This window comes from Littorina saxatilis, linkage group LG3, assembly GCF_037325665.1.
Source record: "Littorina saxatilis isolate snail1 linkage group LG3, US_GU_Lsax_2.0, whole genome shotgun sequence".
In the NCBI taxonomy this organism is placed as follows: domain Eukaryota; kingdom Metazoa; phylum Mollusca; class Gastropoda; order Littorinimorpha; family Littorinidae; genus Littorina; species Littorina saxatilis.
The window spans coordinates 61,500,730-61,569,363 of NC_090247.1; the positions used below are offsets into that span (position 1 = coordinate 61,500,730).

At 42.0% G+C, this 68,634-nt stretch overlaps 1 protein-coding gene and 1 long non-coding RNA gene across 2 annotated transcripts; both read left to right on the plus strand.

Annotated features, from left to right (window-relative positions):
- Positions 1 to 7,873: 7,873 nt before the first annotated feature.
- LOC138962855 (guanine nucleotide exchange protein SMCR8-like) lies at positions 7,874 to 59,705 on the plus strand (the record flags this gene model as incomplete). The annotated part of the gene is given in 23 exon segments (XM_070334820.1): positions 7,874 to 8,131; positions 8,858 to 8,946; positions 9,464 to 9,530; positions 10,817 to 10,899; positions 12,396 to 12,441; positions 13,695 to 13,779; positions 14,263 to 14,441; positions 31,376 to 31,529; positions 32,864 to 32,928; positions 34,016 to 34,132; positions 34,387 to 34,444; positions 34,739 to 34,805; positions 36,939 to 37,026; positions 38,351 to 38,466; positions 42,644 to 43,325; positions 43,743 to 43,920; positions 44,792 to 44,879; positions 47,194 to 47,258; positions 47,843 to 48,005; positions 49,990 to 50,119; positions 54,272 to 54,328; positions 58,416 to 58,492; positions 59,628 to 59,705. Coding segments are annotated over 23 exon segments (2,981 nt in total), but the record flags the coding sequence as incomplete, so codon positions are not given.
- LOC138962858 (uncharacterized) lies at positions 17,696 to 30,496 on the plus strand. The gene is made up of 6 exons (XR_011454619.1): positions 17,696 to 18,228; positions 18,568 to 18,740; positions 21,959 to 22,073; positions 23,376 to 23,484; positions 24,421 to 24,532; positions 28,380 to 30,496. It is a non-coding gene; the product is annotated as an uncharacterized lncRNA (long non-coding RNA).
- Positions 59,706 to 68,634: the final 8,929 nt, after the last annotated feature.

Here is a 68,634-nt window from a genome sequence, read left to right on the forward strand (position 1 = left end):
AGTTCGTTTCTCATTTGATCAATTTATGATAACTCCATTAATAAATGATAACTTGGATGCCATAGATTTATGGAAGTTATCGATTGAGACTATTTTGCGTTGTAATATTTTATGCCCATATATTGATCATTGTGATGCAATTTTGGTTTTGCTTTGTTTATTTCATTTTGGACGTACTAGACTGGCCGCATAACTATGCGGTATGTACATTTTGAGGATGAAAGTCGCTTGTTCATTTCAATGCTTGTTATTCTCTCAGGTGCCAGGAGAATGGTCCCGAATAACTCTCACTTTCTCTTATACACAAGTTGCATGCATATAGAGCGTTTACTTTCCTTCGTTTATCAGATGTGCGGTGTGTATATATATTATATATATATATATATATTTTTTTTTTACTAGGCTTCTTTAATTGTGCACACAACAACTTGAAGAAAAAAATGGGCAACACACAATTATTATGGTTTTTATGCATTATTTGGAAAAATATAATAACAATGTCATTCATCATTTGTACGTGTTGTGTGTGTGTGCGCGCATCTCTCTCTCTCTCTCTCTCTGTCTCTCTCTGTCTCTGTCTCTCTCTGTCTCTGTCTCTCTCTCTCTCTCTCTCTCTCTCTCTCTCTATCTCTCCAAACACATGCCTGTGGAAATGATCTTCCTGCCAAATGATGTTTTTGTTAACTCTGAGTGTAATGTTTCTAAGGCTGTCAAGATTGAAAAAGTTTGTTTGGTGTGATGAAAAGTCGATTTCGTTTTTATCCTCATTCTCTTCTAAAGAAATTAAGGCCCGCCTCCGAGATGCCACTGAATTAATAGAAGTTGATGTCAATAATATTTATCTCTGAGTAAATTTAACGAAACAATGACGATGGCAGGAGAGTGTATGAAAAAAAGAGTGTATATTGGAAAAGACAGACAACAAAGGTGGTTCGATTCAGAATGTTACCATAGTAGAAAAGATCTCAGACAAAATCTTCGTTTATTTCATAGCGGCCGTGTAGACAAGGATTGTTACACTGAAAAAAGAAGTAGCTATAATGAACTTATTAGACAAACGAAAAAATCTCATCGTCAGTCTCTTATGGAGTCTTTAGATGAACGGAGTAGTGATCCTAAATTGTTTTGGAAAACAATCAAATCTTTGGCATCTAAGGTGGCAGGTGTGATTTCCATTAATACAGAACAGTGCATGGTATCAACATTTTTATAATGTGTTTAACTCTTTTACAAAAGAAAATAATGATCATACTGATTTTGTTGAGGATGGTGTTAATCGGGTATCTGATGGTGATGATGAGGAGGAGATGTATGACATGGATGCGCTTGAACGTGTCATCACTGAAAACGAAGTAAAAGAAGCTATTAGAGTATTAAAGAATGGTAAAGCTGCAGGACCCGATTATTTAATTTGGGAGTTCTTCAAGAATTCCGCCACAGCTGTTGTGCCGTACAAAATATTTCAATAAATTGTTTACCTCAGGACTTTACCCCGATGTATGGACGGAAGCCATAATTATCCCCTTCACAAGAAAGGTGATAAGAATAATCCTGATAATTACAGAGGTATTTCATTATTATGTATATATAGTATGCAGAAAATTGTATAGCTACATTTTGAACAACAGATTGACGAATTGGATCGAAAAACATGAAATATTAAATGAGAGTCAAGCTGGTTTTCGCAGAGGCTATAGTACCGTTGATCATATTTTTACACTACAAGCTTTGGTACAGTCGGAAGCAGTTATTGACACACAAGAAGTTGTATGTTGCTTTTATTGACTTTTGTAAAGCTTTTGATTCAGTTGTAAGAACTACGTTGTGGAAAACTTTGAAGAACAAGAAGAGCAAACGCTCGATCGAGTCACTTTCGCAGTTCTGAATATTATATGAGGCATCAGATGGACAGGAAGAAATTGCTATTCACAACACAATACAGATGTAAATAATTTGATGTAAAGAATAATCCTATAAAGTTTGAATCAAATCCGATGAATAGTTTCAGAGATATGATATTTCAATTTTTTTCCTTCAAGACATACCTGTGACCTTGAAAAAGGTCAAAGGTCACCAAAGCAGACGTCAAAGTGTAGAGGTCACTGGGAGTCACGTTCACATAAAATTTGAGCCCGGTCACTTTTATAGTTTCCGAGAAAAGCCCAACGTTAAGTTGTGTGTTGCCGAACAGAAAAGGCTAGTTATCTCCCTTGTTTTTCTGATAACGTTCGTAAAAGGCTACAGATGTAAATACTTTGATGTAAAGAATAAACCTACAAAGTTTCAATCACATCCGATGAACTTTGTCAAAGATATAAAATGTCTAATTTTTCCTTTGACGCTGACCTGTGACCTTGAAAAAGGTCAAAGGTCAACGAAACCATCGTTAAAGTGTAGAGGTCATTGGAGGTCACGACTAAACAAAATATGAGCCGGATCGCTTTGATAGTTTCCGAGAAAAGTCCAACGTTAAGGTGGTGTCTACGGACGGCCGGCCGGCCGCCGGCCGGACAGACTAACACTGACCGATTACATAGAGTCACTTTTTCTCAAGTGACTCAAAAATGGAGTTAAAGGTAAGATGTACCAGGCGCTCAGCTGTATGTATGACGTGGTAAAAGCGAAAGTGCGATCAGGAAGTGATTTTTCGGACTCCTTTATGTGCCCAAGGAGTCTAAAACAGGGAGAAATTTGTAGTCCAGTTTTGTTTTCTCTACTAATTAATGAGCTAGCTAATGATATTGTCCAGAAGGGAAAACATGGTACAGTCAAACACGCTTAAGCCGAACTCGCCCGGGGAATAAAAAATCGTTTCGCTTATCCGAGTTTTTGCATATCCGAGTTCGGATAAGCCAAACATTTCCCGAAAAATTATCGTGCCGTTCGGCTTAAGCGAGTTTTTTCAGGATAAGTTGTAAAATCCCTCGGGAGGTCGTGGGTTCGAACCCCGGCCGGGTCATACCTAAGACTTTAAAATTGGCAATCTAGTGGCTGCTCCGCCTGGCGTCTGGCATTATGGGGTTAGTGCGAGGACTGGTTGGTCCGGTGTCAGAATAATGTGACTGGGTGAGACATGAAGCCTGTGCTGCGACTTCTGTCTTGTGTGGGGCGCACGTTAAATGTCAAAGCAGCACCGCCCTGATATAACCCTTTGTGGTGGACTGGGCGTTGAGCAAACAAAAATCTTTCTGTCTCTTTCTGTGCGCGCGCGTGTGTGTGTGTGTGTGTGTGTGTGTGTGTGTACGTGTGTTTTTTTAAATGAATAACTTTGTCAAAACAGTGACAAGTTAAAAGTGCTTTCTTCAGTTGGGCTTTTTTAATACCTCAAACCCAACTGTAAAAATAAAGGGTAAAAACAGTGACACATCTCAGAAACAAGCAACTACGCTTTTGTTAAAAGGATTCCAAGTAAATCATAATAAATGTAATGTTTAATGAAACCCTCTCCATTAAAGAAAGAACAGAAACAAAATTAGACAATTTGTCTCTGTGGTCATAAATCAAGATCAAATTTCCGAAAACATAGATTATAGGCAAATGTTTTGTTTTGCTGCATGTTTATTGTGGTTTGGTCTTCACCACTGACTCGTTCAAAATGAGCACATACATTCCTCAGGTAGATTTGCTCTTCACAAAGATCTCTTCCTTCGATTGGAAAAATAGGTTTGTATGAGAGCCACTCGTTTTTGAACACTGCAACAGTTGTTTGGAACATGCTGGCAGCTGCAAGGATTTCAACATCACGGTCGGACCCCCAAGAGTTAGATCTGAGGGCACACCGCGTCATCAGTTTCCCGGCATATTCAAAAACAGGTGACGTGTTCGTTTCCGTAGGATAATTATAGCGTTGACGAAATATTTTTATCTTCCTGACGTGTTTTTCAAGCAAAAAAAAAGTCTCTCCGACAGTGTTTAGAGTTTGGCTTATCTGTCAAAATCACGTTTGAGATATATATCCGTGTTTGAGTTAGCTATATTTTCACAGAGTTTGGCTTATCCGAATTAAAAATAGTGTTTCGTTTAGGCGAGTGCGGCTGTATTCAACTTATTCCAGACTTTTTGGAAATACTCATTCTGATGTTTGCAGATGATATTATTCTTATTTCAGATTCTGTATGTGGGCTCCAGAATCAGTTAAACATTCTGTGGGATTCGTCTAGACGTCTTGGACTTGAAGTTAATTTAGACAAATCTCAGTAATATTGTTGTTTTTCGGAACGGTGGTCACTTGGCCTTGCGAGAAAGATGGGTGTATGGTGGACATCCTATGAGCGTTTTGAACATGTATAAGTCACAGTGTCAGCTTTAGTGAGCAGAAGACAATCATCAAGGCATTGATGAGGCCAAGGACAAACAGAGATGACTACCACACAATGTCCAGAGAGCAGCAAGTCAACCTCATCAGGCTGCGTACTGGCCACAACAGGCTCAATGCTCACATGAACCGAAAGTTCAAGCTGGCGCCATCACCAACCTGTGCCTGCGGTCAAGAGGACCAAACAGCGGAACACATCTTACAGCGATGTCCCTTACGAACGCCAAGAAGAAGAAGAAGAAGAAGAACATGTATAAGTATTTAGGAGTATGGTTGTCTACACGCCTGTCCTTCTCTCAAACTCTTAATGATTTTGCTACAAAAGGGAAAAGGGGAGTCATTGGTATTTTATAATGTTTATGGCAACTGGGTGACAGATCTCCAGCTATTTTTTTCAAGCTTTTGGACGCCCAGATTCAACCGATGCTAAAAAATTTTTTTTTTTTAAAAACAAAAACAAACAGGCAGCCAAATATTTGGTGCCATATATATGTCAATAAAAAACAAAAGTTAAGGCGAAATTACTACATTTAGTCAAGCTGTCGAACTCACGGAATGAAACTTAACGCACTGTATTTTTTCACCAAGACAATACAGCTTCGTCAATCCCCGCGTGAAGGAAATCGCTCACCTTCCACGTGCAAAACGTAGTGATATTGACACGCCAGATTAGCGCGGTAGCGTATTGTGCTAAGCAGGAAAGAGCGCTTTTCTGTATTCTTGTTAACTTTCTGAGCTTGTTTTGAATACAACCTATCATATCTATATGTTTTTGGAATCAGGAAATGATAAAGAATAAGATGACATCATTTTTGGATCGATTTCTTACATTTTAATCGTAAGACTAATTAAATTTTTTTTTGTTATTTGTGATCACATTTTAACTGTCAGCATAGACGTAGAGGTTACATGCCGAGTCTCAGTGATTATCAAAAATAATGGTCGAAGTTAGCGGATCATGAAAAATGCGAGCTTCAGCGAGCTTTTTCATGACCGCGAACTGAGACCATTATTTTTGATAATTACTGAGACGAGGTATGTAACCTCTTTATCCCTCCTTTCTTCAGTTATTCAAAGAAAAGAGGAGTTTTTGTGCGAAAGTTTGATCGAATCATATTCACCCAACCAGTCTACCTGCGAAGGCGATCGATTAATGCGCGGTTGAATAGTTCCGTGCAAATCATTCAATTTTGTTAACACTTCTTGTCAGTTTCCATGTTTTGAACTAAAATCAAGTACACAGTTATGTTGTCATTCTGCTGTGGCGGTAAAGGCAGATAGTGTGTGTTCTGTTCATGTTTTGGTATCGCTCAGGAAATTTTCTTTCCTCGAATGTGACTAGCAGACGAAGTTTTACACCCGTGTTCCAACGCTAAAAACTGTATGAAGTTTAGTTTTCTGGGGCAAAATAGTGTATGAAACCGCTGCATGTTCTTCAAGTTGATTAAATGTTTGTAATTGATTGCGTGTGATCTGTTTATAAAATGAAATATTGTTGAAAACTGACCGTCGGATTGCAGTCTTGTAGACGCCGGGATGCAGCCGAAATCTGACTCGTGTCGCTAGACAAAGTATGAGAGTTACTTTTCCTTGGAATCTTGCTTGCGATAAACGATTGTGCACGGCAGATCTGAATTCAGAAAACAACCAAACTCATGGATTTTATATTGAGATTCATGTGTTCAAGCCTGTAGTTGCTGGTTTAAATGCGGTATGGTTGTATTGTTTGCTCCAGAAATGTATATTTTGTACATTAGAGTGTTCTGAACTTTTGAGTCGCAAAAAGTAGATCCACAATATGTACAGTCTCTACCCATGAGCTATCGAGGATTCAGGCCCGTTAGTTGGGTAAGTGATTCAGTTTGGTTGTTGGGTAAGTTACCGAAAAATAACTACCCCTACAAGTTTACAGAGAGAAAGAAGCAGAGGGGGGGGGGGGGGGGGGGAAACTATTGGATATAGGTCCCTGCTGTCAGCAATGTCACGTCAAACACTTCTTATGCTTTCAAGGGCAGGTTCTGCAAAATTGGAGGCTTATAGGCTACATTGCAGTGGATTTTGAGCTATGAATTTAACACGCTAAAGTTCAAGATTACCAAGTTTACGGACTAAATAAACTTCTAAATTCGCTATGCTAACTTGGTTTCTCTGTCCCCAGAACTAGTGTCTATCTGTGACATGACGTGGTTATATGCTAGGTTCTAAATTCAATACCGCTATATACCACCAACTTACAGTTTGAACAGACTTTGAATTTGGGACGATATTCACGAATATCAACCTCTTCCTGGTTGGGTCACAAATTTAGAAGCAAGTTGCCGAGGCAGTTTAATTGAATCAGATACTCAGGAAAGAGAAGGGTTAGTGGATGATGCAAAGGGGCTGTCGTTTAGCACTTTGATCGCACATTTTGCAGCAGACGATTCCAAGCAGACAACAATTATCACGTGAATAATATAAGGGAGAGCACTCTTACAGCTTTGTACCGTTTAGGAATTCACTCGACAAAGTCGGTCTTTTTTCACCCAAACTGAAGCAAACTTCAAACTACCCGCCTTTGTTTATTCAGATCAAACCATGAACGCATGATGGTGACCCATTACTTCGACTGAGTGAAAAATAGAGCTTTGGATTCACTTCACCTCAACTTGAACATTTCGAGAATACAGCAATGTAAGGACAATTTTGATGGTCAAGGGGTGGTGAGAAGAAGCTTGTTTTGATCGATTACATTTTGCGATCCACATACCAGATAGGGACGGTTTGTGGAAAAGCATGAGGTTTTTGAAGAAAGTGAGGTGTATGAAAACCCCGCAAGTCAAAATGACGTAGACTTCTGTCTCCTTCTGGGATATATTGCGTTGATTTTCTTGGGACACTGACAAATGGGACTGATACTGTGATAGTAATTCTAATAGTGATTGTAAGTACGACTATGACATCCGGTGCTGTTGTCAAAAAGTTCGGGCTCAGTAATTGTCATTTTTAATGCACGGTTATACTTCCTGTTTTAATCTCTATTTGCCGTATCTGAATGAGAAGTACACCTGATGAATGATAATAATAGGCTCTGTTGCTGATCCATATAATATCTTTCTGGGCGGACAGGAGTGCAGCGGATATTTTCTGTTGTTCAGTAGAGCTAGTCCTGTAGACACACTGCTCTATACTGTGGTCAGTGCCGAGTTTTGTGTACAGGTGATGTTTCAGGCGGTTGAATATGCCCTGTCTTGAGCAGAGACCTTGAATTCTCCCAGCGGGTCAGCAGGTAGTAGGGTCTGTCCTGTGTTGTGTGGATGTTGGGTGCTACCATTTAAAGAGCTTAGACAATATTTACAATATCTGACAGCAACAGTCGATGCGCTGCTTATTTGCTCGCCAATGGTTAAGTACGCATGAGTAGTGACGTCAAACGACGTAGCCTTAATTACCCAGGTCTTGGGTCAAGAGTATACTCCTAGTTATTAAAACTGCAGCTAGCCCCTTCATTTCATAGTTTCTGAAACCATGATATATTCTACAGGCGTCGTTTCCTCATGTGTGTGTTTGCAGGTCCCGTCCGTGATCATGTTTGGTGAATATGCTCAAATTGCAACATACCTGCCGTCAACGAGGGACCCATCAGGGGCAGGCGACTACTCTGTCAGCGGTCTCCCCCCTCACCTCCTGCCACCCCCTCCCATAGCGCAGACTCAGTGGGCAGGGGGAGGTCCCGGCAGAAGAGGGCGGGGCCATGAATTTTTGGACAGCATAAACTCAATGGACGACTTTGTCATGGTGGCAGAGTTCTCTGAGATAGAGGGCCCCAAGCCAGTGGTATGTGCTTTTGTTGTTCTTTTCTTGGCCCTACATACAGTGGGACCGGCCCCCTTTCATAAGATATATACATTTACTGACAAGAGAGCATGGTGCTTCATTTTATTTTGAAAATCTCTTTTCAATGTATACCCTTTATCACATTAATTATTCATTATTCGATTTACTGTTGCAACATTTTATGTGAAACACAGGGTTGTATTATAGACTGCTTTTGGGAAAAGGGAGTATTTTCAACGCAGTAAATGTGGCGGTAAACATACAGGACAAAACGTGTGCAAAGCTATACAAGATTCAGTAAACATTCATGCATCATAAGGCCTAAAAAAAAATAGGTGTGGTTACGATAACCCGACCTACCCTATTTTTAGGGGCCGACCCTATAACTTTTTACTACATTTGTCAAAAAAACAAAAAAGTGAAAAGAAAACGAGTGCAGAAAACGCAATGAAAGCGAAAGCGCTCGAGTCGTCATGCAGACGACAGACGATGCAAGGGAAATAACTCCTTCTACTAAAAAGGCCCAACAGACGCTTGCCATGACAAAAATGGCGGCATCTTCTTCGGTTGTGAGTGCTACACGCTTGGTTGCTCTGCTATAAAGAAAAAAAGTAACAAAAAAAAAAGTGATTGCCTACCTTCCTACCCTATTTTTTTGGCTATGTTACCTTAACCACACCTATTTTTTTTTTTGCCTAACCATTTTCCATGTGTTATTTTGTGCAGCTGACGATTCCTAAAGATGCAGGAAGCAATATAGACCAGAATGCACTCTCAGTGAAGCTCATGGCTGTAGACCATCAAACAAGCTCAGAGTAAGCACATTTCTGGGAATGTCCTGACACTTACACTAAATACAGTTACAGGGATATCGTTTGACAACGCCAAAACTCTTAACCCATTTCAAACGCTGAAAACTTTATCATCATTTTGGTAGAATTTCCAATTTTCTTCAGTTTCATGGTTTCGGAAATGTGACGCGCACGACTGCCAAACACGTTAGAAAAATGTCTACTTTTGCGGCCATTTTGATGCATTTTTGAACGAAGATAAATCCTAGCTAGTTCTCTGTGCTTGAGACATGGTCCTCATAATCATGGTAAACATTTTGTAGAAAAATATGTAAAGGTCCAGATTTACAAATTCATATTATGGTCAAGTCCAGACGGAATTTTCATTTCAAGTCTGACTCACTGTTGTTTGGTGCCATAGTGCTTTCTACTATTTTGGTGTGTTTGTTCACGATTGTTCATTTTTTTTTTTATTATTATGCACATCTGTGTATAATGTATGAGAATGTATTTCTCATTAATTTCTTGTGCTGTTTTCCAGGGGGTTCAGCATATCGGAGGATACTCAGGTCGTCCTGTCTGATGATGAATCGGGAGTTTCGGCATTTGTGAGCACAATTTTTTTATTAATAAATATTTTTTGATTTTATTAAATTATTTTTTGGTGTACTGGGCATTGAAGTGCAGGTTTTCTTAAAAGAAAACTTTTATAAGATGCTTATGGATCCAGGCAACACTAAGGACTGCTGTAAGAAAACTTTGAAAGCACACTTCTTTTTGTGGAAACAGTTCGGCTCACCATCTCAGATCTTGCCATGGGATAAGACCCTCCCTCCACTTAGTCACATATAAAAAACAAGAGGCGAAGCCTTCAAGGCTCACGTAAGAAATCGACAAACAGTAACACAAACAAACTCAATCACTCCGTCACACATACACACACACACACACACAGTAAGCATAGGTGACACTGTGCAAGAAAGCGAGACACTAGATCTAGATCTGTCTGTCTGCATGTAGCTTACTTACAGGGACACGACTGCCAACTAGTCTCGGCCCGCTCAAAATAACAATGACCGAGACTTTCAGTAATTCCTTCGCGTGACGTCTAACCCTCTTACGTCATAATGTGACGTCTTCAAATGACGAAATGTTAAAGTTTCTACCACAGACATACACACGCACGCACACACACACGCACGCACAGACAGACAAAGTTACGATCGCATAGGCTACACTTACGTGAGCCAATGAACAGCCTTGGTGCTCTCTGTGTACAGTCAAAACTAATTTTTAAGAAATTAATTCATAAAAAAATTCCTACTTACCATAGTGAGCCGTCAGGGTGTTTATTTTTGGTATGTGTCCAAGTTGAGGGATGGTCTTAGCCGGTGTAAAAGCCTGGCAAGATCTGAGCTGAGGGCCAAACTGTTTACAAGGGAAGGAGTTTGCCATGAATACTGTAGAATTTGTCTGAAAAAACTAAATCTTAGCGACAACCCTGTAATAATATAATAGTTGAAACAGTTGTCTAAAATGCCAGATGCCTTGAGAACAATAAGTGGATATTCACTACCTTAGGCCTGCTGTTACTTGATACATTTGTACAAGTCTGTCTCTTTGACAAGGCATGTTTAACACTTTGACCAAGTTTTTTTTAGCCGAGACATTAAGCTGTGCTGCAGCAGGTCACTCAGAATTGCAGTAACTGTGTAGTAACAGTGTATGAACACGCTGGAATGCAGGCGTTAGATGGACGTTACAGGAAGCGACTGAAGCTAACAGTCTGAGCGGATTATATCTGTACCTGGTCAGTTAGAGCCATATGAGTGGGTACGGATATATCCGTACCCGGGAGACAATGAGTTAAATGATCTGCATGTTTTCTGTTTAGGTTCACCACTTCGTGCTGTATGACAACCAAGCTAGAGGTTTTGTGCGTCCTTACTGCATGGTCTTCATCTCCTCTGACATTAGGTATCAAACATATTCTTTTCCTTAAGTTGGGCTGGTGTTTTTTTTCTGTAATTTTCACAGCTCCAGCGATTGTTCTTGAGATCTTCAGATTGCATATTTTGCATCAATTTTTTCTCGAAGAAAATATTCAAGGATGGGATGCTTTAACCTTCACCGGTGGTCGTGGGTCCATGTGGACCCAGAAGAGTGTTTAATTGCAAATATTTCTTAAACTAGTTGGAATCTTTTAATGAGCTTTTAAGAATGCCTCAGGCACCTAAAAAGCTCATGTCTTGAAAGATCATTAAATTTCAGCGAGAAGTAATTAAAAAAACAAAGGTCAAATTTAGACTACAAACAGAAGACATCGTGGGGCTGTGCGGACCCATGTTTCTCGAAGAAGGAAAAAACGTGCATCCCCTTCCGTAGATGCCATGGGGCCGTGCGGACCCATGCTTCTCAAAGAAGGAAAAATATGCATACCTTCCGTAGACGTCTAAACAAGGGTATGCACGTTTTTCCTTCTTTGAGAAGCATGGGTCCACACGGCCCCATGATGTCTTCCATGTGTAGTCGATAACCCGGCCTGGCGAAGGTTAAAGGCTTAAACAGTGTTATGATATCATGCCTTGCTGCCATATGACTCTTCACTTTGTGCAGTCATGATTTAATTGAATGCTCATGTTTTAGCCCAGCTTGGCTGTCCAGAGTGTTCAGACTTTGCAGATCACTGCAAGCATTCAGGATTTTATGCATTTCCTATGCAGATTTAGCGTCTGTGTTGGAAAGTTTTAAAAAAAAACCCACAGTACTGTATGTACGAGCATGTTTGCTGGTGCTGATTGTTTGGAGTGAATAGTAAATATGCACTTATCAGGCATGGGAATTGTCCGCCGAACGGCGGATTTCCGCCGAATTTTTGTTTTGTTCCGCCGAAAATGCAAAAGTGTCCGCCGAAAAAATAAAGGGGGGAGGCACACAAAAAAAGCACCGGTTACTTTGGCCTTTGCGGAAAAGCCCGCGAAAACTTTCCGTACTTTGTTCACGCACTGCTACCGCCCGCCTCAGTTATTGAACTTTTATGTTTGAAAGTAAACCAGATTGCACAGATTGTGTTACAAGCTACATTTTCCTGTTTGTCTCAACAGATCAATTTTTTTTACAAATTTAAACCATATAATACATGTATATATTTTTTTCTTAAAAAAAGCAAAAATTGGTACATTTTTGTACTTAAAACTCTGATTCTAAAAACAGAATTTAATGGCAAACTTGGAGCTCAGATGACACCAGATTGCACCATCTTGGTTCTTTGGAGAAAATTTTTTTCCGGGGGGGCATGCCCCCGGACCCCCCTAGTAAGGCTAAGCGCTTCGCGCCGTCGACTTGACGCTTCGCGTCTCCAGTTATAAATTTTCCGCCTTTTTTACAATTTTCAATTCCCATGCCTGACTTATAAAATGGATTGCTTTGCATTCTTTTGCAAATAAAATGGATTGCTTTGCATTCTTTTGCAGGAAGATCATCATGTTCTATGAAGAGCTGTCTTCACAGTTTAAAAGGGTAAGCCCAGCTTATTTTTCTCTGTTCATTGTCTGTAGGTATTAAGTTTGCTGCCAAGAAAAACAAGTTTTATCTGGAGTTTGCTAATCAGTGTTTTCTTTCACATGCGCTTTATCAGTCAATCTAAGGCTGCACATGAATGTATCTATACCATTGGGGTGTGCACGTTAAAGATCCCACGATTGACAAAATTGTATAGGCACTGATAAAAAAATGTCCACCAAAATACCCGTGTGACTTTGAATAATAAGGCCATGAAAAGTAGGATATGCGCCGAAATGGCTGCGATCTGCTGGTCGATGTGAATGCGTGATGTATTGTGTAAAAAATTCCATCTCACACGGCATAAATAGATCCCTGCGCCTTGAGTCCGAGTCTGGAGATGCGCGCGCGATATAAGACTTCATATACAAAAATTTAAAAAAGGGAGGCCAGGTTAGCTCAAATAGTAGAGCACTCGGCTTGTGATGTGTTTGAATCCAGGCTGTGACGAACACAGGTCAACTTTCTGTGCAGACTCGGAGACGGTATCCATGTCCTACCCCTGTGTCACCACTGTGGCAAGGAAAAAACCTTGGTCATTCTGCCATAAGTGCAGGTGGCTGTAAAAAACCTGCACATTGTGATGTTGCTGCTAGCTTTCCACTGGGAGGAAGCAACCTGAATTTTTCAGCAATGGAACTTCTTCTTGTACTGCGTTCATGGGCTGAAACTCCCACGTTCACTCGTGTTTTTTGCACAAGTAGATTTTAACGTATATGGCCATTTTTACCCCGCCATTTAGGCAGCCATACGCCGCTTTTGGAGGAAGCATGCTGGGTATTTTCGTGTTTCTGTAACCCACCGAACTCTGACATGGATTACAGGATCTTTTCTGTGCACACTTGGTCTTGTGCTTGTGTGTTCACACGAAGGGGGATAGGCACTGGCAGGTCTGCACATAAGTTGACCTGGGAGATCGGAAAAATCTCCACCCTTAAGCCACCAGGCAGCAGCGGCCGGGATTCGAACCCACGACCTCCTGCTTGGGAGGCCGGCGTCTTACCACTAGACCACTGCACCCGTCAATGGAACAATGTAAACAATGAAAATGTAACAAAACAACAAAATGACAGGAGCTACTAGGGAGAGAAGGGGGAAAGGGGAGGCAGCTAGCAAACACATTGGGACGATGGGACAAAAGATTTATCTGTTATTGCAGTCAAATCTGAAAGCAGACAGAATGTGAATGAATAATCGATCCTTTTTTTCAGGCAGCCAGGTTTCTGAAATACGGCAACAGATTATTGTTTGTGAAAGACCTTGAGCGACATCTACAAGACTTGGAGCATACAAAAGGTACTGCATGCACTTTCTTTCCATTGAAAGTGAGCATTGCTCTAAAGCCATTCACATCTCTCGTTCACAAACATCTGCAGAAGTTGTAACATAAACAAAACAGTCTTCTAGGATTACGTTTATTCTTTTTGAATTTGTACATTATGTTTTCTGAATGTTGTCTATCCTCCTGCTGTCACCTGTAGTATCAGTGTTGTTCCCAGGTCTCCGACTGCGGTTATTTACGCATACTTTTTTGACCTGACGCATTGTTCTGACCCAAGGCTGGTCGAATGTCCGATAGCTTTGACATGTGGGATGTTTTTTTCAGTTTCACACAATAATTTAGTTTTTGCGGCCAGGATGTTTTGACCGATATATATATATTCTGAATCCAGGTCTAACTGACCTGTTGTTTTCTGTGCCTGGGAACAACACTGTTAGTCTCCTCACCATCCATATATTTTAGCCAGAAAATATCAGATATTGCCTTCATGTTGACAGGTTACCTGCTGAACCAGGTGAGTCGAATGCGACTGCGTGACACTGATGGCGACGGGCCGGAGAGTGACCAGAGTAAATCGCGCAACAGCGCTGAGAACGAGCTGTACAAAGGTCTGCAGAACATTCGCCAGTCCACCACAGAGATCAGAGACATCTTGTCCATCCTGAAGCCACTTCTGGTTAGTGCATGTGTGGGGGTGTTGGGTGTGCATGTGTGTGTGCATATATGTGTGAGGGGGGGTGTTTGTGTGTATTCTGCTGTGTGTGTTTGTGCACATGCCTGTGTGTGTGTGAGTGTGTTAATTTTACAGATATTTTGGGGTGTTTTGAAGAGGGGGGGGGGGATTTTCTGTGTTCTCTGCTGTGTGGCTTTGTGCACATGCTCACGTATACATGTGTGCAACAGTGTGTGTGTGTGTGTGTGTGTGTACTCTGCTGTGTTGGTTTGTGCACATGCGTGATTTTGTGTGCGTGTGTGTGCATATGTGTGTGTGTGTGTGTGTGAGTGTATGTGTGCACGCGTGTCCATGAGAGTTGACTTGACGGATGCCGTTTTAGGATTTTTTTAAAGTCAAATTACAATGCTACTATGGTGTTTATTAGTAGAAACTCTTCCCAGGGTATGAATAGGGCATAATTCTCCAACTGTGGTCAATGTCACAAGGGAGTCTTAAAATGGGGAAAAAAAACTTGCATAGCTAGGTTATGAAAAGAAAGTCTCAAACAGCATGGTCTTCAAAAGGGGAAAGTCTTAAATTGGGGAATCTTAATTCATCCCAGCTGAAAAAGTACCACACGATGTACTATAGTATACTATAGTAAACTATAGTAAATGTACCCTGTACTATAGTAAACTATAGTAAATGTACCATGTACTCTAGTACATATTGTAGTACATGGTACTTTGTACTATAGTACTGTGTAGTAAATGTACCCTGTACTATAGTACTTTGTGGTACAGTAGAGTACTTTGTACTTTGTACTATGGTACTTTTTAGTGAATGTACCATGTACTACAGTAGTACTATAGTACATAGTACTCTGTACTATGGTACTTTTTATTGAATGTACCCTGTACTACAGTAGTACTATAGTACCTAGTACTTTGTACTATGGTACTTTTTTGTGAATGTACCCTGTACTACAGTAGTACTATAGTACGAAGTACTTTGTACTATGGTACACTGTGGTACTTTGTACTATGGTATTTTGTACTATAGTACAACAGTACATAGTACTGCGGTACAGTATAGTAGTAATAGTATACATGCATTTTGTGTTTTTATTTTTATTGTTTTATTAATATAACTTATCAGCTAAGCATAACAATTTTGTTGTTGAAATTAAGTTGATTAAAAAACATTGTTTTTAAAATTGTGTTTGATATCACCAGTAATTGTGCATGTAAACGTGTTGTGTGTGTTTTTACAAGGTAGTCGTACATATAAGATTTATTATGTTTTGTGCGTGCGTGTGTGTGAATTAAGCCGTTTGTTGGAGATGACATGAGATATTTTCAAACTTGTTAACTGTGCATTTGCAAAATACACGTAGGAATACTTTGTGCTCACACACACACACACCACACACACACACACACAGTCACACTGACACACGCTCGCACGTGCACACACACAAACACGTGGGTACGCACATATTCACTTAGGAGAAAGGACTTTTGTAACGTAAGATGTACATAAACTGTATAGTTAGTTTTTTGTAAACAGTTAGCATCAAATGTGAAATTAATATTTCATTAACGTTACCTTGGAACGCTTCTCACAAAAAAGTTTTCAAAAGAGAATTTAACAATTGCTTTAAAAGTTAAAGGATAAGGTTACGATAAGGATAAGATTTTATATAGTCCTGTGAGGTTGCCCTCATGGAAATTCGGGCTGCTTTCTCCATGGGGAAAGCGAGCTGCCATACAGTATACGGCGATACCCACACATTTTGTTTCCTGCATGCGTGTATTCATGTTTCCGAGCCCTGACACTTTCGCTGTGAACTTGGGTTCTTTATCGTGTGCATGCGGCCACCGAGGAGAGTCTGCACGATGTTGACTCTGGGAAATAAATCCCTCGCCGAACGTGGGGATCGAACCTACGCCGATTGCGACAACTGGTTTTGAAGACAGCGCCGCTACCGACTGAGCTATTTCCCGCCCGCCCGAAACGCTTAGTAAAATGGTCTGCAGTGAAATTTTGAAACAATACCTTTTTTATGTTAAATTTAACGTTTGCCAAAATAATTCTTCATGTAGGATCAAGTGCAAAGTTCTTGGTTTGACCTGAAGTTGACTGAAGTTTGCTGTGTGTACAATATTGTTTCATTTTAAATAATTTGAGAGAGAGAGAGAAAGAGAGAGAGAGAGAGAGAGAGAGAGACAGAGAGAGACAGAGAGAGCGTTGTGGCATACAAGCATTACAAACAAGTGTTTTTTCACCCATGCAGAGAGGCTCCCCTATTCTAATCACATCATATACACGGACATTCACACACACACACACACACACACACACACACACACACACACACACACACACACACACACACACACACACACACACACACACACACACACACAATATGAGATTTAAAAAAAAAAGTTATAGAATATGTACACATCGAATGCTTAACAGAGAGAGAGAGAGAGAGAGAGAGAGAGAGAGAGAGAGAGAGAGAGAGAGAGAGAGAGAGAGAGAGAGAGAGAGAGAGAGAGAGAGAGAGAGAGAGAGAGGGAGAGAGAGGGAGGGAGAGAGAGAGAGAGGATATTATTACGTCAGGATAAAGGTTTTAGGCTTAGCCTCATCTTCCAACCTGTCCTTGCAGGGCCGGACTACCGGGGGGGGGGGGGGGTGGGGGTTATGGGGGTTGCGCAACCCCCCCCCCCCTAGCCTAAACATGTACCTCACTTATTTAAAACATTTTTTATTATTGTTTATTTTATGCCGTTTCATGCAAGGAGCGACCATTTTCCTATCTCAGAATATGACCTACCCATCAGCTTCAGGGGGCAAAGCCCCCTGACCCCCACAAGGGGCTCTGCCCCTTGACCCCGCCAGGGAGAACATCCCCCTGGACCACCACTGGCAACCCCCCCCCCCCTCTCTCCTCTTTGCCTAGTCCACCCTGCCTTGGAACATATACAGAGAATAATTGTAAACGTAAGCAAAAGACTGCACACCCACACACACACACGCACGCACTCGCACATGCCGCACTCACGCCCACACGCATGCACACACACAAACCGCTGACATTCGCTTACCGAAACACACACACACACACACACACACACACACACACACACATATATATACCCCCACATCCCCCCCACACACACACATCCCCCATACACACACATACTGCGTAAACTCACACACACACACACACACACACACACACACACACACACACACACACACTTGTGTGCGTTGCTTATCCATGCACATGCTAAAATGAACAGAGCAGTACCTAAAAGGAACTGTAACTCATACAATTGAATAGCTAGTAAAAACATTTAAGTTTTGGTTGAGTATATATATACATAAAATATTGGACTAGCAAAGTCATCAAACACAAGACCAAACAAAAACAAAAACAAACTGAGCCGGCTACTTTCGATACGAAGAAAGGGTTAGCATGCGAGAGTTATGTCCCTTTAAAATCGAAGAGGAGACCACTCCGAAGTAAATCAAGGGACAGCACTAGTAACTGATTTTCAACGAACGAACTTCAACTCACAAGAAAGAGTTTGCACCAGGGAGATTGGAAAAAAGCGGGCTACAACATCACGAAAGGAACCCACCAAGAGAGTGTAACCATAATTCAGAGAGCAGAAGATGGATCTGGACTGAGAAGTAAGCCTTCAAGAGTTTTCCACGTAATCGTATCCAGATTCGCTCAGGAGTTATCGAGTGATTTGCAACTGTAACTGCCAAGTCATCGACTATCGAGTGAGGAGTACGTATAATTATTCTTTACAGCTCCCACAACTCTTTTTCACTATCACTGTCACTACCCGTATCCGACTATTTTTGAGATTTGCAAAGTTTATACCATTGTGAGAATCTGAATCTGATACAATTACAGTGACCATTGGGCCGTCTGGTTGGTTTTTTTCTCTTTGAGTTTGAGTTTGATGTTTTTACTTTGAGTTTTACTTGTTTGTTGATTCTATCTGGATCTGGCTGCCCCACGTATAGCGGTGTTCGTGGGGAGTACGTGACAGAAGCGGACTATTTCGTTAACTGTTTACTTGTAAATTCCCATTTTGAAAACATGTATACATGACTTTTTCAGATTAAAAATCTGTCGGCAATGTGGAAAAGAGGTTGAACTGGTAACAGGAACAGTGAGCTGGTTGATCAACTTGATGGCATGGCTGTACCAAATCATTCAATTGGAACGGAACCGACAAAAACACCAATGTTTCCATTCTTCTTTGTGCTGAAAGTTTACACTGACAGGGACAAGTAAGTGACATTTTAAACTCTTGTCTTAAAGTCATATGTACTCAATGACTATACACGCTAATTGCTTTACCAACAGCTGGAGACATGCTAAATTAAGTTCCCTGCAAGATATTGTGGTCTAGGACCCCTTAAATGTTGAGATATTTGAATTTTTATTTTGATCTAGATCGTCCTATTTATAGATTTGCCAACAGAGGGAACGTTGACGCAAGGGAAATAACTCCGTGTCTTTGTTGACATCCTCACTTTTTCAGAGGCTAGAACAATCTGTAATGCTGACACACATGTTCCTGTGCATAGTTTATGGATAACGTGTAGTTGGGAAGTTAAGAGTAGAAATAATTAGTATTTAGTGTAGGAGGAGGGTTGGGGGTGGGTAGGGAGGGGGTGGGTATGGTTTACTTTGAGCAGGTCGGTTTCAGTTTTAATAAAGAATTTTAGAGAATTGTGTATTTTATATTTGAGTCTTTCGTGTTTTAGACATTGATGCATTTAATAGTTTTAACGAGTTGCCTTTTGTTTTATCATTCTGGTGTTTATCTAGATGTGTTGTGTATTTTATAAGAAGTTTTTAAAAGTTCGAAGTTATTTTAGCATATAGGTTTTTTATGGTCTTAATAGTTAAACATGTATTACGTTATTATTAAGATTCATGTTTTGTTAGCACTAACTTGCTAAGCAGTTGTTTTAATCAGTCTGGTTTTCTCTTGTTTTCATTTTATGAACATTTTAAATGTTAGACTAACTTATTGTTTTGTACAGAATAATAACTGTGTGAATGGTGTTATACTGAATGAAAGAGTGTGACATGAAGTTCTTGTACATCATTGTAAAGAGTGTGAATGACGTTTTAGTTTAGATGTCAAGCGCTTAGAGCAAGCCTTTTTAACGAAAGTTTTTGATTTAGCGCTATATAAATGTTCTTCTTATTATTATTATTATATGGTCCGCGCATGGCGACATATCGTCATTACATGGTCTTATGGTGCGTTTGACATCGATTATGGGCAAATTATAAAAACTATAACACACACACACACACACACACACACTGACACACACACACACTGACACACACACACATATTTAAACATCAAGTTTTTCTGTTCACTTTCAGTGATGGACGGCCTATCTGGTGGCCTGTAATTATTCCAGTGTCTTGGGGGCACAAGAGGCAAAACTGTTTGATGTTACTTTTTGTGTTTTTATTTCTGCATGCTTTATTTGGATTACTAGAAAACCTCTTTTTATTCCTTTGTGCAAATCTATTTGACCTTTATTCTTTTACTTTTAGTGAAAAACAAAACTGCCTGAGTTGGTGGGGAAGCTTCTGGACTCCAGGTAAAAAAAAACAGTCGGCAGGGTGATGACAGATGGCTGTACCAATGAGTCATTCAGATAGAAAAGGAAGCAGACACCAAGGATTCCATTCTCTGTGCTGAAATTGTGAAAAGTTGTACTCTTTAACCAGTAAGTAAATTATTAACAACAAATTATAAAATTTCATTTCAAATTTAATGTAATTTGCAATACGGTACTAGCATTAGCTGAATTTGGTATTTATGATCCACTTTTGTGTAATGTTTGCAACACACACACATACATTCAAATATAAACTGCGTCTGAATCAGTGATGGACATTTCTTGTTTGATTCACTGTCTTGGAGTTTGATCAAATTTTCAAACAAATTTTGCTTTTCTTGGGTGTGTGTTTGTTTTTGTTTAGCCCTTAATTGTGATGCACAGACAGACACACACACTTAAAGACACACTCACTTTTAGGACCTTGCTTTTTTCATATTTTCAGGGATCGCGTTTACCGGTAATTTCCGGTATTTTACCGGTTAAGATTCGCCAATACCGGAAAAAAAAGTGGATGTCGGTCAGACGTACCGATTGTTATTTGGTTTGACCGGTACAAAAAAAGTAGTAATTACAAAAATCGTTTGTCAGTACGAGGGGGAGAGAGAGACAGAGAGAGAGAGAGAGAGAGAAACTCAGACTCAGAACTTTATTACAAAAAGAGAGAGAGAGATTTGGATGGCTTGTTGTGACAGCGCTACAATGTTGCGATTATGTCTCCATTGATGACACTTGATGTCAAGGTGTCAAACATGACGTCAAAAATAACAAGGAGGCGAGCTCCGAAATGTCTTTCAGTACGATTGTGCCAGATCTAAAGTATTTGCAAGCAGATTATTTGAGCAATGTAGGTGGTCAGGGAGCGGAGAAATCTTTCTTGTCGCCGAGAAAAAGATCTACACACACAGACATCAGACATCATACTTTTCGCGCCATTTCTTTCGGTTCCCGGTCCATCGTTGGTTGGTTGGTTGGTTTTTGGGGTTTAATGTCTCTTCAGCAGATGCTAGCTGCTATTCGAGACCGCCGGTCCATCGTAAAATCTTTCAGTTTATGAGAAACTGAAAGACAATATTGTGAGGCGAAAGTGAAACTGTAACAGTAAGTAACTAGTGAGTAAGTCTTCCAGTTGCGTGATTACTATTTGCTTTCCTATTTTATTTCGGAAGTCTCTCTCTCTCTCTCTCTCTCTCTCTCTCTCTCTCTCTCTCTCTCTCTCTCTCTCTCTCTCTCTCTCTCACAGCGGCTGCTGATGTGTCACTGTCAAGTTGTGCGACAGTTGCTTTGAGGGGGGGGGGGGAGGGGGGAGAGAAAAAACGTCCGCATATCACTGACATTGATAAACATTGATTTAATGTATTGTAAGTCATTGTTTGTCTTTTACTGGTTGCCTTGGCAAGCTTACCGATTTTCGTGAGAGCCTTGTAGCCAGCTCATGACGTCATACCGGTTTGAAAAATACCTAGCGCGATCACTGATTGTATGTGAATAACCTTTGTGAATCATCAATCAACGGCCTTTTTAAGACACCCAGGGGTCCTTTTTAAGGCCTATTTTTCTCAGATATTTTGAGGTCTAACAAGGGGAGTTCCACTGTATGAGCAAGCCTTAGTTCTATGTTTAAGTATAACAATGGGTGAAGTGCATCTGACTTTATATTTGTCATATCATTTTAAAAGCCCCTAAAAAGTTTTGTTGATCATCATTATAAAAATACAGTCATGAAATTTCTGGCTGGATACTCAGTCCTCTCTTGTGTTACAGATGCTGTGAAGCGACAGGAGGTGCTCCTTCAGCAGATAAGGACAACAACAAAGAGTTTTGTATCACTTTATGGAACTTGTTATATCTTTCAGGGTCCTAAATGGAGGGTTTCACTGGAGCAGTGACTGTTGGACAACAAGTGCAGGGTGTGTTTGGACCTCCTGGATCAACATGTGTGCAGAACTGCTTAGGGCTTGAACTTCATGGGTGTGTGTAGGAAATTTCATATTAGATTTTGATATTAACATATTCCTGTGGTGCTATATAATTTAAATTATATGAGTAAATGAATATGTCTGTATGAATGTACGTATTTGCTGTGTCATTGTGGCATAGATATATAGACCTATAGCAATAACAAGACATACATGCTGTGAATATATGCTTTTATGCTCTCCTTGTACAAATCTGAATTAACTGAAATTTTTCTTAATGGCCAAGCACAGCCAGCTCTTTTCGACCTTTACATAGGGCCACAGTCAGAGATTGTAGAGTACACAGAGACCATTCATACTTCTTTGCGCTAAGGTAGGACTGCAGGTTATGTTTTTATCACGGCTTTGTCAACATACTGTCATTTCTGTCCGGCTGACAGTGCTGCAAACATTCATTGGATTGAAAATGTGTTTGTTATTGTTTGTGAACATCCTTTTTTAAAAGACCTGGAAAAAAGCCCCAGAACAGATTATATAATACATAATAATATGTAATTGAATTTAAATTTTCTTTTCAAATCAGTGTCTTTTTACTCCCGCAGTGGGGCACTGCGGTTATGAAATTAAAGGCCCCTCCTGTTTTGGGAACCGCAGGAGCTTTCTAGTTTGCTGTTAGGTAGATTTTTGGTTCCTCTTTCCTGTCATGCTCTCTTTTTCTTCATGAATTCTTTTCCTTTTTCTGCCTTCTTGCTCATTCACCTGTATTTTTTCCAAAAATCTCTTCTCTTGCGGCTTGTCTCGCGATTCATGTATAGTTTAATCTGTTAGTGTTCTGATGTAAGTCCAGCAGTAGATAGGTTAAGCCTATTTTAACATACTGGAAACTGGTAATCTTCCAGTAGGTATTAATTTAGTTTTACTAAAGCCTGCTGGGACACAAGTAATGGGTTAGTGCATTTGTAAACAGGAATCGCTTGACAAGTGGCCCCCTTCATCCCCCCCTTCCTCGTCCTGATATGGCTCTGCGTAGTCGGCTGGACGTTAAGCAACAAATAAACAAACAAACAAGTGTCTTTTTACAAACTAGCCTTTGTTATTTTTGTGAGTTTAAGTCAGATATCAACACATACTGAATGCATAGTTCAGTCTTAGAGTGGGAGAATGTTTGAGGCATAAATTGCTTTTGACAACAACAAAAGTTCCCGGTTGAATCGAGAAGCTCCCCCAAAATAATTTTATTACACATGCCTAAAGCCAGCATAGTGCAAGCAGATTTATTTGTGTATGTGCTTGTATGTACAAAGACAGATAATTTGTACAAGTGTTGGCTCTTCATTTTTAATTATTTTTTCAGGATCCTTGGGGGGTTCCACTATATCTGTGACTTTAGGACAACATATCGAGTTCTGGTGGTTTTTTGACCTAATGGATCAACATATGTGCAGACCTGCTGAGTGCTTGAGGTAAATTGGTGCATTTAGATATATATTGTTTTGCCTACCTGAGAGATACCACCCATGTGTCATGATGTGATAAATGAACCATCTCTTCACAGGCGTGTCTATCATGTAAATGAGGTTGGTTCAAACAACATGTCTGTCAGGGATGTCATTTTCCATTGCTTATGCAAAATCTCCGAGACAAACTTCATTCTCAAAACACTCGCGAGAAAATGGCAAGCCCAAACGTGTTACGAGAATGACTTTGCATCTGTGACTTTGTAATCATGAGCAGTGGAATATATAAGGTCCCTGCCAGACCAGCTTGCCATGACCTCAATGATATGCCCATATGTGCGTGTATGGTTTAGTTACTACATGGGTTATCTCTCCGGTACATAGGAATTGAAAACAGAATACTTCATGGCTTGCTGTGTGGCACCAGATTTACACTTACTGCTTTTCAAATATTGAAATATTCACGACGGGCGCATTGTACACGCAAGCACAAGACCAAGTGCGCACGGAAAAGATCCTGTAAACCATGTGGGAGTTCGGTGGGTTATAGAAACACGAAAGTACCCAGCATGCCTCCCCCGAAATTGGCATATGCTGCCTGAATGGCGGCCATACACGTAAAAATCCACATGAGTGAACGTGGGAGTCTTAAGCCCATGAACGAAGAAACAGAAGAAGAAAAAATATTCACTTTTACTTGTGTAAACCCAGTAACACACAGTAGACTATGTAGTGTTCTCTATTTGTATCATTGAAACGCTTCTGTCCCGTCAATCACACTTTAAATTGCCTTATATTTTGGATGACATATGCCACCCCTTTGGTATTCCACTGATAATAGTTTAATGTTTTAGCTAAATAGTTTCAGCTAATCGCTATGGAGTATGCAAACACTGGAATTATATGCGATGAAACACTCAAGCTGCTTTCTCTTGCTTATAGCTGAGAGCAGCACTGTAGCTCAGTGACTGTCGGGTGGAGGATCCAATTCTGCCTGTTTCCGACATAATGGATCAACATGAGTGCAGACCTGCTGAGCGCCTTATCTTCTTGGGTGTGTATAGATGTATATACATTAAAGGCACAGTAAGCCTCCCGTAAACCATCACAGAGCTCCCCGAGCGTCTACATACAGTACAAGCATACTTCCATTTGAACGCTCACCGAACGGGAACATCCTGGCTGCTTTCTGTCGAGCGTGAAACATTTTCAAAGAATTTATTTTCGTGGACTTGGTCCTCTACAACAATGGCGCCTCGTTTTGGTGCTGGACGGCTGTTATGAATATTCAATACCGGAAATCACGCCCGGACAGTAAGCCTCCCGTAAACCATCACAGATACTGTCAGGCTTTTACACACAGTACAAACACCCTTCCATTTGAACGCTCACCAAACGGGAATATCCTAGGTGCCCTACGTAAAGAGCGAGCAATTTTTAAAGAATTAATTTTGCCGATTGAACTCAGGTCAAAAATGAGTTACTTCCCTTCGGGTCTCATTCTATCGATGTAAACTGGCGATATCAATCAATCAATCAATATGAAGCTTATATAGCGCGTATTCCGTGGGTACAGTTCTAAGTGCTTGTCGAAGAGTTGTCAACACAGGACTAACAAAGAAACTAACATCTTCAGACGGACACGAACCCTATCACACACTAGCAAACCCTGGTAAACAAACAACTGTTTAACAACAATGTACACATCAATAGCTAGGTCAAACAAAATAATATTAAGCACAAAGAAAACACCTCTCACAGAGCACAGCACAAGAATGTCTTTTGGGGCACAGCACATCACGTCGAGCATGAAAGTCGCAGCCAGCTACGGGAAGAACTGAGTCTTCAACCTACTCTTGAACGCGTCAAGAGAGGGGCTCTGGCGAAGCTCAAGCGGCAGGGAGTTCCAGACGGAGGGGCCCGCGGAGGGAAATGCACGCTGACCAGCAGATGCGAGTTTCGAGCGAGGGATGTGGAGGCGGAGAGGGTCAGCAGCAGAACGAAGGGGACGGTCGGAGGGCTGGGTGTACAGGTCCAGGGAGGATTGAAGGTACTCGGGAGCAGAGTCGTTGAGACACTTGTAGACCAGAGTGGACAGTTTGTAGGAGATTCGGGTGTTGACAGGGAGCCAGTGCAAGGAGCGAAGTAGGGGGGTGATGTGGTCTCGCTTCGTCTTCCTCAACGTCAGCCTGGCAGCGGCGTTCTGGACTCGTAGGCCATGAATGGATGAGGCGGGGAGGCCAGCCAGAAGGGAGTTGCAGTAGTCCAGACGACTGAAGATGAGGGAGACAACCAGCTTGACACAGGCGTCGTGGGTGAGGTAGCGACGGATGGAGGCGATGCGTCGTAGGTGGAAAAAGCAGGTCTTGATGATGAAGGAGATGTGTGTCTGCATGGAGAGAGTGGAGTCGAGAAAGACGCCAAGGCTCTTGACAGCAGGGGAGAATGGAACAGTCGCGTCATCCAGCTGGAGGTCGGTCACAGTGAGGGAAGCAATCTTCTGTCGTGTTCCAACGAGAAGGGCCTCCGTCTTCTCACTGTTCAGCTTCAGCTTGTTCTCAGTCATCCAGTTCTTGATGTCAGTGAAACAACTGGAGATGGATCCAAGGAGATCGTCAACGTCCTCCGGCTTGGCGCTGTTCTGGAGCTGCGTGTCATCGGCAAAGGAGTTGTAGTTCAGGCCGTGGCGTTCGATGACCAGGGAGAGGGGTTGGGTGTACAGGGTGAAAAGGACAGGGCCGAGGACAGATCCTTGTGGGACGCCGAAGCGGACAGGGACAGGCTGAGAAGAGAACGAATCAGTGGTGACAGTCTGAGAGCGGTTCTGGAGGTAGTTCCTAAACCAAGAGAGGGCGGTGTCGTGAATGCCGAACGTGGAACTGAGGCGATCGACGAGTAGCTGGTGGTCGATCGTGTCGAAGGCCGCGGAAAGGTCCAGCAGCACAAGGGCAGAGACGAGACCGCTATCTGTTGCGTTCAGGAGGTCCGTGGTGATTCGCAGGAGCGCCGTCTCGGTGCTGTGGTGAGGGCGGTACGCTGACTGGTACACTGGCATCAGCGAGTTCCGAGACAGGTGGGCGCTCAACTGCTCCAGGATGATACGCTCCAGAAGCTTGGAGAGGAAGGGCAGGTTGGACACAGGACGGTAGTTCTTCAACTCGTTGACGATAGCCGTGGATCGATGATTATCAGAATGTTTTTGGACCGTGGTGCGTTTTTGCGCTAGACCTAACTTTTAAAATCTAAATAATAAATTGACAGCTTGTCACACAAACATTCTTTAATCATAAAAGAATTCTTTTTTTATCAAGACAAGATCAGTACAATTCGAAGTTGTGAAAGTTTGAAAAAAGAAAAGCCCGGAAGCAGGGTCACGCAAGGGTCGTAGCAGACGGCGGTTTATGCATATACATGTATCACCGTTCCTCTCAACAGTCAAAAACCATCGCTAGAGTTTTTGTGAACCACAGCCGTTTGTTTCGTGCATAAAAACGTGCTATTGTAGATAAGCTCACATGGAGTCGCATTCAAATGACTAACTGACGACTACATTGTGAAACAAGAAGGGCAAAGCCCATACGACTCACATGCTTGACCTTGTCCTTTACATGACCTTGACGTCAAATAACTAAACCTAGCAATGACATCATACACCAAGAACTGCTTTACACATTTTTCCTACCAAAATACATGTGACCTTGACCCAAGGTCAAGGTCATGCAACACAAAGCTGTTAATTCAAGACATAGGAAGTACAATGGTGCTTATTGGCTCTTTCTACCATGAGATATGGTCACTTTTAGTGGTTCACTACCTTATTTTGGTCACATTTCATAAGGGTCAAAGTGACCTTGACCTTGATCATATGTGACCAAATGTGTCTCATGATAAAAGCATAACATGTGCCCCAAATAACTTTTAAGTTTGAAACAGTTATCTTCCATAGTTCAGGGTCAAGGTCACTTCAAAATATGTATACAATCCAACTTTGAAGAGCTCCTGTGACCTTGACCTTGAAGCAAGGTAAACCAAACTGGTATCAAAAGATGTGGCTTACTTTGCCCTATATATCATATATAGGTGAGGTATTCAATCTCAAAAACTTCAGAGAAAATGGGAAAAATGAGAAAAATAGCTGTTTTTTAGACAACATTTATGGCCCCTGCGACCTTGACCTTGAAGCAAGGTCAAGATGCTATGTATGTTTTTTGGGGCCTTGTCATCATACACCATCTTGCCAAATTTGGTACTAATAAACTGAATAGTGTCCAAGAAATATCCAACGTTAAAGTTTTCCGGACGTCCGGACGGACGACTCGGGTGAGTACATAGACTCACTTTTGCTTCGCATGTGAGTCAAAAAGGGAAACTGGATCAGACTGGTTCACGATGGCTCAGGGGTAAGATAAACCACGCAAAAATAAATTATTTGAAAATAGTTCGCTCTTTATGGAGGGCACCTAGGATGTTCTCAATCGGTGAGTGTTTAAATGAAAGGGTGTTTGTACTGTAGTCTGTGTGTAAAAAGCCTGACCGTATCTGTGATGGTTTACGGGAGGCTTACTGTGCCTTCAATTGTATTCATAAATTCACACACACACACACACACACACACACACACACACATACTGACAAAGACATTCATGCCTGCACACACGCAAGCACAATCATACACGCACCAGCACGTTTCAAACCCCCACCACCGTCTCAGTCGGTGCAGCTGTTTCGGAGCCTTTAGTCATCATGATACACACAGAGACGGACACAACTTTTAAAAGTTAGATATATATGCACTAAAAGCCACGGCACTTTAAGTTAGGTTTCATTATCATTCTCTTAAAGTTTGGCCCTCTTTGCTTCAGTCTGCATGCTTTCTCAGTCATACTGCTGTGTCATTGCAGGTTTCATTCCATGCTCTGGTGTGGGTGTCATAAGCAAGAGAGCCTCCTGTTCACTTCCAGCAGATGACTGCATGGTGAAGGACCTTGATACCACTTACAGACGTCAAAGCAGCTAGCTAGATGCCATTGGAGAACAACCAAAACTATTCAGCGGGTGCCATCGGCGAACATGAATACAAGTTACAGAACAGGAAAGCAGATATCACTGGCAAAGGGAACCGGACAGCAGCTACAATAAACTTAATCAGATGCCTGTAGCAAATAATCTGGACACCAATCACAAATCAAACAGATGTGGAGGACAGAGAACATTTCATGTGATTATTGCCACATATATAACCCTGTTTTGAAAAAAAGGGACATAACGCCACACTATATACTTTCTGGTTGCATGCTGAAAACTCTCCATTGGACATTTAGTGAGTTTTGACTCACCAGGTCAGGAGAATGTCACTGATGGGGAGCATAATTAGGCTGACTTACAATGGGTAGACAGAATTGAACATTGTTGTTTTCTTGGATGGTTTTCGGGATAGACTTTACAAAGTTAACATACTGCTATGGTTTGATCAATTTCAAACATGACCACATTTGGCATTTTTTCAAAACCACATTTTTGACAAATATCAAGGATGTGTTGCAAAAGCATGTGTTCTTATTTTTCTGAAATGTTTTGAAAGCTAGATTTTTGATACTTTACAGGCTATTGAAGTTGGATGACCTGTAGATGTGACCCATGTAAAATTGACCCTCATAAACTTTTAAGTTCACAGAAAATAATAATAATAACAGAGAAATGGTATTATTTTGAATGTGTTTGAAGCAAGATCGTTGTAACTCAATAACCCCCCGCGGGTTAGGGGGAAGAATCTACCCGATGCTCCCCAGCATGTCGTAAGAGGCGACTAACGGATTCTGTTTCTCCTTTTACCCTTGTTAAAGGCATATGTACGCGCTCCCGTGTTTACAAAGTGTAGTTTGCCCATAATCGATGTCAAACGCACCATAAGACCATGTAATGACGATATGTCGCCATGCGCGGACCATATACATGCATTACAGCTTGTTCTAGCCTCTGAAAAAGTGAGGATGTCAACAAAGACGCGGAGTTATTTCCCTTGCGTCAACGTTCCCTCTGTTGGCAAATCTATAAATAGGACGATCTAGATCAAAATAAAAATTCAAATATCTCAACATTTAAGGGGTCCTAGACCACAATATCTTGCAGGGAACTTAATTTAGCATGTCTCCAGCTGTTGGTAAAGCAATTAGCGTGTATAGTCATCGAGTACATATGGTTTTAAGTGTTTCTTGTATAGAATATAGTCAATTTTTGTAAAGATTTTAGTCAAGCAGTATGTAAGAAATGTTAAGTCCTTTGTACTGGAAACTTGCATTCTCCCAGTAAGGTCATATATTGTACTACGTTGCAAGCCCCTAGAGCAAATTTTTGATTAGTGCTTTTGTGAACAAGAAACAATTGACAAGTGGCTCTATCCCATCTCCCCCCTTTCCCCATCGCGATATAACCTTGAATGGTTGAAAACGACGTTAAACACCAAATAAAGAAAGAAAGTAACTCAATAACTTTATCTGTGTAAGGTCACACACATACAGGGTTAGATGACATCAAGTCAGCTTGATAGTTTGCATTGTTCAAGTTCAGATTGGGGTAGAGTTCCGGTCAATAATAGGGACAATCATTGTCTCCTTTGATTGTTCACAGAGTTTTCATGTACTGATGTAGGCATGGTCACTTTCAAAGCTAATCATAGAAATTTAACTTGGCTGTAGGGGAGATAATTTTGATAAAATATGTGTTGTGCTAAAGATGAATTCCCACAAAGAAGAGTGCTACTGCTATAATAAATCTGTTTCGTGCATTTTATTGTTACTTGTTCTGGTTAACAGGGTTATAAAAAATTGCATTAAAACTGTTTCTGCATTGGGACATTTACCAAAAATCAACAGCTTGGTTACTCACTGTGCAAGATGGACACCTTTTTTAAAATTATTATTTAATTGTCTTTTACATGTTAGTGGATATTTTAAAATGTTCTTACATAAGTTTGACTATTAATGCTCTGCCGAAAAATAAAAATAAAATTTAAAACATGTGATGAACCTTTACTTTCCTACCAAATGTGACAGATTGACAGCAGCGAGTGGCCTGATCGTGCACACACACATTCAATTCACACAACACAATTGATTCAGCAAAAATTGGGGCCACATTTACATCCAGTGTAATTTTTAAGGCTATGGTACTTTTTCAAGAAAGTACTGCAGTATACTATAGTAAACTACAGTAAAAGTACTATAGTACAAAATATACAGCAACAAAAGTACCACACTGTACTATAGTAAACTATAGTGAAAGTACTATAGTACAAATCTACCATGCCAAAAGTACCACGCTGTACTATAGTAAACTATAGTACAAGTACTATAGTACAAATGTACTATGACCAAAATACCACGCTGTACTACATTTTACTCTAGTAAACTATAGTACATGTACTCTAGTAAACTAGAGTTTACTATAGTAAACTATAGTTTACTAGAGTACATTTTTGCAAAAAAGTGACCAAAATACTATAGTACATTTAACTGTACTATAGTTTACTATAGTACATGTACCACAATGTACTATAGTACACACTAATGTATTGTACTATGGTACTTTTTGTACTATAGTTTACTATAGTACTAGTACTACAGTAAACTATGGTACACCATAGTACAATTCAATGTACCATAGTACTTGTACTATAGTAAACTATAGTATACCATAGTACAATTCAATGTACCATAGTACTTGTACTATAGTAAACTATAGTATACCATAGTACTTTTACTATAGTATACTATAGTACATAGTGTGGTACTTTTTTACTTGGGATGGTTCCACTGTATTTGAACGGCATGATTGACAAAACACACACCTGCACTGAAAGAATTGGTATGAATATTCTTTTCCTTTCTTTACTCCTCAGCATGATCAACGCTTGGAAAGCCGTTTCAGGGCGCTGGAAGAGCGAGCTTTTCACCGAGGAAACGAGGATGCTGCTCGCGCTGAGAAACTGAGCTTGCAAGAAGACTGGTTTGCTGACAATGTGTACTCTGAAAGTACCACAAACGTAGCTCTAAGTGAGTGCAATAACTATTTTTGTATGATAGAGAATCATAACTAAATGTCACAGAGTGCTGACATAACAAGATCTACTGGAAACAAAGGGGAACGAGAAGCATTGAAATTAACAAACGACTTTCATCCTCAAGAGTGGACGAGCGTTGCAAGAAGATGAAGTTGTGTGTTCACGTGATGATCGTTGCATCAGGATGAATGTCTTTAGTTGCTTCCAATGATTCTTATTCTATTGGGTGCCTGGAGACTAGTTCCATATAACTCATTTTTTTCATTTTCATTTTCATTTTCATTTTCATTACTTTATTGTCCCATCGCTGGGAAATTCGGGTCGCTTCCTCCCAGTGGAAAGCTAGCAGCAACGGAGTCGCGCTACCCAGGTGTCTGCGTGTTTAGGTGTATTCAGCCACCTGCACTTATGGCAGAATGACCAAGGTCTTTTACGTGCCATTGTGATGACACGGGGGTGGGACATGGCTTCCGTCTCTGGGTCTGCACATAAAGTTGACCCGTGTCCGTCCCGGCCCAAATTCGATCCTGCGACCTTCCGATCACAAGTCCAGTGCTCTACCAACTGAGCTACCGGGCCCCCTCTGACAGACTGTTGTCATCATTTGTTACAGTGCTTACTTTCCTTTGCCGTTTTAGATCTTTTAGTAGGGCGGGGATGTAGCTCAGTCGGTAGCGCGCTGGATTTGTATCCAGTTGGCCGCTGTCAGCGTGAGTTCGTCCCCACGTTCGGCGAGAGATTTATTTCTCAGAGTCAACTTTGTGTGCAGACTCTCCTCGGTGTCCGAACATCCCCGTGTGTACACACAAGCACAAGACCAAGTGCGCACGAGAAAGATCCTGTAATCCATGTCAGAGTTCGGTGGGTTATAGAAACACGAAAATACCCAGCATGCTTCCTCCAAAAGCGGCGTATGGCTGCCTAAATGGCGGGGTAAAAACGGTCATACACGTAAAAGCCGTGGGAGTTTCAGCCCATGAACGAACAAACAAACAAACAAACAAGATCTTTAAGTTTAGTTACTGCCTTGACAATGTAGGCTGGTTCAGCGAATAGCTTGTCTTTTTAGTTTAGAGTTTGAAGGAGTCGGTGGTAAAAAAAAGTTACCTCCCTTGCCAGAGAAAATGTGTGATAATCTGTAAATGGTACAGCTACAGTCTTGTTATTTGGAGTTGTTTTTGGTACTTTAGTAGTATGTACTAATAGGTAAGTACTTCCTCTGGCACACATACTCATTCATGTGAATGTGTTAATACATAATGTAAAGATGTAATGCGCACAGGCACACACATGGGCATGCAGACAAACTCTCTCTCTCATCAACAGGTGGTTCACTGAAGGAGTCCAGCATATCTCCGGTTTCTCTCTTCAAGAAAGCTCCCTCTCACACTGTAAGTATGTTTAATCTCCTTCTTGTAGCTTAAGTGGTAGTCTTGATTGGAATTGAAATCTTTTTTGCTTGGGCCTGAAATCGTATTCACATTGGTGAGAATCAAAAAACAAGAAAGGTAAGTTGTTCGAACGTTGTTATTGACAAATTTACGTTACAGTCACACATATATCGACTCAACGGTCTTTCAAGTGAACAGACAAACAAATAATTATCACACTAAACTTATCTTGATGGAATTCAGTTTTCGTCCACTCGCCAGGAAGGCGAGCGAATGAATGTTTTTGTTTTTGGATTTGCTCACATTGGTGTCACCACAGCGGCATGTAAAAGACCTTGTCATTCTGCCGCAGTTAAGTGCAGGTGGTTGGTTACACCCAAACATGCACACACCTGGGTTGTGCTAGCTAGTCTTGTTGCTGCTAGTTTTCCACTAGTTGGAAGAGACACGAACAATAGCATTGGTAAAATAATGCACACACCTGGGTAGTGCTAGCTAGTCTTGTTGCTGCTAGTTTTCCACTAGTAGGAAGAGACACGAACAATAGCATTGGTAAAATAATGCACACACCTGGGTAGTGCTAGCTAGTCTTGTTGCTGCTAGTTTTCCACTAGTAGGAAGAGACACGAACAATAGCATTGGTAAAATAATGCACACACCTGGGTAGTGCTAGCTAGTCTTGTTGCTGCTAGTTTTCCACTAGTAGGAAGAGACACGAACAATAGCATTGGTATAATAAGGCACACACAAAAAAATAGTCTGTTTACGGTATCCCGACCGACCCTATTTTTTCACGCGACCCTAGACTTTTTTTTGGCATTTGGAGGAGAAATTTTTTTTAAAAAAGGTCTTCGTTTTTTGGCAAAATAACTTAAAAATATGGTTTTTGGGAGAAACCCCCCCCCCCCCCCCTCCCCAAAAACAAATCCCGACCTACTGACCCTATTTTTTGCCTATGTTACGGTAAACAGACTTTAAAAAAAAAAATGTGCCTAATGATAATGGGATAATAAAGAAAAGGAAATGAAATGAAAGAGAGACTGCCATCTTCACACTAATTGTTTATAAATGTGTCATTGTCTTTCAGCCTCTGTTGGTGGAGACGAAAAAAGCCAAACGGTTCAACAGTCCGCTCAGAGGTTTGCACGAGCTGTGCTCTTGGGGAGCAAAAGAAGGATTGCGTAAGCTGCGATGTATTCATGAGGTCAGTGTAGTTACTTTTTTTTTTTTTAGCTGATTGTGTGTGTTAATGCTCTTACTTTTTTCCCATTGAAAAGTTCTTGTGAAAATAGTGAAGAAAATCAAGAAGAAATCTGAAACAGATAGACTGCTATTAGGCGTTGTGGAACTGGATTCCGTTTTCAGCACATTTAGAAAGTCAAATTATTCAAACAGAGCCAGGGAGAGGTAAGGACAGCTATTTTTGTTTCGTTTCTGACATTTTATTTGTCTGTGCAGTACTTTAAGAAGGATGCCATGGTTCTGGAGATAGAGAAGAACGAGTCACGGCTCATGGGTAAGTGACATGTAATTTGTTTCACGCTTGGTGATGATCAGGATTATGAAAAAAAAGAAAAGAATAATAAAGAAAATTCCACTTGACAAAATGATGTGCGATAGGTAGTGGGTGATAGAAAAGGGCTTGTTATCAATGGTAGTTTTTAAGCTCTGGTTTCTGAAATTCAATGTCTTCAAATAACTTTAAACTATAAGTTTCAAGGATTACTTTTGCATGTTATGAGTGAAATCACTGTCAGAAGCTTTCGTTAAATTAAATTTTCCACTTATTTTTGTATTTTGACATTTTCAGATCCAGCCAGCTCTATGATTTTACACGGACAATGCGTAACATCCAACGTGTTGGCTGGAGTTTCCATGTGAGTTACATCCATATTGAATCTGAACATAAAGATACACAAAATGTAAATTGCATTTGTGCTTTTTTGCATCTGCAGTTTGCAAAAAGCTAACGACACAAGCAAGAAACCAGGGCCATGTAAATTTACTGCTCAAGGACAAGCTGAAATGTCAAGTTTTGAATACATGAAAACAGACGAGCGCAGTGGCGTGGTGGTAAGACGACGTCGGCCTCCTAATCAGAAGGTCGTGAGTTTAAATCCCGGTCGCTGCCGCCTGGTGGGTTTAGAGTGGTGATTTTTCCGATCTCCCAGGTCAACTTATGTGCAGACCTGCTAGTGACTTAACCCCCTTCGTGTGTACACGCAAGCACAAGACCAAGTGCGTACAGAAAAGATCCTGTAATCCATGTCAGAGTTCGGTGGGTTATAGAAGCACAAAAATACCCAGCATGCCTCCCCCGAAATCGGCGTATGCTGCCTGAATGGCGGGATAAAAACGGTCACACACGTAAAAATCCATTCGTGCTAAAAACATGAGTGAACTTTCTTTCTTTATTTGGTGTTTAACGTCGTTTTCAACCACAAAGGTTATATCGCGACGGGGAAAGGGGGGAGATGGGATAGAGCCACTTGTCAATTGTTTCTTGTTCACAAAAGCACTAATCAAAAATTTGCTCCGGGGGCTTGCAACGTAGTACAATATATGACCTTACTGGAAGAATGCAAGTTTCCAGTACAAAGGACTTAACATTTCTTACATACTGCTTGACTAAAATCTTTACAAAAATTGACTATATTCTATACAAGAAACACTTAAAGGCACAGTAAGCCTCCCGTAAACCATCACAGAGCTCCCCGAGCGTCTACATACAGTACAAGCATACTTCCATTTAAACGCTCACCGAACGGGAACATCCTGGCTGCTTTCTGTCGAGCGTGAGAAATTTTCAAAGAATTTATTTTCGTAGACTTGGCCCTTTACAACAATGGCGCCTCGTTTTGGTGCTGGACGGCTGTTATAAATATCCCGGAAATCACGCCCGGACAGTAAGCCTCCCGTAAACCATCACAGATACTGTCAGGCTTTTACACACAGTACAAACACCCTTCCATTTGAACGCTCACCAAACGGGAACATCCTAGGTGCCCTACGTAAAGAGCGAGCAATTTTTAAAGAATTAATTTTGCAGATTGTCTCGAACACTTTTTGGACCCATCCTGAACTCAGGTCAAAAATGAGTTACTTCCCTTAAACTGGCGATAGCCGTGGATCGATGATTATCAGAATGTTTTTGGACCGTGGTGCGTTTTTGCGCTAGACCTAACTTTTAAAATCTAGCTTGTTACACAAACATTCTTTAATCATAAAAGAATTCTTTTTTCATCAAGACAAGATCAGTGCAATTCGAAGTTGTGAAAGTTTGAAAAAAGAAAAGCCCGGAAGCAGGGTCACGCAAGGGTCGTAGCAGACGACGGTTTATGCGGCATATCGCCGTTCCTCTCAACAGTCAAAAGCCATCGCTAGAGTTCTTGTGAACCACAGCCGTTTGTTTCGTGCATAAAAACGTGCTATTGTAGATAATCTCACATCGAGTCGCATTCAAATGACTAACTGACGACTACATTGTGAAAAAGGGAAACTGGATCACACGGGTTCACAATGGCTCAGGGGTAAGATAAACCACGCAAAAATAAATTCTTTGAAAATTGTTCGCTCTTTACGGAGGGCACCTAGGATGTTCTCAATCGGTGAGTGTTTAAATGAAAGGGTGTTTGTACTGTGTGTAAAAGCCTGACCGTATCTGTGATGGTTTACGGGAGGCTTACTGTGCCTTTAACAAGGGTAAAAGGAGAAACAGAATCTGTTAGTCGCCTCTTATGACATGCTGGGGAGCATCGGGTAAATTCTTCCCCCTAACCCGCGGGGGGTATGAGTGAACTTGGGAGTCTATAAGCCCATGAATGAAGAAGAAGAAGAAGAATACATGTAACTCTTTTTTGTCAGTCACTGTTATCTTGGTTTTGTTGTTGCAGTCATTGTTTGATTATTTTGTGTTGGTTTGGTTGTTGCTGCTGTTGTTTCTTTGAATTTTAATCACTCTAATTGTCATTTGCAGTCTGTCTGTAGTGTATCCATTTTTTGCCTTGCAGGCGTGGTTCCTCTCTTTGCCTGAGTGAAGACAGCACCAGCATTCTGCTTTCCGCAGACAGACTGAGAAGGTGGCCCTCCATAGCTTCTGTGAGTAAGACAATTTAAGACACAAGAATACTGGAAATAATTGTTTTAATCTTTTGTTCATTGTTTTGGGGAAGAGTTGCTCCCCTCCATGACAGTGAGGCAAGCACGTGAGGCCGCTGCAGTGGAGGAAAGGGGATTGGTATGCAGTGAATAGTGTCAGGTGTGATAAGTAAATGCTATTTTTTTTTTTTTTAAGAGATCGAGATTTTTTTAACATAAGATTCGAAGTACAAAATGTGAAAGTGATGACGTTTTAGAACCTTCTTTTTACAGTGCTAGACCTGATTGTAAGTAGTTTGAAGCATGGAGTCTACCATGTAAACTGAAAAAGAAAACAACTTGCATCGGTCTCGAATAGCATTGACTGCTGAAGAGATGACCAACAATAATAACCAACCAACCGACCGACCGACCGACTGACCGACCGACCGACCGACCAACCAACCAACCAACCAACCAAGGACTGGGTGGCCGAGTGGTAACGCACTTGCGCTCGGAAGCGAGAGGTTGCGAGTTCGACCCTGGGTCAGGGCGTTAGCAATTTTCTCCCCCCTTTCCTAACCTAGGTGGTGGGTTCAAGTGCTAGTCTTTCGGATGAGACGAAAAACCGAGGTCCCTTCGTGTACACTGCATTGGGGTGTGCACGTTAAAGATCCCACGATTGACAAAAGGGTCTTTCCTGGCAAAATTGTATAGGCATAGATAAAAAAATGTCCACCAAAATACGCATGTGACTTGGAATAATAGGCTGTGAAAAGTAGGATATGCGCCGAAATGGCTGCGATCTGCTGGTCGATGTGAATGCGTGTTGTATTGTGTAAAAAAAACTCCATCTCACACGGCATAAATAGATCCCTGCGCCTTGAGTCCGAGTCTGAAGATACGCGCGCGATATAAGACTTCATATAACAATAACCAACCAACCAAATGCTAGAAAGAAAAGGGCATCATATCGAGCAGACGCTGCATAACATTCACATGGGACCTCATTATTCATTGTGATACCAGATTGTGTGTCTCTACTAATCAGCTGTGTATGCTTTTATTAGTCAAGCCTACAGTTGTTTAAGAAGGCATAAGTGGTTGAAATTAAAAAAAAATAAAAAAGTTTGTAGTAAAAAAAAAAATTAAAAAAGTTTTTTAAAAACAACAACAGTGGCGGGTTATGTGCTGTCCTTGCTGACAGAACCTCATGTCAACATTTCCTTCCTTTGTTTTTGTTACCTGATGAAGCTTTTATAAGCGAAAATTCGTATGATTGTGCTGTCCTTGTATCGGTGAGTACAGATTTCGTTTGTTTTTCAACATTTCCGTCTTTTCACAGGATGACACGCTGGAAAGTTTCAAGTCTGTGGATTCCTACCTGTCAATACAAGATGACGAAAATGCATCCCTCTACTCGTTTGCCTCCAACAACAGTTCTCAGGGGGTGACCACAAGGTCAGAGACAGGAACTTTATGGTTACATGCTTGTTAATTCTTTTATTGGCTCACGTAAGTGTAGCCTATGCGATCGTAACTTTGTCTGTCTGTGCGTGTGTGCGTGTGTGCGTGTGTATGTCTGTGGTAGAAACTTTAACATTTGAAGACGTCACATTATGGCGTAAGAGGGTTAGACGTCACGCGAAGGAATTACTGAAAGTCTCGGTCATTGTTATTTTGAGCGGGCCGAGACTAGTTGGCAGTCGTGTCCCTGTAAGTTACAGGCTACATGCAGACAGACAGATCTAGATCTAGTGTCTCGCTTTCTTGCACAGTGTCACCTATGCTTACTGTGTGTGTGTGTGTGTGTGTATGTGTGACGGAGTGATTGAGTTTGTGTTACTGTTTGTCGATTTCTTACGTGAGCCTTGATGGCTTCGCCTCTTGTTTAATTTGTTCTGAGGCAGTACTGTGAACCCCCAATATACAGGGATGAGATTCTTCCGCCAATTGGCGGATTTCCGCCCAAAATTTCGTTCCCAGGACCATTTTTTCTGAATCGTCTAAATCCGTTGAGAAAAAATGGGGGGGGGGGGGGGGGGGGGGGAGGTAGAGTAGTTGTTGTGGTTCCATTGCATTGGATCTGTAAAGTCCTATCTACAACCCTAAAGTCGATTTTCCAGATAATAATAATAATAATAATAAAGATAGCTTATATAGCGCCGCTTCACAAATTTAACTATGCTCTTAGCGCTGATCAAATCTCCGATAAAATAATGACAACATAACCTCCGTATCGAAGGAAGTGGACCTTCGACCCGAATATGAACTTTCCATTTGGGACTAAGCTTTCCTTTCACCGAGTGTCTTCATTCCGAAAATTCATAAACGGGCTGATTCAGCTGTCGTATTTAGCCTGCTCAAGGATGGCGTCGGTGAGAACATTGACGGAAAGCGAACATGTTTTGGCGTCGGAGATCGACCAGGGTGTGAAGAATAAGTGGGTTCCGAAATGGCAGGAAGAAATCGTCACGTCTGAACTACGCGGGAGAAAACTGTCGCTCCGACTTGGAGATTCTATTAAAAAGTTGACTGTTCCGGGAAAGGCTAGATGCACGTGGTGTAATGTTGATCTCAGCTACAAATCCAAAGGGAAGACCACGCTGAAACGTGTATGTGAAGTTGTACTTGTAATTGTACGATTTTAAATTGGAGAGATGTGCATGAATTAATTATAGTGTACTGGCTTTCGTCTTCAGAGCTGCAATTGTGGCCGCAGTTTACTTCCCTCTAAACTAATAGTACTTCTTCAGCTAACATATATGGCACTCAAGTAATTTATTTAGGTCCAGTTCTTTTATCAATACCTTACGAGCACCATTGGTCATTGTGCAAGTAAATTGTGCCGTTTCTAAAATTTGTGAAAATTCCTGAGCTAAAGTTACTTAAATTTTGCACATATGACTGACAAAATGTTGTATGCTTCTACTGCTCGGACTCATTTCCAAGTCTTTTTTTATGGTCAAAGTGTCAAAAAATCTTCAGCTTCAGGGGGCTTTGCCCCCTGACCCCCACCAGGGGCGTTGCCCCTGGACCCCACTGGGGGCCTTCAGCGGCCCCCAGACCCCCGCCAAATAATTTCCTCCCAAAACACTTTTAGGGAATCTCATCTCTGAATATAAGACCTCCAAAAACCTGAGAAAATCATGTCTTAACCCCTTCACTGCCACAGTATAACAGCATTATCCGAACGGTCTATGGGAAAGAAATGTGTTTAGAACCCCTACAAGTACTTGGACAGTGGTTACCTCCCATTTAGTTTTCAGAAATGTCCTGAAATGTTGACACAAATCCCACGTATGAGATACGGTTATGGGCGTAGGACAAACCGAAAATGACCACGTATTACATACGGGGTGGGCAGTGAAGGGGTTAAAAAGGAGGGAGTCTTAAAATGGGGGTACATTTGCACAGGTTATGAACCGAACATCTGAAAACGTAAGATCTTCTTCTTCTTTTTTTCTGCGTTCGTGGGCTGATACTCCCACGTACACTCGTGTTTTTGCACGAGTGGAATTTTACGTGTATGACCGTTTTTTACCCCGCCATTAAGGCAGCCATACGCCGCCTTCGGAGGAAAACGTAAGATCTTAAAACAGAGGAAGTCTTAAATTCAGGGGTCTGAAAAGGGGTTCCATTGTACATGTTTTGGACATTGAGTGGGGAGATTGGTGGCTGTGGTGGTCAAACGGTCAAGGAGTGGGGAGATTGGTGGCTGTGGTGGTCAAACGGTCAAGGAGTGGGGAGATTGGTGGCTGTGGTGGTCAAACGGTCAAGGAGTGGGGAGATTGGTGGCTGTGGTGGTCAAACGGTCTAGGAGTGGGGAGATTGGTGGCTGTGGTGGTCAAACGGTCAAGGAGTGGGGAGATTGGTGGCTGTGGTGGTCAAACGGTCTAGGAGTGGGGAGATTGGTGGCTGTGGTGGTCAAACGGTCAAGGAGTGGGGAGATTGGTGGCTGTGGTGGTCACATGGTCAAGGAGTGGGGAGATTGGTGGCTGTGGTGGTCAAACGGTCAAGGAGTGGGGAGATTGGTGGCTGTGGTGGTCAAACGGTCAAGGAGTGGGGAGATTGGTGACTGTGGTGGTCAAACGGTCAAGGAGTGGGGAGATTGGTGGCTGTGGTGGTCAAACGGTCAAGGAGTGGGGAGATTGGTGGCTGTGGTGGTCAAACGGTCTAGGAGTGGGGAGATTGGTGGCTGTGGTGGTCAAACGGTCAAGGAGTGGGGAGATTGGTGGCTGTGGTGGTCAAACGGTCAAGGAGTGGGGAGATTGGTGGCTGTGGTGGTCAAACGGTCTAGGAGTGGGGAGATTGGTGGCTGTGGTGGTCAAACGGTCAAGGAGTGGGGAGATTGGTGGCTGTGGTGGTCAAACGGTCAAGGAGTGGGGAGATTAGTGGCTGTGGTGGTCAAACGGTCAAGGAGTGGGGAGATTGGTGGCTGTGGTGGTCAAACGGTCTAGGAGTGGGGAGATTGGTGGCTGTGGTGGTCAAACGGTCTAGGAGTGGGGAGATTGGTGGCTGTGGTGGTCAAACGGTCTAGGAGTGGGGAGATTGGTGGCTGTGGTGGTCACATGGTCAAGGAGTGGGGAGATTGGTGGCTGTGGTGGTCAAACGGTCAAGGAGTGGGGAGATTGGTGGCTGTGGTGGTCAAACGGTCAAGGAGTGGGGAGATTGGTGGCTGTGGTGGTCAAACGGTCAAGGAGTGGGGAGATTGGTGGCTGTGGTGGTCAAACGGTCAAGGAGTGGGCGAATATTTTAAGTAGAAAAGTAGTTTCAGGTTTATATAAAGTTGACATTTGAATCTTGATGATGTGCAAGATGCATGGGTGGGAGATTTTTCGTATAGATACTGAATTCTGTATGGCAAACATCTTGACTTTTATGTTGTTTTTGTAGCCAAAAGTGAAGTGAATGTCAAGGGCCTGCCACCAGAGCTGCCAACTGCTATTATTTCAGCGTAGGATGCTACGATTTTGCTGCAGTTGCTATGCTGCTACGCTAAGCCCAAAACTGCTACACTCAAACAAAAAATTACAAGCATGCAAAATTTCCACTTATCGCTCGATAATCGGCAGCAGTCATTAAAAACTGAGCTTGTTACGGAAAGGTCTGATCCAATCAGGGGACGGTTTTGTCGTACATTCAATCGAGAACGTCGTTTTCCTTATTGCGTTGTAGTCTTGGTTAGCGTATTCTGTTTGATTGACTTTGAACACGTTGTTGGATGTGTGGGTTACTGAGGCACTGTGTCCCACTTGCCGCCATGCTGTTGACACAAACAACGAGAGGGAAAAAAAAAGAAAGTCCAACGCAAACCTTGCATAATTCGGGTGTGCGATTCAAATTCAAGACAATGCTACTCTTAAAAACCAATTGCTTCTCTGAAAATTTCAAAATGCAGCATTATGCTACAATTTCGGCTTCACAGGGGTTGGCAGCTATGTGCCACCAAACTGGGAGATTCCTTCACATTCACTCTACCATCCTCAAGCCAATCACCACACACAACAACATGATACTCTGTGTTATTTGAAAGAAAGAGTCAGATGTACAGTTTTGTCTACTTGATTGACGTTGTACTTACAGACATTAAGCTGGCCTTTCAGTTGTACGCAACATCATCTGTGAATTCTTTCAGTGCCAGCGGACAGGACTTCATGTCAGCACCGACCTCACCCATGACAGAAGAGGTGGCGTTTCCACCCCAAACCAAGCCACCCTCTAACGCCACACCCGTCGTTTCATCACCATCTGCGCCTGTAGCTATGCCCGGACACATCACCAATCAAGACTTACAGAATCAAAACGCCGAGTTTTCCCCCAGCTCTTCAGTGGATCCACCTAAAGCTCTAAACTGCTCAGCTTCTGCATCTCAGTCATATTCTTCAAGTTCTCCGCACGTGGTGAAAGTCACCCACAGCACTTCAAAACCGAACAATGGTGGCATGACAGAGACAGCGAGCCACAACACTAACACCAGTTTCGGCTCCGCTGAAACCAGCACAACTCAAAAACTCTCCAGTCTTTCAGAGCGCTTGCAGGATCAAAACAGTGACAGCAGGTTACAGATTTGTGGGGATAAAGAGGACCAAAAGGTGCTCCAGGAAGCCTCAGATGCTGAAACTAAAGACAATTCAGCAGGGAGCCCGGATAGTGGTGCGTCCAAGATTGCAGAGATTTTTCACCAGGCTGTGTTGGATGATAGACAGGGCGGTGAACTGTCGCGTTCAAACTCTGAGACGTGTTCAAATGTGTCTAATGGCGGTGCCGGTGTCGCTGACAAAAGTGGTGGCAGAGCACCGTCTTTTGTTCCCCTGGCTGTAAGTGTGCACTGTCTGCTTGAAATGTCTTTTTCTGTGTTAAACTTAAAGTGTGTTTTTGTTTTAATTTTTAAACAGGCGTAGCTCACTCATGCAAAACACTAGTGTACATGGGAGTTGAAGCCCACGAACACAGAAGAAAAGAAGAAGGATATAATTATATACATTTTATGACTGAATTGCTCATTATTTTTTTTTTAGAAATGTAATACTTCAGGTACTGAAACAATTTGTTTCCTATAATATTCTTGTGATGGTCAACAGATTCAAGCAGCACAAATTAAGCTAAATGAAATAAAACAAAGATGAAAAATATGATTGCAGTGATTGTTTTTCAAAGCCTGGAGAGTATTTAGAATTACTTGGTACATGGTCTGTCTTTTTTTCTGACTTTTTTCCACATTTTTTCATGTGAAGGTCATGACCCCAGCACAGCAGATTCGCGCAGCACAGGCCAAGAAACGTTCGGGGTCCAACAGTTTGTCCAGCAGTCCGGAGAAGATGGTGGACAGCTCGCCTCGCTCGCTTGACCGCTTGAGGCTTGAACTGACCGGCTCCTTCAAGAGTATTGCAAGCAGCTCTCCCGCTCAGACAGGTATGGAGGGCTATCAAACATTTTTTTTAAGAGAGTGAATGTGTGTAGGAGAGGAGGGGTGTGTGTGTGTGTGTGTGTGTGTGTGTGTCTGTGTGTGTGTGTCTGTGTGTGTGTCTGTGTTTGTGTGTGTGTGTGTGTCTGTGTGTGTGTGTATTAGGCTGTATTTTTCATAGCTTTACTAAAAGATACATGAAACTTTCAACAGATATGTACATGAATAAACAAAAAAACAGACAGACTGCCAACGTTCTTCTTCTTCTTCTGCGTTCGTGGGCTGAAACTCCCACGTACACTCGTGTGTTTTTTTGCATGAGTGGAATTTTACGTGTATGACTGTTTTTTACCCCGCCATTTAGGCAGCCATTCGCCGTTTTCGGAGGAAGCATGCTGGGTATTTTCGTGTTTCTATAACCCACCGAACTCTGACATGGATTACAGGATCTTTTTCGTGCGCACTTGGTCTTGTGCTTGCGTGTACACACGGGGGTGTTCGGACACCGAGGAGAGTCTGCACACAAAGTTGACTCTGAGAAATAAATCTCTCGCCGAACGTGGGGATGAACTCACGCTGACAGCGGCCAACTGAAAACAAATCCAGCGCGCTACCGACTGAGCTACATCCCCGCCCTGCCAACGACAGTGATCTTCTTGCCGGACATCAAACACACCCTCAGCTGGGTCTTCAATTTCTTTTTTTTTTCATTTCTCGTCAGTCTGTCCACTTAATAAGACCAAGACCATTGGGTCGACGTACTTGTGAGTGTTTTGATTTGTCAAAAATTAAACGTTCCATTAAATACAATTGATTGTTTTTTAACACATGTATACACTTTTGTCAGGAAAATCTCATAGTTTTTGTGTTCTGCTGCAGATGATAGTTGGTGTGACATAGAAGCTTTCACGGACAGCACGTGCAACCCATTTCCTGCCTACACGCCATCCCCAGATTCCTGCACATGGTGAGCACAAATTGGATGTATTCAGGAAATCCCCCCCGCGGGTTAGGGGGAAGAATTTACCCGATGCTCCCCAGCATGTCGTAAGAGGCGACTAACGGATTCTGTTTCTCCTTTTACCCTTGTTAAGTGTTTCTTGTATAGAATATAGTCAATTTTTGTAAAGATTTTAGTCAAGCAGTATGTAAGAAATGTTAAGTCCTTTGTACTGGAAACTTGCATTCTCCCAGTAAGGTCATATATTGTACTACGTTGCAAGCCCCTGGAGCAAATTTTTGATTAGTGCTTTTGTGAACAAGAAACAATTGACAAGTGGCTCTATCCCCTCTCCCCCCTTTCCCCGTCGCGATATATATAACCTTCGTGGTTGAAAACGGCGTTAAACACCAAATAAAGAAAGAAAGAAAGAATTCAGGAAATAACTCTGTAAGAGTTTTAATAGACGAACTCCAAAAATAACTCTGTCAAGTTCGTATTGGTTGTGAAAGAGTGAATACTCTTGCTTTCAGTGAGGCAAGTTTTCCATACATGCTCCTTGTCCACATGTTTCAGACACATGCTAATCTTCTTCTGCGTTCGTGGGCTGAAACTCCCGCGTACACTCGTGGTTTTTTTTTGCACAAGTGGAATTTTACGTGTATGACCGTTTTTTACACCGCCATTTAGGCAGCCATACGCCGTTTTCGGAGGAAGCATGCTGGGTATTTTCGTGTTTCTATAACCCACCGAACTCTGACATGGATTACAGGATCTTTTCCGTGCGCACTTGGTCTTGTGCTTGCGTGTACACACGGGGGTGTTCAGACACCGAGGAGAGTCTGCACACAAAGTTGACTCTGAGAGATAAATCTCTCGCCGAACGTGGGGACGAACTCACGCTGACAGCGGCCAACTGGATACAAATCCAGCGCGCTACCGACTGAGCTACATCCCCGCCCAGACACATGCTAATTAAGTGACTGGCCTATAATGGCACATGGGAAAGTTTGAATCAAGAAAAGTACGGGAACCAGGCATGGGAATTGTCCGCTGAAAGGCAAATTTCCGCCGATTTTTTTTTGTTGTTCCGCCGAAAAAGCAAAAGTGTCTGCCAAAAAAATAAATGGGGGAGGCAAAAATGGTTCTAAAAACTGAATTTAATGGCAAACTTGGAGCTTAGAAGACACCAAATTGCACCATTTGGGTTCTTTGGAGAAAAAAAATTCCGGGGGGGCATGCCCCCAAACCCCCCTTGCAGGGCTGGGCGCTTCGCGCCGTCGACTTTGCCATTACTTCAGCCTTTTTTTTTTTTTTTTTTACAAATGTTCAGCCTTTTTGAGTCACTTGAGAAAAAGTGACTCTATGTAATCGGTCAGTGTTAGTCTGTCTGGCCGGCCGGCCGTCCGGCCGGCCGGCCAGCCCTCCGGCCGGCCGTCCGTAGACACCACCTTAACGTTGGACTTTTCTCGGAAACTATCAAAGCGATCGGGCTCATATTTTGTTTAGTCGTGACCTCCAATGACCTCTACACTTTAACGATGGTTTCGTTGACCTTTGACCTTTTTCAAGGTCACAGGTCAGCGTCAAAGGAAAAATTAGACATTTTATATCTTTGACAAAGTTCATCGGATGTGATTGAAACTTTGTAGGATTATTCTTTACATCAAAGTATTTACATCTGTAGCCTTTTACGAACGTTATCAGAAAAACAAGGGAGATAACTAGCCTTTTCTGTTCGGCAACACACAACTTAACGTTGGGCTTTTCTCGGAAACTATAAAAGTGACCGGGCTCAAATTTTATGTGAACGTGACTCATTGTGTTGTGAATAGCAATTTCTTCCTGTCCATCTGATGCCTCATATAATATTCAGAACTGCGAAAGTGACTCGATCGAGCGTTTGCTCTTCTTGTTTACTTTTTTCAATTCCCATGCCTGGGGAACACAGAAGAAGAGGAAAAAGAATCAATAAAATCAAGGGTATTCACTCTTTCACAACCAATACATACAAACCCGACAGAGTTATTTCAGAACATCCGATTTGTGTTTCTTTGGTAAACGTATGTGAGTGTAGATGATTCGCACCAGGAGTTAGGGATCATGTTGACATTGAAACTATTTTTGTTATACATTTATCTTGAATTTTAATTTTTTTATGTTGTTCGATGTTATGTTGCATATATGTACACCACAAACGAATTTCTCATGTGTTAGATATATATAGTCTTCTATGTCTATGTCTGTAAAGAAGAAGGACAGTGTGAACAGTAGCTTCAGAAGAAATTTGTAGACTGTAGACACTTGTTCAAACTTTTGTAATGTAGAATATTTGTCACAGGAAGCCGAGGCACGGTGTCTACACAGCAGGGGATGTCATCAACTCCATAGGACCTGGTAGACCTGGTAAGTCTCTCACTGTATTGATTGTCATTGTGTAAATATACCAAGTGAAATTTAGTAACTGTGAATGTTGTTGCCTTTACCGTGTCACTTTGTTTACAGTGATTACAGAATGTATTTTTAATTTAGAGGCGTTCACAATTTTTCATCCTCCTAAAAGAAAAAAGGGAAATGCACATAGACACACTCAGACACCCAAGCAGGCACACCCACACATGTATGCCTATCCGCATTCACAACTGCATGCACATGTACATGACAAACCACACACACACACACGCACACACACACACACACACACACACACACACACACACTCTGATGTGCCCACACACACACAAACACACACACAAAAACACACACTGATGTGCCCTGCCCCCCTCATGCACCCAACCCCTCACACAGAGAGACACATACACATGCACACGGTGACACACACTGACCCCCCCTCCCCACCCCCCCACACACACACAAACACACACACACACACACACACACACAAACACACACACACACACACACACACACACACACAGAGCAAATTTTATCAACCACCTCTTTGATATTCTCCACCATCCACTGTGCAGGGTACGGTATCCACGAAGTCCTGACGACCTACACCAACCTGCACTCAGTGGTGTTCAGCCTGATGACCGGGCGTACCGTACTGGTGGTGGGGTCAGCCAAGATGGAGCTGGAGGTCACCAAGATCGTCACCGCCCTCACCATCTTCCTGCCCGACACGAAGAGGTGTGTGTGTGTGTGAGGCTTGAGATACCGTCAAACCTGCCTGGACGACCACCAAGTTCGAGCTAGCAGCAATATTCTAAAAGAGAAATCACTCTTTATGTCTTTCTCTCTGCCTTTACTATGGAATTTGAAGCCAGGAATAGACGATATCCAGAAAATCACTCTGTCAGGTTTGTATGGGCAGCGCTGAAAGTCCTCAAAATGATGCTCTAGTGGCCTTTGGCTTAAGTGCTTCTCATAATTTACTAGCCAGAGAGCGAATTTTACTCGCCAAACCAACCATTTGTTTCAGAAACTTTACTCGCATTTGGCGAGTAGATTAACATTTCTACTCGCCAGTAACATGTTTCCACTTGCCATGGCGAGTACAATACTTCCCACTTTCATGCCTGATGGGTTGTGAAGGAGTGAATACCCTTGCTTTTGTTGAGGCAACTGTCAGGGTGTGGAGACAAGCTGGAGACAAGCTGGCCTATATCATAGTATATGGTCACCTGTCAGGGTGTGGAGACAAGCTGGAGACAAGCTGCTCTCTGGTGACTGGCCTATATGGTCACCTGGAAAAGTTTGCCTCATTGAAAGCAAGAGTATTCACTCTTTCACAACCCATACAAATCAGACAGTGACGGGCGCAGTAGCCTAGTGGTAAGATATCCGTCTCCTAATCCGAAGGTCGTGAGTTCAAATCCCGGCCGCTGTCGCCTGGTGGGTTAAGAGTGGAGATTTTTCTGATCTCCCAGGTCAACTTATGTGCAGACCTGCTAGTGACTTAACCCCCTTTGTGTGTACACGCAAGCACAAGACCAAGTGCGCACGGAAAAGATCCTGTAATCCATGTCGGAGTTCGGTGGGTTATAGAAACACGAAAATACCTAGCATGCTTCCCCCGAAATCGGCGTATGTTGCCTGAATGGCGGGGCAAAAACGGTAATACACGTCAAAATCCACTCGTACTAAAAACATGAGTGAACATGGGAGTTTCAGCCCATGAACGAAGATAAAGAAGTAGAAGACAGTGTTATTTCCGGAATTCGTGTATTGTAGTTTTCTTCTGGCCAACCCACAGGATGTCAAAATCATCAAATGGCACATACAGAATCGGTCTTTGCCAGCTTGGGTTTGGTATCGCAAACTTCCAGAATGTTTATTTGTTCACGCCTACTCTGACTAAGATGGCCATGCAATGACGCTTTTCCAACAGCTTTCAATTGTTAGGATTTCAAGACGGCTCCAGTTTTAAGCTGGAGTGAGGAATCTCTCTTGTATAGTATATCTAGAGCCACTGCCTTTTGCTAGTACACCAGAAGAAATCCCGTGTTCTTGATACCGTGGCACGTACCCCCTTTAAGCCATCAAAAGGTCTGAGAAAATCAGGTCTTAAAAAGGAAGGAGTTATAAAAAGGTGGTCAATTTACAGAGGTTATAAACCGAAAATCTGAAAAAGCAAGGTCTTAGATTAAAATGAAGGAGGTCTGAAATCAGGGGTCTTAAAAGGGAGGTTCCACTTTAGTGCATAATTGTCAGGGCGGGGATGTAGCTCAGTCGGTAGCGCGCTGGATTTGTATCCAGTTGGCCGCTGCGGGGATGTAGCTCAGTCGGTAGCGCGCTGGATTTGTATCCAGTTGGCCGCTGTCAGCGTGAGTTCGTTCCCACGTTCGGCGAGAGATTTATTTCTCAGAGTCAACTTTGTGTGCAGACTCTCCTCGGTGTCCGAACACTCCCGTGTGTACACGCAAGCACAAGACCAAGTGCGCACGAAAAAGATCCTGTAATCCATGTCAGAGTTCGGTGGGTTATAGAAACACAAAAATACCCAGCATGCTTCCTCCGAAAGCGGCGTATGGCTGCCTAAATGGCGGGGTAAAAAACGGTCATACACGTAAAATTCCACTCGTGCAAAAAAAACCATGAGTGTACATGGGAGTTTCAGCCCACGAACACAGAAGAAGAAGAAGAAGTGCATAATTGTGAAATTGGTTTGCAGGAAGCAGCACAGTGTTGTGGAGTGGATGAACCGGCCGCTGAAGGTGACCGACTTGACACGAATACGACTGGCCGGCATCTGTCGCTCAGAGAAACGGTCACTTGATGCCACCATCCCCACTGCTGTCAAGGTGAGATAGGGCCAAAAAGGAAAATATGTCTGTTTCCGGTAACCCGACCGACCCTATTTTTAAGCGCCGACCCTAAAGGTTTTTTTCGCTTTTCGCACCCAAAAAATATATATATAAAATAAAAAAAATAAAAAAAATAAATAAAAAAAATGAAGTCAAGTATACTTTATTTAGTTTCAATATATCTAGGTCAAAAACATGTGCTAAATAATTGTAAGTAAACTAAGGAAGCGTTTAAAAAAAAAAACACACACGTAAAAAGACGTTAACAGAACGTAAGAAAAAGGTAAAAACGACTGACCGACCGTATATTTTTCGGCGATGTTACCGGAAACAGACATATTTGGCTCACGTAAGTGTACCCTATGCGATGCTAACTTTTGTCTGTCTGTGCGTGCGTGCGTGCGTGCGTATGTATGTATGTATGTATGTATGTCTGTGGTAGAAACTTTAACATTTGAAGACGTCATATTACATTGACGTCACATTATGACGTACGAGGGTTAGACGTCACGCGATGGAATTACTGAAAGTCTCGGTGATTGTTATTTTGAGCGGGCCGAGACTATTTGGCAGTCGTGTCCATGTAAGTAGGCTACATGCAGACAGACAGATCTAGATCTAGTGTCTCGCTTTCTTGCACAGTTTCACCTATGCTCTTTCTGTGTGTGTGTGTGTGTGTGTGTACTGTGTGTGTGTGTGACGGAGTGATTGAGTTTGTGTTACTGTTTGTCGATTTCTTACGTGAGTCTTGAAGGCTTCGCCTCTTGTTCTTTTTGTCCTAGACAGTTGTATTCCCGTATATTCTGCCCGGTTGTATAGGTTTCACTCTGCCTGTCTGTTTGTCTGTCCTGGTGGTGGTGGTGGTGGGGAGGGGGGGGGGGGATTGAGTGGGACTTTGATGTGTGATTCCTGATTTCCAAATGTTCAACATTTTCTTTAGCTGCATTATTTTAGTTATTCATGAGTGGGTGGGTGGAGGGGATGGGCTAGTTCTAACTATGCATTAGATTATAAAATTGTATTCTGTGTAGACCCTTCCACCAGCATCTTAGACCACTCTTTGTACATTTTCTTTTAATAGATGATTGTCATTTGTTTTACCTCATGTCTGCCCTGCGTGTGATGGTGTGATCGTGACTGCTGTAGTGTGGGCGTGTGTGTGTTGGTGTGTATGTCAGTGTATGTGTGGGCGTGTGTGTGTGTGTGTCAGTGTGTGTGTGGGTGTGTGTGTGTGCGTGATTTTACCAACACTACGCGAAATTCCTTGTGCTTTAAATGTTTTTTAATGTCACTTGGCTCAATAAATACTGTATTCTGTATTCTTCTGTCCGCACTTAGATCTATGATTTTCTTTTGGTCTTGTTCTTTTGCGATCCCATCACCATGGTATTAATTGTCAATGTTGTTGAGTAAACAAAGTCTGCAGTCCGCCACGGGGACTGCGCCTAACCCCAAAGTTTCTCCTTCAAGTCCACCATCTCTATGCAGCCAGAATTTGGTCTAATTGTTTCATTCGGTTCTAAAAGATAAACAAAATTCCTCCTTTATTTGGTGTTTTGGTGTGTTTGTAAAGTTGCTTTGTGTTCTTGTTTTATTATATTATTATTCTTTTAACATGAGTTGTGGCGCTGGTTCCTCATTGACTTTCCTGCTGCCTGCATGCATATCTGTCTGTGTGTCTCTCTGTCTGGTGAACAGACAGTGTGCATATCTGTCTGTGTGTCTCTCTGTCTGGTGAACAGACAGTAGGCATATCTGTCTGTGTGTCTCTATGTCTGGTGAACAGACAGTGTGCATATCTGTCTGTGTGTCTCTGTCTGGTGAACAGACAGTATGCATATCTGTCTGTGTGTCTCTCTGTCTGGTGAACAGACAGTATGCATATCTGTCTGTGTGTCTCTCTGTCTGGTGAACAGACAGTGTGCATATCTGCCTGTATGTCTCTCTGTCTGGTGAACAGACAGTGTGCATATCTGTCTGTATGTCTCTCTGTCTGGCTGACTGCCTGCATGCATATCTGTCTATATGTCTCTCTGTCTGGCTTACTGATGGTATGCATATCTGTCTGTGTGTCTCTCTGTCTGGCTGACTGACTACATGCATATCTGTCTGTGTGTCTCTATGTCTGGTGAACAGACGGTATGCATATCTGTCTGTGTGTCTCTCTGTCTGGCTGACTGACTGCATGCATATCTGTCTGTGTGTCTCTCTGTCTGGTGAACAGACAGTGTGCATATCTGTCTGTGTGTCTCTCTGTCTGGTGAACAGACAGTATGCATATCTGTCTGTGTGTCTCTCTGTCTGGTGAACAGACAGTATGCATATCTGTCTGTGTGTCTCTCTGTCTGGCTGACTGACGGTATGCATATCTGTCTGTGTGTCTCTCTGTCTGGCTGACTGACAGTATGCATATCTGTCTGTGTGTCTCTCTGTCTGGCTGACTGACGGTATGCATATCTGTCTGTGTGTCTCTCTGTCTGGTTGACTGGCAGTATGCATATCTGTCTGTATGTCTCTCTGTCTGGTGAACAGACAGTGTGCATATCTGTCTGTGTGTCTCTCTGTCTGGTGAACAGACAGTATGCATATCTGTCTGTATGTCTCTCTGTCTGGTGAACAGACAGTATGCATATCTGTCTGTGTGTCTCTGTCTGGTGAACAGACAGTATGCATATCTGTCTGTGTGTCTCTCTGTCTGGCTGACTGCCTACATGCATATCTGTCTGTGTGTCTCTGTCTGGTGAACAGACAGTATGCATATCTGTCTGTATGTCTCTCTGTCTGGTGAACAGACAGTATGCATATCTGCCTGTATGTCTCTCTGTCTGGTTTACTGCCGGTATGCATATCTGTCTGTGTGTCTCTCTGTCTGGCTGCCTGACAGTAATGCATATCTGTCTGTGTGTCTCTCTGTCTGGCTGACTGCCTGCATGCATATCTGTCTGTGTGTCTCTCTGTCTGGTGAACAGACAGTGTGCATATCTGTCTGTGTGTCTCTCTGTCTGGCTGACTGACTGCATGCATATCTGTCTGTGTGTCTCTCTGTCTGGTTGACTGGCAGTGTGGTATATCTGTCTGTGTGTCTCTCTGTCTGGTGAACAGACAGTATGCATATCTGTCTGTGTGTCTCTCTGTCTGGTGAACAGACAGTGTGCATATCTGTCTGTGTGTCTCTCTGTCTGGCCGACTGACGGTATGCATATCTGTCTGTGTGTCTCTCTGTCTGGCTGACTGACAGTATGCATATCTGTCTGTGTGTCTCTCTGTCTGCATGGCTGACTGACGGTATGCATATCTGTCTGTGTGTCTCTCTGTCTGGTTGACTGGCAGTGTGGTATATCTGCCTGTATGTCTCTCTGTCTGGTGAACAGACAGTGTGCATATCTGTCTGTATGTCTCTCTGTCTGGTGAACAGACAGTATGCATATCTGCCTGTATGTCTCTCTGTCTGGTGAACAGACAGTATGCATATCTGTCTGTGTGTCTCTGTCTGGTGAACAGACAGTATGCATATCTGTCTGTATGTCTCTCTGTCTGGTGAACAGACAGTATGCATATCTGTCTGTGTGTCTCTCTGTCTGGCTGACTGACTGCATGCATATCTGTCTGTGTGTCTCTCTGTCTGGTGAACAGACAGTAGGCATATCTGTCTGTGTGTCTCTATGTCTGGTGAACAGACGGTATGCATATCTGTCTGTGTCTCTGTCTGGTTGACTGACGGTATGCACATATTAAGCCCTTCAGCTTCTTCTTCTTCTTCTGCGTTCGTGGGCTGAAACTCCCATGTACACTCGTGTTTTTTGCACGAGTGGAATTTTACGTGTATGACCGTTTTTTTCCCCGCCATTTAGGCAGCCATATGCCGTTTTTGGAGGAGATGGCCCTTCAGCTGTAAATGGGCATCTTCAGAACTGCAATCTGTACTTCAGTGTTGCTTGCATGCATGTGGTTGGTTATTGAACTCGTTCAGATTGACCAGCTTGTGGTATTTTGTTACAGCAATACTGCACATTGATGGATGTGGTTGGTTATTGAACTCGTTCAGATCGACCAGCTTGTGGTATTTTGTTACAGCAATATAGTACACTGATGGATGTGGTTGGTTATTGAACTCGTTCAGATGGACCAGCTTGTGGTATTTTGTTACAGCAATACAGCACACTGATGGACGTTGAACGCAGGATGATTTTGGGACCGCAGTATCAGGTATGTGACATTGCATGTACGCGACATACAGAGCATGCGAGACAATCCGCCCCAAACACTATGTACGTGATGGACCGTAACTTCCTTTGATTTGCTCCACCATCTAGAATAAAGAAAGTAGCACTAGTACTCTATCACTGCCTCCCTCTTATTTGAATTTATGCGTGACCCACACTAACCAACCAACGAGAGGCAGTGGTTGAGTGATGCTACTTTTTGTTTGCAGTACAGTAGAACCCCCATTTTAAGACCCCCAAATTTAAGACTCCCTCCGACGGGCGCTGTGACGGGGTGGTAAGACGTCGGCCTCTTAATCGGAAGGTCGAGGGTTCGAATCCCGGCCGCGGCCGCCTGGTGGGTTAAGTGTGGAGATTTGTCCGATCTCCCAGATCAACTTATGTGCAGACCTGCTAGTGGCCTATCCCCCTTCGTGTGTACACGCAAGCACAAGACCAAGTGCGCATGGAAAAGATCCTGTAATCCACGTCAGAGTTCGGTGGGTTATAGAAGCACGAAAATACCCAGCATGCTTCCTCCGAAAGCGGCGTATGGCTGCCTAAATGGCAGGGTAAAAACGGTCATACACGTAAAAGCCGTGGGAGTTTCAGCCCATGAACGAACAAACAAACAAACAAGACTCCTTCCTGTTTAAGACCTTGTTTTCTTAGACTTTCTGTTCACAACCTCTGTATAATTACCCCCATTTTAAGACTCCCTCCTGTTTAAGACCCGATTTTCTCATATTTTTGGAGGTCTTAGAAGGGGTATATAAAGAGCATCGTTCCATTATGGGCAGTCCCCGTGTTTTTGTAATGTCGCAATTTGTGCCCACAGCAACAGATGAATCTTCTCCCCCCACTGTATTATCTTTAACCATAGAAATTTGTTTTCTGTGTCAAATATCGACAAAATTGTACTCTTCAGAATGTTGAGACAAACAAGTGCAAGGATAGAAACTGGTTTTAATTTACGTTCGCCTCTTTATTTCTTTTTTGTTCTTGCTGCTTGTTGAATACCCCTTTTTTCCCATTTATTTTATAGCCATCACTTAAACCAATCACAGGTGTTACCAAGGTTTTACGTGTGCTAAGACCATCTTTTCACTTTGTCACATACTCCCAATTTCTACAGCACAGGCTACTTTCTGTGCTAAGAGACATTTTTTTTCTGAATTATTATTGTAGCTGACACTGATGTGTACGTCAATCAGCAAAATTGATACAGTGGGGGTTCCTCCGAAAGCGGCGTATGGCTGCCTTAATGACGGGGTACAAACGGTCATACATGTAAAATTCCACTCGTGCAAAAAACACGAGTATACGTGGGAGTTTCAGCCCACGAACGTAGTGGAAGTCCTCTCTTAAGACACCCCCCCCCCCCCCATTTTAAGACTCCCTCCTTTTTAAGACCTTAGTTTTTCAGATTTCTGTTCATAACCTGTGTTAAAATTTACACCCCCATTTTAAGACTCCCTCCTTTTTAAGATCTTATTTTCTCAGATTGTTTGAGGTCGTAAAAGGGGGGTTAATTCAACTGTCCACAAAACAGTCCGGTTTTGCACAGGAAGCGGTCACGTCAGACTGTTGATTTTGTATGTGTGTCCAAGTGGCAGTATCGATGCCCTTAGTCGCAGTTTATTGTTGTTTATTCTGGGTGGAATGTATCTTTAAGCTTCAATAAAAAACGCTCGCGCTGGACCCGAGTACTCTTCAGACTGGGAACTCAAATGCCTACAGTGCTAACTTCGCTCGTTCATAAAATTAGGTCGCGCAGCACGCGAAGTGGCACACGCACGCAAAGCCTGGTGTCGCTGGCTGGCTGTTCTATCAGACTGCCTGGCTGGCTGTTGCTCCGTGTGAATTCCTCCCACCGCCAAGTCGTTTTTGTGGTTTATTTCGCATTTAGGTCCCAGGTAACATTATGAAGTTTTAATGCGATCAATCGGACCTATTATCAAGTTAGTGTATCAACTTTTGAACGAACTGCGCCCAGTAGTTTCCCAGCAATAAGCTGTTAAGTCGAGACAGACACACACATACACCGTGACACACACACACACACACACAGACACACAATTAAAGTCTGTTCAGCCCAAGTACTATAGCGTACTCGGGGATAAAGAGCATCTTTCCATTATGGGCAGTCCCCGTGTTTTTGTAATGTCGCAATTTGTGCCCGCAGCAACAGATAAATCTTCTTTACCCCCCTCCCTCCCTCCACCCTCCCTCCCTCCCTCCCTCCCTCCCTCCACCCCTACCCCTGTCATCATTTGACAACATTATTTACGAAACCTGAAACTGTTCATGACGTAAAAGGAAGACCCATATTAGCTTGTTCCTGTCGTTTCCTGCCAGAATCTGGCTTTAGGTTCAGACAAAGGTGAAGTCGTTGATGATTCATATTATGCTCTGTGAGACACAATCATAAGGACACCCTTTTGTCTCTCTTTTAACCCTTTGCATCCAGCGCATTATCATCATGTCTCCCATGCAGATTACATGAGATTTAAATGAATGATCTAATGAACCATTGGCTTGTTCTCATCTGCTCAAGCCATGATGTTTCTTGGCAACCCGGAAGGCGGAAAGAGATTTTGCAGGTGATTAATGTGGCTGTTATGGGATCTACATATGGATTATATACCTAGCAGGCAGTATAACTGCTCTGAGAGGCAATTACTAGGGTTACTAAATCCACAGCAGCTTTGAAGCCTGCAAGACATACATTATTTTTTTCTGCATCTTTATTGTTCTTTTCTTTCTGAAGATATTTATGTTGTAGACATCCTGACAAACAGTTGTTTTTTGCACCTAGAAAAAAATTACTCTCAAATTGATTGAAAACTTCTGCTTTTCCGACCTACATCCATCCAAGCTATCATATTGCCAGTATCAAAAGCAGAAACCTAGATTTGCCTAGAGCCTTTAATATCTACTGAACAACCCCCCTCCCCCCCCCCCTTCCTCCTCCTCCTCCCCCCTCCCCCTCCTTCTCCCGTGTTATGTCCTCTTAATCTTTAAGCCCCATTTTTGAGTCACTTGAGAAAAAGTGACTCTATGTAATCGGTCAGTGTTAGTCTGTCCGGCCGGCCGGCCGTCCGTAGACACCACCTTAACGTTGGACTTTTCTCGGAAACTATCAAAGCGATCGGGCTCATATTTTGTTTAGTCGTGACCTCCAATGACCTCTACACTTTAACGATGGTTTCGTTGACCTTTGACCTTTTTCAAGGTCACAGGTCAGCGTCAAAGGAAAAATTAGACATTTTATATCTTTGACAAAGTTCATCGGATGTGATTGAAACTTTGTAGGATTATTCTTTACATCAAAGTATTTACATCTGTAGCCTTTTACGAACGTTATCAGAAAAACAAGGGAGATAACTAGCCTTTTCTGTTCGGCAACACACAACTTAACGTTGGGCTTTTCTCGGAAACTATAAAAGTGACCGGGCTCAAATTTTATGTGAACGTGACTCATTGTGTTGTGAATAGCAATTTCTTCCTGTCCATCTGATGCCTCATATAATATTCAGAACTGCGAAAGTGACTCGATCGAGCGTTTGCTCTTCTTGTTTTTTTAATAATTTTTTTTTGTAAATTGTGTGGACCCGGCGGACAGATACATCACATCATATTGCGATGTTTTTGTTTTTGTTCCAGTGTAAGTTCTGTAACTACATATGTTTAGGCCACCAAAAAAAAGTTGTATGTTTCTGGTCACCCGACCCTACCTAGTTTTTTCCCGCCGACCCTAGGCCTTTTTTTTTGTATTGCATTTGTAAAATAAAAACAGAAAAAAAGCGTCAAAACGAAAGTAACAGACGGCAGACGACACAAGGGGGATAACCCCGCATCCCTTTTGTCTCATTTGTTTTGTAATGTGTTGTCTTTCTCTTTGTATAGTAAGTCCAGTCTCTTTGCGTCACTGTATAGTTATTTTCTACCCTGACAAAAAACAAAAAAACAATTAAAAAAAATATCCCTACCTTACCTACCCTATTTTTTTGTAGCCATGTTACCAGAAACATACAACTTTTTTTTGTTGGCCTTATATATATATATGTAACATGTTTTTTTTTCTGCAGGGCACAATGTTGAACAGTGTGCTACAACAGAAGAAATCTTTCAGAACTGACGCACAACATGTTGCTCTCATCCACAGGTATTAATTATGACATTTGCTCTTTGTTACCTTCTGGATCTGGATCTCAGGGAGCCCACTAGTTGTCGTTCGTGGGGAAATACAGTCAGGAGCTAATTTCGGCTATTTGTGAGGGGTGGTGTGCGCCTTAATTGCCATTTAAAAAATCCAAAAACAAAGAGACTACCAACGTTCCAAAATTCAGAATCAAAAGCAAGAAAGGTAGGTTGTTGGAACGTTTGTTATTAAATAACAAACGGGCGGGGATGTAGCTCAGTCAGTAGCGCGCTGGATTTGTATCCAGTTGGCCGCTGTCAGCGTGAGTTCGTCCCCACATTCGGCGAGAGATTTATTTCTCAGAGTCAACTTTGTGTGCAGACTCTCCTCGGTGTCCGAACACCCCCCGTGTGTACACGCAAGCACAAGACCAAGTGCGCACGAAAAAGATCCTGTAATCCATGTCAGAGTTCGGTGGGTTATAGAAACATGAAAATACCCAGCATGCTTCCTCCGAAAACGGCGTATGGCTGCCTTAAAATGGCAGGGTAAAAAACAGTCATACACGTAAAATTCCACTCGTGCAAAAAACACGAGTGTACGTGGGAGTTTCAGCTCACGAACGCAGAAGAAGAAGAAGAAGAAATAAAAAACGCTCCAACAACCTACCTTTCTTGTTTTTTGATTTTGCCATTTAAAAAGACCTTGTCTTACATGCAGGGCCCACAAATTATTATTTTAATATCATTGACATACTTTCATGCAAGTACAAAATAGATTTAAGTGACGATGAACTAGTTTGAGCTTTGAATCATCCGCTTTCATAATTCAAATAGGCTTAATACCTTAATTCTTGTCCGATTTAATGCATATGATGCGTCGTCCCATTCAGGTAGCCAGTTTTAGTCATTGGTGTATTTTGTTGTGAAAGAGCTAAAAGGTGCATGGCTGCATGCAAGGCATCACTACTTTTACCTGGTGAGTAATTTCATAACTTTTTGAACCTTCAAATTGTAATCCACCCACATTTTGCAAGAACAGAAAGAAAGGAAAAAATACAGAAAATAATTTGTGGTTTTTTTTTCTCTTCCTGTCCTTGTATTTCGATTTACCTTTCAGTTTGTTTATTGTGTTAATTCCTCTTTTTCCTGTTTTGTAGCTGGCTGATGGAGATCGGCAACAAAGCTTTCATTTTCTACCATTCCTTTTGTCTGGGAGAGGCCGGAGGTCTCACACAGTGAGTCAAACTTATGCTTTCTCTTTTTTGTTGTCTTTCAAATGTATTTTTCTTACGTAAATTCTGTCTTTGCACTGTCTTTCTTGATTTTCTGCGTTTGTTTGTTTGTTTGTTTGTTTGTTTGTTTGTTAAGTTGGTTGTGGTTGTATTTTCTTTCTTTCTTTCTTTCTTTCTTTCTTTCTTTCTATATTTCTTTCTATATTTCTGTCTTTGCTTCTCTTTCTTTGTTTGTACCTATTTATTTATTTCCCTCTGTCTGTCTGTCATTATATGACTTACATGTGTATGCCTTGTTGTCTTGCTATTCTTGTTCGTCTGACTTCTGGAAAAGAAGGGTGAGGAAGAAACAGATGACACAGAAAAGAAAACCATAAAATAAAAAACTCTCGCGCTGGACCCGAGTACTCTTCAGACTGGCTCGCTCAATAAATATAAATGTTTGGAATGTCTGTGGTGTGAATGTTGGTTTCTGACCAGAAATGCAGATCTATCTCTGGCCGATTCATAGATTCAACTGCGACCTCATCTGTGATCAGATATGTTTTGACAAGCATTAAACGGATGAAATTAACCACATGCAGTTTATTCTTCAGAAAAATGCACACAAAAAATGGGTTGGGTTCGATGATTTGTACATAAACGTCTTCCTCGCGATAGATTCGCTTATTATTTTGTCTTATGAAGCCGTCATCAACACGAACACAATGATTGCAGAAGCAAACTCTGTACCTACACGACCGAGACACAAGACTGATTATTTCACAGCTGCAATGAGAATAGAGAACAAAGACGTTTTGGGTAAGCTTACTCACGTCAGGTCTTCACTGACAAGCTAGGAACAGACGAAAAATTCCGAACAAAAGTAAATGACGTCAAAGTCTCTTTCGCTTTGCGTGTAACTTTGTCATGACGTATTTTTGTGTGACGCGTTCGGCTGTTCTATCAGGTCAATGGCTGCGTGTTGCCCCGCCGGTGTGAACTCCTCCTACGGCCAAGTCGTTTTTGTGGTTTATTTCGCATTTAGGTCCCAGGTAACATTATAAAGTTTTAATACGATCAATCGGACCTATTATCAAGTTAGTGTATCAACTTTTGAACGAACTGCGCCCAGTAGTTTCCCAGCAATAAGCTGTTAAGTGGAGAAAGACACACACACACACAATTAAAGTCTGCTGAGCCCTTGTACTAGCGTACTCGGGGATAAAATAAGATACCGTACTTTCCGGGTGACAAGGCGCTTCGTTATCTAAGACGCACCCCCTTCTTTTTAAAAAAAAATTGTAATCCAGTCACCCATTGGACGCAGGGGGCCGATAGGGCGCACCAAAATTGAAAAAGTATACGGGTAGTCGAAGAATGAAAATAAGCCGGCGAGATCAAAGCCAGGTCCATTGTTTATAGACACGACCTTCTTCCCAGGGGTCAATGACCCAGTTTTTGCCATGAGAGGTGGTTCCTGTCATATCTGAGAGAGGAAACACTTCCTGCTTCGGGGTCAGTGACCGGTCAGTGACCGAGTTTAACAGAGTCGAACTCTGTGTGTGCGGCGAGATCAAAGACATTGTGATAGCTGGGTGGCCTTGTTTATAGACACGACCTTCTTCCCAGGGGTCAATGACCCAGTTTTTGCCATGAGAGGTGGTTCCCCTGTCATATCTGAGAGAGGAAATACTTCCTGCACCGGGTCAGTGACCGGTCAGTGACCGAGTTTAACAGAGTGGAAATAATTATGTGTGCTCTGTGTGTGCGGCCAGATCAAAGGCAGGCATTGTGATAGCTGGGTGGCTTGAGAGCTCAGGAAACTTGGCCAGGGCAGTACCTAGTAGCTGAAACATGCATTATCACAAGTTGTTTGACTGGTACTCAGGCGGTCTCTTTGATTTTTTTCGTATTTCATACACGGATTAGACGCTTCGTTATACAAGACGCAGGGGTCGAACTCGAGGAAAAAAGTCGCGCCTTATGACCCGGAAAGTACGGTATATGGGTGCGTCTCAGAATCTCGTCCTCTGTTTGTGACATTATCACCAAAAGTAAAATCTTCCCAGAAAACGTTGATAATACTATTTACACACTTCTCAGGGTGTACCTTTTCAGTTTAAACAAGAAAAAATATAACATTGCCTTTAGTTTGCCATATATTGAGCATTATTTGGACCATGTGTGCAAAATCACCCGTGTAACATGGAAACAATAAAAGATAAAAAAACTGCATTTATAAGGCTGAAAACGACTTTTATTCAGTTATTATTGTTGAATCACAAGCCATTGAGTTCAATATGAAATGACTACATGCAAACAACAAAATAATGTTTTTTTCAAAGTTCCATGCATTCGTCAAAATTTCAATACAAAAATGAAAATTAATTAATGATATCCTGATCAGAACATGTTGATACATGGCATTCATTCAGTCTTATTGACATTTAACCTTCACAATAGCATATATACAAAGATTTGTTGCTCTAAGACAAAATGTTAGAAAGTTATCCCAAAAGAATGCAAAATGGGCACCGATGTAACATGGAAACATCACTTTTGTAACAAAGAAACGGTTATGCTTTTTCCCACAAACTTTACTAAATGAAGCTGATTTTGCAACCAGATTCTTCTTAGGTAAAATGCCAAACACTAAAACAGGAACAGAAAGAAAAAAAGCTGGACAAAATCAAGCAAACTTTGCCCCAAAAAAGAGCAACATTAATGAAAAGTTCATCACCGACGTAACTCGGAAACGAACAACCAGACATGTATTATAAGGTTTGACATGAAGAATGCAAATGTTCAAAAGTGGTTCATTCAATTGTTAAGACAATAAACCAAAGGCATTGGTTACATATAGAACAGTTGCCACTTGCAGTTAATTAATTTATTTTAAAAGAAATAATGCCCCCTGGCATTGAAGGTGGGGTCACGAATCATGGTTGCATCAGATGTAGGGACTAAGGAAATATCATCGATCCCTGGAAAGCAATAGTAGTTCCCCTCCGGTTTCCTTCGAAGGAACGTTACCACCAGTTCATCAGGTCGAATCTCTTGCACCTGAAACATGCAAGTACCTGCGATTTCAACTAAAGATTGATGCAATATGTGTACTAGTTTCACTAACATGAATTTGTTTAATGTCTATCAAGATTTTGATGCATCCACATTCACTGGCTAAAAACAAAATAAAGTAATTATTTTGTTCAGACTTACCATTCCATTGAACATACAACTTTTACAATTAAAGAAAACATTGACACTTACCGTTCCTTTAAGGGGTTACTTGTGTGTTCAAATCGCTCGTCAGAAACATTACACATTTTGTGCACAGGTTCCTCTACGCAATATGGACACATCTGTGCAAAGAAAAAAGGGGGTCGACGTATTAACTTTTTTTTTAGAATTTTTTTACTGGGGGTTGTCAAGTACGATTTTGCGAAAAACACTGCGATTTTTAACATGATCCCAACTGACATATTTAGCTCTACAAATAATAAATGAGACATTAGTTTGTGTATATAAATGAATGGAGAGTATAACTTTATCATAAAACGGTACTTATCAACGTGCATTTTCAGAAAATGATCGAGGTTTCTCGAGGGCGTACACATAAAATTATCACTCCTTTAGTAGTAAAAACGTATTTAAAAAAAATTCGCGTGTGAGAAACATTACACATTTTGTGCACAGGTTCCTCTAAGCAATATGGACACATCTGTGCAAAGAAAAAAGGGGGTCGACGTATTAATTTTTTTTTTAGAATTTTTTTACCGGGGGTTGTCAAGTACGATTTTGCGAAAAACACTGCGATTCTTAAGGGGTTACTTGTGTGTTCAAATCGCGTGAAAGAAACATTACACATTTTGTGCACAGGTTCCTCTAAGCAATATGGACACATCTGTGCAAAGAAAAAAAGAGGTTGACGTATTAACTTTTTTTTAGAATTTTTTTACTGGGGGTTGTCAAGTACGATTTTGCGAAAAACACTGCGATTCTTAACATGATCCCAACTGACATATTTAGCTCTACAAATAATAAATGAAACATTAGTTTGTGTAGATAAATGAATGGAGAGTATAACTTTATCATAAAACAGTACATATCAACGTGCATTTTCAGAAAATGATCGAGGTTTCTCGAGGGCGTACACATAAAAATATCACTCCTTTAGTAGTAAAAACGTATTTAAAAAAAATTCGCTCGTCAGAACATAACTAAACTTGAACACAGCTAAGTTCACTGTATACAGATACAATACCTGTAAACAAAATAAGTTGTTGTCGTATTGTCTGCTTCACAATTATTCCCGTACCAACCCCACCCCCATATCTTGACTGACAAAAATGATAAAAAAAGAAATAATTTGGGAGTGCTGTTGGTCAGTTGGTAGAGCGCTGGACTTGTGATACATGAGTTTGAATCAGGGTGAAGGGTTGGGGGTCGGAACATTTGTGTGCAAAGTTTCATGAAGATCTATCCAGTAAATTTCTATGAATCGCACACCACACACACACACACACAGACTCACACAGAGAGACACACACACACTCACAACCACACACACACACACACACATACACACACACACACACACACACACACACACTCACATATATATATATATATATATATATACACCAGGGTAGATCAGTTAGTTTGTAAGGGGGGTGTTTTTAGAATTCAAGAGTGTAAATCGAGGTCGCAGAGCGCCCGAGACTGATCAAGGGGCATACGCCCACACCCCCCCCCCCCCCCCACCTCAACACAAGAAAGAACAAAAAGTCGCACGTGAAATCCATTACACATTTTGAGCACATGTTTCTCTAAGCTATATGTCCACAACTGCAGACAGACAAAAAACTTTGTTTTCTTATTCATTTTTTTTTTATAAGAGTTTTGTCAGTTTTGGGGGGTACCGGGTGGACACATATGACCTTACAGAAAACACTGTAATTCGTAACGTCATCCTAACTGACATTTTTATCTTTAGAAAAGATAAATAAAATATTACTTTGTGTAGATAAAAGAATGGAGAGTATCACTTTATTATAATACGGTACTTATCAATGTGCATGCCGAAAATTATCCAGGATTGGCGAGAGCGTACACATACAATTATCACTCAAAAACGTTGTAACACAAAATTGGCTCGACAGATCATAAACAAATTTGAACACAGCTAACTTCACTATATACCGTTGCAATACCTAAGAAAACCATAAGGTGTTTTCTTATTGCTTACTCCACAATTATACCCGCACCACCCCCACCCCCATATCTTGACTGACAAAAATTGATAAAAACATTCATTTGGGAGCCCAGTAGGTCAGGCGGTAGGGATTAGTGTGGGTACTGTGTGCAGAGTTTCATAAAAATCTGTATAGTAGTTTTCTCTGAATCGCAATACAAACACATACACCCAAACACTTGGTGCCTTTAGTGCACCGATACCCCCTGCCAACCCCCCCCCCCCCCTTCCCTCCTCCAGATCCAATACCACCCCCCCCTCCACCACCCGCCCACCCCAGTAATCACACACACACACACACACACACACACACACACACACACACACACACACACAAGCAAACCAACCCCTCATAGCGATAAGAATAAGTACACAGTCAATAACTATATTTCTGACTATTTACAATTGGAATACATGCATACTCTCACTCTCTCTCTCTCTCTCTCTCTCTTTCTCTCTCTCTCTCTCTCTCTCTCTCTCTCTCTCTCTCTCTCTCTCTCTCTCTCTTTCTCTTTCTCTCTCTCAAATATGATTTTGAAGCGCATTACATAAAGTCGGTATCTGATATCTAAAGTGTTTCGCTATGTTTTCGTCCTGATCTTTAGGATCCGGAGGATTATTTTCTGTTGATGATCTAAGGTAACGGAATTGTTCTTGCATTTTGAGGGAATTTGACAGGTATCGGGGTGTGTGGGGGTGGGGTGGGGGGGATTTGGTGTGGGGTAAATTATCAAAAGGCTTGCACCCTAACACAGCTGACTTGTAATCTAGCCTGAACTACGAAAGCAGCCACACGCATACTCATAGAGGCACGCATGTTTGTGTGACGGTTTGTACGAATAAACATTGAAAATTAGTTTTGAGTTTTGATAAAAACAAACGACATTTCCTTTTAGCACACAGGTGCTCAGCAAATGTGTATTGAAACTCGTTCAATTATCCCAAAATGTCATAACGTTTGGCAATATAATTATTTAACAACAACAAAAAGACTACCGGATTCCGTACATAAAAAAGTCAGGGGCTGTAACAACAATTCGCGGCATTGGACTGTGGGAGGTCGTACACAGCTAACACTGCGACGCGTAACCAAAATCTACGGACACACTTTTTATCAGTTGATGATACGAACACACTTGCATATTGGGGCACTACTAATTGTGTATTTCAGTTATAATGCATCACGTTACCTCAAACTTCGTCTCAAGTTGGAAATGTCCCCCTTGTCCAAAACCCCGCTCCTACCATCCACAACAGGGAGGACATTTCCAACTGGAGACAGAGTTTCATGAAGATCTGTCCAGTAGGTGTCTCTGAATCGCACTACAATCACACAAACACACAGACAAGCACACAGACACACGCACATACACACGACACACATGGGTGAATCAGTAATTACTTTGTAAAAGGGGTGTACTTTGAATTCAAAAGTCTAAATTGAGGACGCGAAGCGACTTAGGCTAATCATAAGAATGCGCCCCCCCCCCCCCCCCTCCCCGAAAAAATAATCTGTCGTGAGATACATTACACATTTTGTGCACAGGTTCCTGTTAGCAATGTGTACACAGGTTGGGGTTTATAGTATCGGTCCTCCCCCCCTTCTCAATTTCCCCCTGTCCGCAAACAGGCATCCTCTGCCTCGGGGTCGCATGGACCCATATCTTCATAGATCAATTGGATATTGTTAAAAAGGTGTTTGGGGAAAGCTCCTTTGAACGGAATCGAGGTAATAATTCATTTCAAAACCAGGTGTTTTTTGTGGCTAAGTGTCTGTTCTACACGAACATTCTATAACTTGTTAATCTGTGTCCGAATAATGAACTGTTAACAAAGTTACTCGTATGAAGGAACTATGAAGCCAAACGCACCAAATGGACACATATTAACTGTGACACACATACACACACACACACGGCGAACACATAAACAAACAGACAAACAAAGCTTCGCAATGCCGTAATGGACACCCACTCTCACTTAGTAGATTCCTTTCTTAAACTATTTATCTGTCACTATTTCTCAAAACTTCGCTTTCTCGCACTCAAGACGACATGCACAGACACAAAGACACACGGGCACACACACGCCCGCCCGCCGGCACGCACTCACACAACAAACAACACACACACACACACACACACACATGAGGAAGGGATAATCACACATAGTGCGCCAGTGAGGTTAGAATGGTGAGGTGGGGTCTGAGGCTGGTAAGGGATTTGGGGGTAGGACCGACGAGAGGGCACGGATTCGGCGGTTCGCCGTGTCGAGTGTAGGTGATTAACAGCCCCAGCCGATCTGGATCTGTTCAAGTCAAAAGTAAAGTCAAGGATACGAAGAAGTTTACCGAAAAACATCGATCCCAAGGACTCATGTTGTAACTTTTCAAAGCAGTTACATTCAATCAAAGCTCTATCCACATTAAACCGAACGGGAATCGTCGAAGATCCACGCAACTTCACTGCAATGTCGAAAACGAACTCATAATGTCACCGCAGATCTATAGTTGGTTTTGGTTTTGTGTCGCAGCAAAGAAACGAAGCAAATCTCCGGCTTTTATTTCACACTAAAAAAACGTTCATTTAGCGGGTTATTAAAATATATTTCTTTGAGGTTGCAAGGCAATGGCATCGCTGAGATGTACTCCTTCGAACACACGACACAGGTTAGAAATTGACTGCATTTGAGCGCTTTTTACGGCCAAAACAGAGTGAGCTTTTTGGCGGGTTTATGGAAAAATCACTTCGGGGGCAGGTCTAAAATCCTGTGTACAGTGCCAAATCATACATCATTCAAAAGAGCAAAGTATGTTCTTTATTCTAACATATGGGCTAGGGTAAGTCATAGATATAAGTATCTGTCTATTATATCTGTAGGCAAGTGTATTCCATTCCTTCGATAGTCTCGTCATCTACACTTGCGTGAAAAATGCAATTTTGAGTCTGTTTTGCATAAAAGACCTGCGAGATTTGTAGAAGTCAAAACAACAACTTACAGTCCAGCCTCTCAAATTTCGTTCCATGCAATTTGTTTGTCTGTACGTATAGACTGAGGGGTGCCCCGAAATGATTTGTAATCACAACATTCACAGACTTCAAATACGCCATTGAAAACTCGTCCACGTGCGTTTTAGATATATACTTGGGTGACTAAAACTGTCGTACCTACCAAAGGCCGCTTCGCGTAAGAAAATGACTACCAGAGTCGCAAGGCTCGGGATTTTTTTTTACAAGAAATTTATATTTCGTTGTTCTAGTCCGAATGAATATGAAGATATGGCGAGTTGAAAACGCCGATTCTTTCGCCAGAAACACGTCTGTTTCCATACCGGAAAGAAGGAATGGACTGAGCTACTAGAAGCACGGCGCCGTGCGTACAATCGATCGAATGATGTTATTCACACAATACCATTTGGCGATCTCTAAAAAATCATTTAAAAACGAACTAGTTGACATGTAATGAAACTATTTACTGAAATCAAGAAGTATCTTAGTTCTAGCCGTGCATATGACACACCCTTTCGCGAAAGCACACTGAACCGTGCGTATACGCATTCGCACCCGCAAACCACCAACCCAGGCGGGTTATCCAGATCCAGATCTAGATCCAGATCCAAGGGAAGTAACTCAGTGAGTATAAACATGAGCAAGAACCGCAACTCAAACACACTCGTAACACCTTAAATGGATTTCG